General features: G+C 43.3%; 1 protein-coding gene across 2 annotated transcripts; it reads left to right on the forward strand.

The window, feature by feature from the left end:
• Positions 1 to 3,478: 3,478 nt before the first annotated feature.
• On the forward strand, positions 3,479 to 53,051 carry epha5 (EPH receptor A5). 2 transcript variants are annotated; one of them, XM_028971376.1, is made up of 17 exons: positions 3,479 to 3,605; positions 5,782 to 5,846; positions 10,655 to 11,318; positions 27,009 to 27,164; positions 27,604 to 27,939; positions 34,919 to 35,043; positions 35,733 to 35,892; positions 37,267 to 37,372; positions 39,587 to 39,654; positions 41,214 to 41,339; positions 41,946 to 42,131; positions 42,223 to 42,284; positions 43,045 to 43,254; positions 44,063 to 44,212; positions 46,790 to 46,983; positions 47,894 to 48,049; positions 49,351 to 53,051. In XM_028971376.1, exons 1-17 carry the CDS (start codon positions 3,515 to 3,517, stop codon positions 49,454 to 49,456), a joined length of 2,961 nt encoding a protein of 986 aa, XP_028827209.1. In that variant the 5' UTR covers positions 3,479 to 3,514; the 3' UTR covers positions 49,457 to 53,051. The 2 variants fall into 2 exon arrangements, with proteins under 2 accessions (XP_028827209.1, XP_028827210.1); XM_028971377.1 differs by having other exon boundaries at positions 37,270 to 37,372.
• The last annotated feature ends 19,038 nt before the right edge of the window (positions 53,052 to 72,089 follow it).

Consider the following 72,089-nt stretch of genomic DNA (forward strand, 5'->3'; position numbering starts at 1 on the left):
TTCGCCCAGTTACCAGGGCGACTGCAGCCACCAGAAAATGTATTCAGAGCAATAATAAATTAACAGCTCCAGAAATCAGGAGCGCCGCGGAGACGCTCACCTAGGGTGAAATTATCTCGTGTTCCATTTGAAGGAAAGGCAGGCTGTGCAGCGAGCAAAAAAAAATACAAAATTCTTAATAATAACAATCATTTTTCGTGGTCCCTTAAAAACAAGGTCCTGCTGTGTGTTTACGAAGCACCTTGTATAGTTTGGGGGAAAGAACGGCCCCATATAACTGCGGCTAAGTGGCTATTTAGCGCTGTTGCAAATAATGCGTCTGGTGTTTGTAGGTTAAAGACTGCGGGGTCTCAGCCTATTTAAGTAGAAAAAAATATAACAGTAAAGTAAAGTAAAGTCTTCCTCTTCTCATCCCTGGGTGCCAGAGCTCGCCTGATAATTTGCCCGCTCGCCCCATTCATCCATCTGGGCTGTTTGGGCCTTACAGAACACGTTTTGGACTTGCTCTCCGGGGCCAGGGATCCTTCAGGAAAAGTGACACGCCGCTTTTCCGGTGCCCATCGGCGCTCGCAGTTTTCCTTTAGCAGACCAAACATCGAGATTAAGTGGCTTCCCCCGGTGTGACACGGGATTACTGTGTATTTCAGAGCATTACGAAAATTGTGGCTCCCACAGAACCAGGAGGGGCGCAGTCGGTGACAGACGGCTTTGCCATTTTAACAATCGCCCCTCTCCCCTTTCCTAAGAAGATTTGTGTGCTGGACAGCTGGGCCGGGAAGAGGACGACCAAAACCGGTGCAGAAACATAAGGCCTGCTGAGCGGGTCCATGATACCATGGAGAACTTCTTCTGGCATCTCAGTGCTCTCTGAACATGCCATTTTCAGGAACGTTGCTTTAGAAAAAATGAAATATTGGGATTAACCGTCCATTGGCCTGTTCCTGATGAAGTTCCTGGTTTCAATAAAGGTCACGTGACCCCCCCCCCAAATAAATTTTCTCATGTGGCATCTGCTGTTCACTTTTCTGGACCCTCATTAGGGGTACAGACAGGCTAACTAACTCCCTTTCAGATTAATAGACCCTCATATGACCCCTGACAAGAAGAAAAATGCTTTAGTTGGATAAAGGGCTTAGTCAAACATGGCACGCTCCTAAATCTCATTAAAATGTGGACAAGTGGACTCAATTCCTCTCCCCGGTGATACGCTTCCGGTGACGCCGTTCTTCTTCTTTTTTTTATTTACCGGTGCGTCTTTACCAAAAGTGACAAACCTGATCTGCACCCGGCAGCTGACGTTGCACAAGGCGGCCGACGTGGTTTACAACTCAAAGAGGATAAGCCCTCGGCCCAATCCAATCACTTGTGAGGATTTCTTCAGATTGGTCTTGATACCAGTGATCCCAACAATAACGACCTGAAAATTGTATTTATTTACGAAAGCTGCAGCTCGCTACATTTAAAAAAACATTATGCACACGTGCTGAATTCTTTATGAATGTGACTTTAAGGACAAAGGACATACGTGTCCCCGTTACAGTAGAGGGTCGCCCTCCTCTGCGCCGAGGTCACATGATGACCATATGTTGACATTTCCCGTTGTGTTACCTTAAACCAGGGTTACGTGCCAAGGCTTAACACTCCACCACAGCCGGTTATAAAAAGGCAGTCAGACTATTATTGCATTAAAATGAAAGTAAAAAAAAATCTGATAAACAAAGCCTGATGAAGAGAGAATCCAAAAAAAAAAACGCATTAATTTGCATTGTGAGTTTCCAATCGGATTTTAATGCGCGTGAACAGCGTTACACGTACTGCATACTTATTTGATGACACGGATACTTTTTAAGAGTTTGCGGTCTAACCTACGCCCCAGAGCCAGATCTATTTTCATTAATATAAAGTCCCTAAATTCCTAAATTAAGTAAGTAAAAAAATGTGCTTGATAACATTAAAGTCACCCTCAGGGAATAATCAGCACATAACACCCATTTGGCCAATTTTTTGAAGCGTAGGTGTCCTATAATAATAATAACTGTGCTGCATTAATATGCATTAGCCTGCATTCGGCGCTCGGATTAAGCTGTGCCGGATTTCAAGGTACTTCAGAAATCCTTCGGATCACGTACTGGAATGTGTTGCATGTGTGTTGTACGCCGTGCTCGCTTCACAGCACACAGACAAGTTTAAAAGCAGAAGGAAGTAAAAACAAACCCCGTTTCGTCCCATTTCCCCCAAAATGCCAGCCAAAATGCTTATCTGTGCAGACAGCACAGCTGTAGCTGCCAAAACCTCATGGCGAGGAAGACCCTGCTGGCTCCACATCACCTTTCGGGGAGGGTCACGTCCCACTCTTCATCACCAAAGCTGGCAGAACACATCGGTGGTCTCCTACCTGCCATGCGGGGAGTCTGGCGAATCCTCGTCTCTTAGAAAGGCCTTTAAAGGTTAAAATATGTCTTGTGTTGGTGAATTAGTAAACCAGTTTCACTGGAGTGGGGACACTTCCACGGTTCCACACTGACACTGGAGGACAATGCCGCCCCGGTGATCCGTTCGGCTGTCGGCCCGAGACCCCAAAGTTTTGACACGAAGGGACGGTGCCTGCTGGCGCTGGCATTCCGCCTTCAGTGTGCCTTTGAAGAGCGTGGGAGGTGTTGGGAGGCCAAGCTCCGGGAATATGTGGAGCAATTAACAATCCGGGAATGTGAGGAACCATTAAGATGAAAGAGGCTGAGCGACACTGAAGAAACCGAGCAGCCCGGCTTCAAAAATGCTTCCAGCAACAACGGAGAAGTTTTTTTTTTTCTTCCCCGCACGCCTGAACCCAACATCACAAACATCAGAGCGCAAACATTTCACGAGCAGCCCAGAGCTGAACTGCTGCACGTCATCCGGGTTTTCTTTATGTCTGAGCCCAGTGAGAAGCTCACGACGACGCGTGGAGAGCATTTCAGCCTGAGTTTGACCTGTTGAATATGGTTCTCGGTTCCAGTCGCAAAACCAGCCTGCAGATGCATTGATGCAATCAGGCCAACCGTCATTCATCATAAATATAGAATTAGAACTCAGTTTAAAGTTCTGATCCCCATTAGAGAAATTGGCAATACTAGAGCACAGACGGCATTGTAATAAATAATGTAGTTAATAAACTTTTTTTTTTTTTATGAAATATAAGATGATACAAAGTGTCACGAGTATGTACAGACTCGCCAAACAATGCAGAAAAAAGGTGAATTCATTCAGATATGTTTATTCATTTTTGCTGCTTTATTTTTCCATATATTTGCTCTCAGCCCTTCGTCGCGCCGGGACGTGTAGAAGGTGACCTTTGACCCGCCGGAGTCGACCGGCGTCTCCGCGCGGCTCCGCCCCCCCCCCGCCGCCCGCCAGCTCCAGCCCGCATCCTCAGATCCTCCTCCTCTTCCTCGTCCTCCTCCTCCTCCTCCTGAACCCCGCGTCCCGCCGCCGAGTTGCGAGTCCGCTCCCGGGGTTCCGTCGCTCTGGTGCGGAGATGGGTGCGCTCCCGCGCCGGACTTGCGGGGTGTGGATGTTGCTCCTCAGCCTGGCGGCGACGGGGACGCGCTGCATTCCCACTAACGAAGGTAAGAGAGAGAGAGAGAGAGAGGGACGTGGGGGCGCATCACTTTTAATCGTTTTTTTTTTTTATTATGGGGGATTTGGGCCGGTACCGGTACCGGGTCTATCCAAGAGCGCAGAGCGCGGACGGGGGCGGCTTTCCGTGGAAATGAAATGACACTTTGACATTGGCACAGATAATCGCGACACCGGGAGCCGACGGGCAACTTCCCGACTGGCGGAATTGTCGCGTGTCGCGGAGCGTCGGGGCTCGAACCCCGAAGCGCGTCCATGTGTGGACCGAAGCAGGAGCGGAAATATGAAAAACACTCAACCGGCGATCTTCTCACAACGAAAGCTCCCGGAGTGGAGCAGCTACTGACCGCACGACGCGCGGTTTTTAAAAGGAGAGATTCATTCATTCTCCATTTTGGATCCGTTTTGCGTCGTGGGGTTCGGTGCCAGAGATCCTGACACTCACAACCTTTTTTTTTTAATTGTATTCTTATTATACCGCCAGTGGGGCTGATAAGAGGCTAACACGGGTCGGTGGTTTATTTTCCATCTTTTCCATGTTCATCTTACGCATTCATTACATTTTTTATTCCAAGCACGGGAGAATTAATAAATTAATTAATCATATTTATTTATGTGCAGCCGCTGTTATTAATGTACCCGTATTGGGGGTCTTGTTTTATAGGTACTTGGGACCTTTACACATCAAACACATGAAAGTCGTTAAAAAAAAGTTAAATAATACACATTTTAATAGGGTGAGCCGTATGGATGAAGAGGCACCTTCTTTATTTGATGAAGCCCCTGGTTCTATTACCAGACACGTCATTTGGAATATTATGGCGTGCATGCAGCATTAAACGTTGGGTACCAGGCTTCTGCTGTTTATTTTTATTTAAAAAAAAAAATCGATTTATTTCTCAAGGTACTGTACGTACCTTGGAAGGGCCGTGGGACCGCGAGCATATGGCTGCCGTGTGACAGGCCTTCGCCACGTGATTGATTACGGGACGCTTGATGTCACTACGACACAGACAGCAGGTAGGGGTGGGACCCCGGCCGGCAGCAGCGGAGGGGCACAGTGACCCCACGGATAGGGAGGTCAACATGCAACAGCCTCTTAACCCGGCGGCCCTCCAGCGCTCCCTCTTCCTCCACCACAAGTGACCTCAGCGCAGAGCCATTCCGCCGCCGGTGTTATCTGTGCACGAGCTCCACGACACGCTCCGTTTAAGGAAATGTGAACATTCGGCCGTTGAAATATCCTTTAGAATAGTGTGTGTGTGGTGTCTGATATTTCATTAGTAGTCCCGTTAGTGGCATTAACATTACATACAATGTCTACATAAATAAATGAATTCATACATATTGGACCCCACCCAGTTCCTGCCGAACGGACACCACGTCTCCGACGATGATCTAGTTCAGCTTTTGTCCTAATTAGGCCTATCTGCCTTTCCCCAGGACATCTTTTATTTTAAGTAGAACAACGCGCATCAATGTCTGCCATTCAACTGGAACACATCTAGACCTCATTTCACACACTTTAAATAGAGTGATTACCAGAGTGGGAATGTCTGTGTGAAAGCTGCCATCTCTCACGGCTACCAGGTGGGTCTCTCGCTGTGGGCTGGTTTGGCTGTGTCTGTGGAGAGTAATATTACTTTTTCAACCTTTCAATATGAATTAGGATTTCTTTGCATATCTAGGTGTAGGTTTATCAAGGTATGTATATCCATGTCCATGTCCTTTTTTTTTTTTTTTTACACTTTTTAATAGCTCCTGTAGTTATATGTAGGTATATTGTGATAAATATGATGACATGCATCGTAAAATATTGCAATATCCATTTCAGCCAGGTGCATTTAGTGAATTTTACTATAGCGCTTGGGATGACATTTCTGTAGATTGTGACATGTTTCCCATGGCCTCAGACTCCCACAGCCACGTGACTTTAGGCCAGGGCACTGAAAATGCCATCGCCGACAGCCTTTCCAAATGATGAGCCATTAATTGACTAATCAATGCGGTGAACTGGCTAAATGTCTGAACACAGCCGGCGTACCAGACTAAGTGCTCATCTGCCTTTTATTCCAGCAGAGACCAATGACAGCAGGAGTGAAGCAGAGGTTCATTTAGCATGTCACCAAAACTTAAACGTTTTATTTTTTCTTCTTCTCCTTGCAGTCAATTTACTGGATTCCAGATCAGTAATGGGTGACCTGGGATGGATAGCCTATCCCAAGAACGGGGTAAGTTTCACACTCAGTCCTCACCGCAAACTGCATTAGGGCCGGGATGGGGATACATCTCAAGGTCTAACGCTCCCCTGAGAGCTCAACTTCGGTTCGGACTTTTTCCATTAAGACTTGGCAGAATTTGGATACCTCACAGGTTGCACTGTGATGTAATACTACAACTTTTTGGGTTAATTTTTTTAAATTATATCGTATAATATTTAATTAATAATCTACTGAAATGTGATGTCCAACATTTTATAACAATTTATAACAATTTTATAGACTTTCCAGTTAAGAATATTCAGAATGTTATGGAGCGGGAAAATATGTACATATGAAGTAAAAACAAATACTGTTTCTCACAGCAAAGAACATGTGTACATTTCAGAATAAAAAAAATAAGTTTTTTTGGGAACTTTGGTTCTACTTTGTCATAAAGCATAAGTATGTGAAGGTGATGTGTCACTTATCAAGGTTTGGTTTTTGCTTTTTAACCTCAAATGAGGATGTGAATAGTAAGAAAAAACACAATGGTACAGCTGATTGCAAGGATTCTAAAAGTATTCTGAATACTTTATTTTTTAATGTACTGCAATAGAATACATTATAGTTATGCCCATTTAGTCAGGATTCAGTTGGTTTGGTCAGTGGCATCGTACGCATTCTCCCTTTCCTATTGTTATGGTGCCGTATACAGGGGTCCGTCCCAGGTAGTGCCGGCCCGCCTTTGTTGCTGCAGCGTGCAGGCAGCACACTGTGTTGACGCTGCCGTGGCTGAAAGAATGGGGAGCTCTGGAGCATTGTGTCTACCCGCACCTGTCCTGGACTGTGACAATGGCACCCGGCGGTTAGCCCCAAAGCCACGCCCGTGATGCACGATGAATATTTCCCCAATTAAGACAACCTGGAGCCGCCAGCATCATTTAGAGAGGATTTGGAGAGGGATTTGCTCAGTCAGTATGTGTGGGAGTTCTTTTTTTATATCATTTTTTTATATGTCAGGACAGAGCAAGTCACGATTGGACACATTTATCTGTTTATTTGTTTTATGCACCTTGTCTAAATCTTTCTTTGAGATATATGTGTTTTTGTGTGAACTTGACACGAGAGCTCTTGATGAGAAGAAGACCGAGACAAATTCTTCATTTCTTCAAACTCCTGATACAGTTCCTGTAAAATGGTGAAATGTCGCTTGCTCACCTCCTAGTTCTCAGCACCCCGATATTTCTTGAGTTGCACAGACATTTTTTTTTTTTTTTTACACTGCCGCAGTTGAACTCTGGTGGCTCTGATGCCTTGAAATTGCTTGCGCAAGAATATGAAATATATCAATTCTAGAAGGTAGAAAACAAACAGCACAAAACGCTTTGTTACCGTTGCTTGCTTCATGCTCCTTGGACTGTTGTTGAAGCTTTGGGCTAAACCTGGCTTTTCCAAGTCAACCAAGCGATTTACAGGAGATCAGCTAAATCCCGGCTTTGTCCTGGCCAGCAGCGGTCTGCGGATTCGGTGTTTTCCCCCAAAAGGGGAAAGGCATCTACCTGACCTCCAGCCTGCCATCCCGTCTGGGCTCGAACATCAGTCTTCTGCCGAATGAACGAGGGAAGGGAGACCGCAGGGTTTCCTTGTGCCTCATGCTCAGCAGCCATATCTTGCCTCACCTGTGCTGCTCTGTCAGCGTGGGTGACAGAGGTGATGTAGGTGTCTCCATAACGGACCTGGGTAAATGGGAGGTAATGACACGTTATCAGTTTGGCTGCTTGTGTGCTGTCGGACACGAGTGCTCTTTTCCCGGGAGGGCTGGCACTTGGGGAGGTGAGTGTGTGGGAGAGCGCGCAGGTTTTGGCTTCACACTGTGAGAATAGAGGTTCCAGGGAGGAAATACGGGGTTGTAGACTGGGAGCAGCGGCTTCTACAGGGACAGGCATGGAGAATACATGAGTGTTGATGCTTTGATATGAGTGCATGAGAGAAAACTCTCAACAACAACGCTACACAGAACTCCAATACACTCCAGCACTTTCACTCTCAATCACTCTGGACTCAATTTGCACTAAATCTCTGCTTTTTTTCCTTTATACATTGACTTTCACTCATTTGCACACCTTCACCCTACCAGTTACACATATTTTATGTTAAAGACATAAAAGTGTAATATTTGGTAACGATTGCAATATTTGCATATTGGTTTTTATTGTATATTTGCAACATTTGCAACACTGTGGTCTGTAGCAGTCGTCAAAGCATTTCACTGCATGTCATACTGTGTATGACTATGCATGTGACAAATAAAATGTGAAAACTTGGAAAAATACAGTCTCAAATATTTATGTCTGTCCAATATAAGACATGGACAGGTTCAGAACTAAATAAAATAAGTAATTATAGCATTTTGTATTTTTATGTAGTACTAAACATTTGGTTCTGACTAATGTTTGGCTAATTAATTGTTAAACCACAAGGGCTTATCTCTTTTTTTTCTGGCCTGATGTCAAACAGAAGAAATCACTAATTGCATTAAATCATAGTCCGGAGTCTGAACCGCAGGAAAAGAGCGTAGAGCTGAGAGCACTGAGCCAAATCCAATTACTACCGATAGATCAAGAGTAGCTAACAGGTCGGCTCTAACTCGCACCTAGCTTAAATCCAGACTGTAGTTTGCCTAGATGGCTTGGAGTGAAAAGGAATGGTTTTTGGACATACAGTGTTATCATATATTATTATTCATGTAAGAATACTTTTTATTTATATAATTAGATAATAAAAAACATTATTCATCAACAGCGATTGTGTTACAAATTGTTGAAATTGTTTAAAAGCAGCATTTTTGTAATACTGAAATTGTGCAGAGTAAGCATTTTCTCCCTACGGCTCAGCAAGGCCCAGTTTTGTAAAGCTGCTTTCGTAGACCGCTATGAAAGCAGCTTCGGGAACAAATGCTTTTTCCGTGCATGGGGACCATCCTGTTTACCGGATCATATCCTCGCTGAACGGGTCACATTATGGAAATGTGAAGGCGCCCTCGTCTCCCTGGTCCATGGTTGTTCATGGAGAGGTTTTATAACGGTGTCATTTTGTGACATGTCCTTTCCAGCTTTGTGCATTACTGTGCCTCACACCAGACTCCGGCCCTGTGTTTATTAGGGGAATATAATTGTTTAAGACCATAATGTGGACATGTGGCTGGCTGAAATGAAATGTAAATTTGCTATAGATAGCTGCTGATTGCTGTAGGAAAAAAAAAGATTGATGCTATATTGGAAGTGCATTTATGGGCTACCTTGTCTGTTAAAGTGTGACTGGAATAAACCCAGCAGAACTGTGAATAATCATGGTGGAAGCGTGTTCAGAATGGGTTGCACATTATTTCTGAGTGAGGTGCGCTCATTTAGCTTCATTTAGCATTTTGATACAGAGTTAAAGGTCACAATGTTCTGATGTCACGCTGAGAAAATTCCGGCAAAATGCGTACATGTAGTCATTACATTTTCAGATTGGCGCCTGGCATGTTGATCAGCCTTAAAAGCAATGCATTAAATGAAAGGTTATTAAATACTTAGACAACCTGTTCTGTGTGAAAATATTGAAATCCTGGTTCAATGTAACCCAATGCTGCTGAGAACGTCTCTTAAGATCAGCGCAAAACGTTAAGAGCCTCAGGCATCATCCTCTCGAGGATGCTCCCATTACAAAGTAACCAAAGCTATTAAGTCAAGGTGAGGTCACTGTACCTTGGTCTGGTCACACTAGAATGGCATCATGTCCTGAGGACAAAGAAAAGGAGCAGCCCTTCATTTATCCTGGACCATATACATTTTCCAGAAAATTCTTGCTGTGTCTCAATTTTTTTTTGTCTCAAATTTTAACATATCTTCCTCAATTATTATGATCTTTATACGAGTCTTCAGATCCACCTGTATTTCGAGATTTTTTTTTTGTGTGTACTTCTAACTTCCTTTGTAGAAATGTCATGTCAGTTACATCAGAGAAAAAAAAAAATCACTTTAGTCAGTATTACTGAATAGAGTTCACAGGTCACCAGAGAAGGAAGGTCAGAAGCTTATCGTGCAGTCGACATTTAAAAGCCTCAAGGCTGGCAGAAAGGGACAGGAAGTCTTATCGGGCTGCGTGTATGCTGTGTGCTTATTCACACCAAATGTGCTGCTCGGTATTGACAGATCCTTCATGGTGTGATGTCTATCACAATGCAACAGAGAACTACTATTCAAAAATTAAGCTTTGAGTTTAAAGACAGATGAGTAAAAAATAAATGGCATATTGTCAACATATTGTAAAATGTGCACAAGCACAAAGGCACTTATATATAATATATTCTATAATTGATGCATGATATATAATTTTGCATTTTTTATACATTGAAGAGCTGAGTCATTATTAAAGTGAGGAGCAATGTATTTATACCCAAAAGTGTAAATTCTTCTTCTTAAAGTTCACATTAATGCTTCTAGTTTCTGTTTAGACTTTTTTTGAATACCGTGAGTATGGTGATATAACTTAAACACAGTTATAATCAGCAGTAACATTAAGATTTAAGTCTGTTATAATTAAACTGGTCACATACGTGACGTAAATTTTAACGAATAGTTATCATAATTCAAAATAATTTTTTGGTGTTGGACATTTTAAGATATAGTGGAGCTGGAGATCCCTTTACATTGCAAACCTTGTTTCCATCCACTTCATATTTCCAAAAAAAATATAACAAAATAGTTAATCAGACAGAAACGTTTTATGCATCTTTACCACTGAAAAAGTGATGCCTGTAATTTATTGTATCCTGTTCCTTTCCTGTTTTTCAGTGGGAAGAAATCGGAGAGGTGGATGAGAACTACGCCCCCATTCACACGTATCAAGTGTGCAAGGTGATGGAGCACAACCAAAACAACTGGTTGCAGACAAACTGGATACTAAATGAAGGTGCCCAGAGGGTCTTCGTCGAGCTGAAGTTCACCTTGAGGGATTGTAACAGCCTGCCTGGTGGCCTTGGGACCTGCAAGGAGACGTTCAACGTCTACTACTTTGAGTCCAACGATGAGGAGGGCAGGAACATTCGAGAGAGTCAGTACACCAAGATTGACACCATCGCTGCCGACGAGAGCTTTACAGAGCTGGACCTGGGAGACAGGGTGATGAAGCTAAACACAGAGGTGAGAGATGTTGGACCTCTCACCAAGAAAGGTTTTTACCTGGCCTTCCAAGACCTGGGTGCCTGCATTGCATTGGTCTCTGTGCGTGTCTTCTACAAAAAGTGTCCTTTCGTGGTCAAGAACCTGGCCCATTTTCCGGATACTATAACTGGGTCCGACTCATCGCAGCTCCTAGAGGTTCCTGGATCCTGTGTCAATAACTCTGTGGCGGATGACCTTCCCAGGATGCACTGTAGTGCTGAAGGGGAATGGCTGGTGCCCATCGGGAGGTGCGTGTGCCAGGCGGGTTACGAGGAAGTTAACGGCTCTTGTCAAGGTTGGTGAACCTTTTTATTACTATGCAAATAGTGTTTGCTTGCGTGTGGCAATTCGGAATTCATCTCGATTGATTTTGAAACATTACCATCAGTTGCCACTGGACATAAAATTGGGATGATCTTTTTGAATGTTCTACAACATTCCAAAGATTTTAATCAGGAGGAGAAATTTCTAAATTAAAAATTGTTCCACATTGTAGAGCATTTAGCTGAAGCTTTCTCCCCATGGTGCTTCATGGATCCACATTCACAGATCATGCAGCAACAAGAAATAAATTCAAAATAATCCAATACGAGCATTTATTTCATTGCCAACTGAAAACACTTATCATAAAAATGAAAATACAAATTCTCAGGGTAACATCTGCCTTCTACACATAATTTACAGACGTAACTTACCAACCCAATTAGCAACCAGTTTGTGAGCCGAGAACCAGTTGAGAACCAAACTGTGCGCGACTGATGCTCCCCGAGGACCCAGGGTATCATTATCGTGAAAACACAGACATTTCATCTTAGGCCATATTGGCTCGCTCCGCGCTGCCGTAATCTATGCGTAAATGCAGACTGGCACGGAGACTCCGATCAGAGGAAAGCGGGGAGGGAGGAGGTGGCGGAACAGCTGCTGCCAGGTGGCTCCTGCCTTGATTAAGTGAATTCGGAGCAGACAATGAGCCGGACCTGACCCAGGTCCTCTTCCCAGCTCTTTGTGGCTCTGCCTTTTGCATCTCGCTCGCTCTGAGGTCACAGACACTGAAGAGCATCTTTAATCAGCCTGAGAAATAAACTTATTGCCACACACAAAAGCAGGATCATCCCATATTGATGTGATGAATAAGACTGAATAATCTTCTTCCACTGTTTGTCAAAAGGTCTCCTTCAATGAAGACAATTGAAGACATGTAGTAGTATAAATGCATTATTCTGCAATATGAAACCATAAAAATGTCCATCCTGCCAGTTCCAGTTGCATTCCCAGTGTTGCCTGAGTCATTTCCACTTCGACTCGTGTGTTTTATGGTGCTCCTTAAACACAGAAGCCAAAATTTGTGTTTTCCCACATCTTTTTTATCTGGAACAGATGGCAAGGATATTTTTTTTACTCTGGTTTCTATGGTAACCGGAGACATTCAGGGGTATTAACATTTTTATTTTCCTCAGTTAGCTAGTCATGGTGCGGTAAAATGAAAGAGGTTATGTTGTGTATTGCTTTGGCAGAAAAACTGTTACCGCTTCTTTTCATCATTCTCTAATTGAGAGGTGGTGAAAAAAACATCTCTGAGAAACAATTTCCTTTGTGTGACATATGCAGACAGTTGCAGAAGTGTAGGGATTTGTTCCAGATAATCTGCATATAGCTGTAGATTTTTTTTTGTTATGCTCAATATATTCAGCTTCTTTAATAAAAAGGTATGGCTGGTATGTTACACAAATGCTCATTATAAGTCCACAAAGTCCCAGTTTCATACTTAATACTTACCTCCCCACTTACCGCCATTACCGACCCTTAACCTTGAGTGTCTCCAGGGGGACTGTCCCTGTAACTCACTATGGAGAAGGCCGTCTGATAAATGATGTAAATGTAAATGTAATGTACGCTGGGCCTAGAGCCAGTCCAGAACAACTGTATGTAGACTAAAACCTATTTATCATGCTATATAGTATATTATACTGTATATATGTGCTTTGTATACAAGACTCATTCTTTTCACAATAAACGCTTTGTTAGTGTCTGGAGCATGACAGTGCAAGGTGGTAGTATCCTAGTGGGTAACTCACTCGCCTGTGAACCAGAAGACCCAGGTTCAAATCCCACTTACTACCATTGTGTCTGTGAGCAAGACACTTAACCCTGAGAGTCTCCAGGGGGGGACAGTCCCTGTAACTACTGATTGGGCGCCTGATAAATGCTCTAAATGTAAATGTAATATAGACAATTTGTTTACAAAGTGAAAATAACAATGCAAATAAAAATATAAAATTGTGCATCTTGCGGATGTGCTGTCTGTATGTCGACATTGCAATGATGCAGTAATTGTTGATGAAACGTATATCACCAATTTTCCAGTTATTGTTGTGGTGTGAGATTAATAGTCCAGTGTCCCTATGAAAAAGGGTCCTAAACTCCAACCTCGTTTGAAGAATCTTACGCTGTGGTAGCATTAGAATGGAGAAGAGGCCGCTCCACGTTATTATTTGATGAACAGATCATGTAATGATGGAAACTCTCTTTTACATGAGTTTGATCTGCAGTATTGTGCACCCAATTGTTTTGGGGAATTTTCATACTGTTGCACAGACATTTTACATTTACGGCATTTGGCAGACGCCCTTATCCAGAGCGATCCAGACATGTTGCCCAGCTGTAGTTGTCGGCATTTTAGAAAATTGACAGAACCTAAGTAGGTTCCTGAGTTCAGTGAAGGTGCTTCATCGTTCCCCCTCCAGTGCTGCATCAGGTGCGGAATTCCCACACTTTTCCGGAAGGTGTGCTCGTGATGGCCGCCCGGGGTGGGGAGGTTTAATGATCGCCGAGAGCAGGGGCGAGGAGAGGATGCACGCTCCAGTGGCAGAGGAGGGCGTCGCGTCCTGCCAACAAAAAAACGTCTTCTCGCCTCTTTGTCTGCTTCTGTAGTTGCCTCTTTGTGATAAGATATTTTTTTTTGCATTGTTTTCGAGCTCGGCGTGATATTTCTATGTGAATAATTCCCAATGAGCGCTCTGGGGGGAATGCTGGTTGGCCCAGAATGCAGTGCAGTCAGCCAGGTTGCCTGCAGACAAGTCGGCAATGCACCGAGGAGAAGCGTTTGGCTCTATTGTCTGGAGGAAAGTCCGCCATTCAGTTTGGATGCAGCATGAAAGTGGTGGGACGTACAAGCGTAGAATTAATGGGCTGAACACACGTCGCGGCTGCCCCCCATTCACAGGATCTCCCCCCGTAATTGCAAAATTGCGGTAAACATGTCCCTGAATGCACCGGAGAAGCCGAAAAGCAGGAGCCACAGGCTCTTCGGGGAAATTTGGTGAGCAGACTAAGGCGCTCAGGCATCGTGATGGGCCCGATGACAGTTTAAACCTTGTTTAACAAGCCGGCAGATGTATGGCCACATAAATCCACCCAAGTTCATAAATATTTACGTCCCAATCTCACAGAGACGATTATTCCACCATGATTGCGGGACGTCTTTTCCCATTTGTCTTTGAGACGATCCGGAGCCGATGACACATGGAGGAAAGTCTAGAATACGGACAATATTGTATCACTGTCACGTCAGGGAGAGGAATTACGCACAGACGCCATCAATTTCCACAGAGCCGAAAACCACTGCTTGTTTTCGTTTTTCATCTTGACTCCTGTTTCTGTCCGCCGGTACGAGGACATCCGTGCGTCCCTCATATGTAGGTCACGCCGTGTAGACCTGGTCAGCTGTCGGCAAGCCTGTTTTTAACCCTTCCTCCCGGGTAATGTGACATCGAGCCGCCGCTGGGCCTGCGTCCATGATTGAACATGGCGGTCGTTTCGATTCCGATAACCCTGTCACGCGCCGCGCGGCCGAATGACGAATCGCCCGCGCCGGCAATTACAAATCTGGGCCATCATCTTCTGCCGCCGTGGCGCTTGATGAATACATCAGACGGAGGCCATTTGTAATGCTGGCCTGAGGGGAAGCCAATCAGCCAATGACGTTTTGAGATGTTTTTGCTGGGGTTTTTTTGTTTTTTTTTTGCTCCGCCCTGGAAAATCTATTAAGATGAATATGCACTGCTCTGAATTATGAGCCATTATACTGGTCCGTCCGGCTTAAAAGGCCTCGTTGACTGATCTGGCGTTCATTAGCTGGAGGTGTAATGATTCCTCGTCTCCTAAAGGACTTTTATCTTGAGACGGGATATTCAGCGGCCCGTACGTGACTGAGATTAAAGAGCGCCATTCGAGCGAAATGGAAATGCCACCCCATGCTTTATGCAGATAGACAGCGCAGGGGCTCAGCTAATTGGCCATGGCTCCTAACTCCGCCAGGGCCCGGCCAATGGGAACGGGGCTTCCGCTGCTGTGAATTAAATGCCTGGAATGGCACGGCAGCCTCTGCGGAATTCCCGAAAGCACTTGATCTCCCATGATCTCCCCTCTATTTTCATTCCTGTCAGCCGTTACCGCAGGAAACGTCAAACTCGATCTGGTCAGCGAGCAGGCTGCCACGGCAAGATTGAGCTACCATGGCAATGTGGCAGAGGCACAATGATGTCAGAAAGCCCAGCAGCCCCCGGGCACGGAGGGGGCAACGGCAGGGTGTGTTATTATTTCATTCCGACACATTTTTCCCCCCTCGTCTAATTTCTTCACCCCACACAACAGACGCCAAGCAGTCATCCCACTGCGGCTCCCCGCTGCGCCCCTTTCCAGACATGCACAGAGTGCGGCGTCACAACGTAGCCGCGCTAAACTCCGCACTGCTGAAAGGGTTGGAGGTGTCGGAGTGTCAGGAAATGACGGCTTCTCACGCAGCCTGCGCTTCACAGGCTTTTCGGAGGTGAAGCAAGCAGTGCACTTTCATCACTTTACTCTGCTTTTTTTTTTGCATCCCCGAATACAAACAAGTACAACAACAGATGTGGAGGTGCAAGGTTAAAAGACGAGAAGGTTGCAGTCAGCAAAAAAGGGGTCTTGCATGTATAATTAAGAGTAGCTGTGGTTCTGTAGTTCTATAGTATTAATTTGTCCTTATTGTCCTTTAACCTAAATCGTGTGCCCTAAAGGTGTGATATGGAATTCACACAATAACACAGTTTCTACGTAATGTAATATTATTCACCATATAACGATATGTAACATTTGTCTGTAGAAAAAATTTACTTTTTATTGTTTCTGAACTTGAAATAATCAGAAAAAAATATCAATGAAATACCTACATTTAGGTATTAACTATAACTCCATTAACTATGGAGTATTCATGCAAACGGGATAAATTCTCTTTTTGCTTTATTTTAACATGCATTGAAACTACTAATAGGCAGAAAATGCACTATTATGGGCCTATGTTGCATTGCTATTTTTTTTTTTTTTTTGAAGATTTTCATTATTATTTAAAACCTGTTTTTATCCTACGACATAATAGCTGTACTCTCTCCAGCATTGTAATTGTGGCATGCGCCACCACCCACACCGTAGTTTGCCTTTGCTGCAAGTGTGACTTAAGTGCTTTCTGATGGTTTTACAGGACACAGATGAGTAAACTGCAACTTCAAATAAGTGCTTCTTTTCCCAGCTGATGGTAAAATATTGATATTTTGCTTTTCTTAAAGAGCCACGGCTAATGCTGGGGGGGTCGGGCGGGGATGACGAAAAAAAAGCATTCTTTTAGATTTACATTTGATGCAGGTTGTATAAGGTGCTTTAAGGTCTGTGTCGAATTACACACTTATGCCCATGCGTGCATCATTTATATTGTTTACTTTGATGGCTTTATTCTGCCTCTGATTGGGAAAGGATGGAGAGGAGAGAGCAATATGGCTGAGACTTGACTTAACCTGCCAGTTCAGGCTTCATTTTTTTTTCAGATGGCTTTAAACGAAGGACAGTGGACAGGGGACAGATGCCATTAAAGGGGATTCTGTTACTGAAAACCATGACCGCCGCCAGTGTCTGTGTGTTTGGGGCATTAGCAGCGGTTTGAACCGATATCATGGATTTAATGGAATTCTGTAAATAAATTTGCTAGGCTAAACATGAGCCGTGGTACCCGGTTCTATTCAAACATGAAATTCTGTGAAAGTAAATAGCCCTCCGCAACAATGGCAAAGCACAAAGACCAACATGGGAAGCTGTTAGCCTGCCGTGGGTGTTGCCGTTTGTATGCATTGAATTTTCGGAGCAAGTTTACTTAGCGGAAGTTAAACATAAAGATGTTTTCTGCAGAAATCAATGCATTCTTGCACTTGTTACTGCTATGCCGATTTTTTTTGTGCCACAATACATTCTTTATTGTAAAATTGCTGTTAGTTCAGAAGGATTTAGGATTCCTTGAGTAAAGATGCTCATAATATGGTCTGCTCAAGTGTATATTATAATTTTATAAATTATTTTAGAACATATTGATTAAAAAAAATAAAAATCTGAAAAAATCTGGATAGCAAAAATCAATAGCAAATCATTTTTAAAAGACATTGGATTCTTGTTTTGCTTTATTATTCCATCTGCAAAATCACAGAAAGACCCCAAATAACAAGACTAATATGCTTATATATGATATAAACATGCCTACAAGTGAAATCACCTGATTATTATAGAACTTAAAATTGTTAAAAAAAAAATTAATAAATATGACGAATATTTAACTATATGAAGAGAGATTGACATTGTCAAAATGACATTTTGAAAATAAGCAGTACATAAATGTTTATTGGGCAATATTATTTCATGGTCATTAGACCAGACTATTGCAGACGCCTCTTCTTTCATTTTAGCAATTTCATTTATTCCAAAATGTCAGTTTTTCAGAGTTAGCCTTCATTTCAAAATGCCTTTTCCGCAAGGCCTTTTTTATTTCATAACGCAACTTTTCAGCAATGACTGACAGTAGGATGGACCTGCACACCAATTTTCTGATCCTTTATCATATATTAGTTTTCCTGGATACCTGCCTGCCAGACGTGCTAGTTTAAAAGTCACAGAGGATGGCGGTCTGGCCCGAACTTTGCTCAGTTCTGCTTATTTAGGCAGATCAAATATAGAGGGGTAATTTACAGGTAGTAGCTGTTTTGGGCGTTTAGATCAGTGGCTCCCAGTCTTTTTCCCTGTGTCAAAGACGAACCCCCAACCCCAATTCCTTCCTGCATACACGCATTAAAAGAATAAAATGATTAAATCCAAACTTTTATTTGCAAAAATAAAAGCTGTAGGATTTTCTTCGGATTCTCCTTGTTTTATGCTTCAGGCTATATAGAGTATATATTCGAGTTGTTATCTCGGCCCGAGCCCGACTGACTGTTATGGTGCATGGTGTATTACAATACACAATGACAGTCACACAGTCAGTTTGGTTTTCTTGACTCCAACTTTACTGCAACATTTCCATACAGCCAAGACCATGTGAGTACTTTGGGTTAGTGTGAAGTGGATGATACTCTGGTTAAGCATCACCCAACGATGGTGGCCAAAATGAACATTTTATAAAAAAAAAAAAATTTAACAAAACTAATTTACAACATTCGAAACACTTTTACCAATCACTAAAAAACTTATTGACAAGCAGTGAATAAAACAGAAAGGATAGGTACTATAGACTGGAAATTCGTGTTTGTGGACCACACAAGCTGGACTTGACCTGACACCAGCCCAACTAAAATTGAGTGCAAACCTGACTGGGCTGAGACCAAGCTCTAGTTTATAAAGCCTACAGAATTATAGTTATTTTTTTAACCTCAACGCAGATGAAATTGTGCAACTTAAAGGCTGACTTAATAAAAACTGCTGAAATTGCTTATTGCAGAGGCCTTTTATTTATGTTGGTGGGGGAAAAATACAATAAAATATTTCACAATAATGAGTACATTTATATAGCAGAATTCAATCTATTTCACCATAATGAACCGTATATCAAAAAGTGTTCAGTTATTTCATTCTTTTATTTTTTTGTATTATGTCATAAGGAGTTCCGTAGATGACCAGTTAAAAAGTACCTTTACATTTATATGCAATAATTGTCAAAGTAATTCCATTGCTTTGACTACCTTGTACCTGTAACAAATGCCTTATTACCATTTTTCTGCAATGATGATTAGTGGTATTAGTTATTTGCAAATAATCATATCAGTGATTGTGATATTTAGATATAAACACATTTGAGCCCAAGAGGATTGATGTTCATTTAATTTTTTCTTGTGTCTGTATGCTGCATATCAGCTATGCCCGGTGAAGCCCAGCTGGTCACCGGCTGTGACACTCCCACTGTGTTTCAACGAAATTGCATTTGTCCACGGGGTGCTGTTTTAAGTGACGAAACTCTAATATTCTATAATGCAACTAATGTAATAAGCGAGCTTCTCTCTGCAGTTCTCTTGCTCTCATAATTAGTCCTTAATTGATTTGTGTGTGTTTTGCTGGGCTCTTTCATCTGAGTTTGTGTCATTAACCCCCGTGTGCATTCTTCTGTATCACGCCATTGTGTTTTCAATTATCGAACAGCGCTGGAATCAAAGTGCGCTTGAAGTTCCTCTCTCTTTAAATACAAAGCCATATAAATCAATGGGTTTTGCCCTAAAATGCCTTCCAATTACTGAGGCCCACATATAGCAAATGCCTCTGCTGGCTCTTTAATTGCCTAGCGCACCACTGTTTGGTGCATATTAATTACCTATTAGCCTTTGTGTGGCGCATTAAGAGTTCCCCCACTGCCGTGTCATTGGAGAGATACCTTGCCACCGGTTCCACAGGGGGGTCAGTCCGGCATCCATAATGAGCCGCCTCTGCCAAGCATGACAAAATCTAATCTTATTTGGCCAAGGGAGGGGAAAGCGGAGCATAAAGTGATCTGATTTGGGGATTTCATGGCCCTCCTTCGCTTTGGAACTTTCTCTGAGTAATATTTCATGGCCGTGCAACTTCAGCCAGGGTGTGGTATTGAGCGTGGCGGGTCACTTTTTAAAAAATGATGCCTGCAGGCACATTTTCTGTGTTATTCTGCATGGTGTGTTGTACTGTGTTCACAGTAATGGATGTTATAGGATCTATGCCTGAACTAATCAAGGCAGTTGCAAAGAATTCTCATTTTCCTTGCTTGGGTTAGAGGAGCTTGATAGAGGTGCTAGAGGTTGGCCTGGTTATATAGACAAAAAGCTCAGCCACAATATTAATACCACCCCTTTTGCCACCAAAATATTTCTGACATGTGTATGCATGGACTGTTTAAGATCTATGAAGGTGTTCTATGTGATCTGGCACCAAAACATAAGCAGTGTAACTTCCTTTGGTTACCCACTTTAATTCAAATACACACTTTTCCACCGTTTTCGCACTTTATAAAGGAACAGCCCTCCTCCTAATAGAGCATATGTTTGGTGTTGAGTTGTGGTGTTCACCAGGGAAACATTACAACACTACCAGGAATTTCAGTTATTACGATCCAGACATGAACTGTACAGTCACTGTTATTATACGTGTGCGGTAATTTGAATGATAAACGTGTTTGATGTGCCCGTTCCGAACAAGAAAAGAACAAGTAAATGCTCCAATTGGAACCATGTTGAAGTTCTGTTCCACAGTGGTGGATATCTGGTTTTGACACGCAGCAATTTGTTGATTTCTTTGTTTTTGTTTATCAAGCTGCCCAAAAAGAAAGTGCTGCTTCATATTCATATCTTTTTTTTATGGAGGGGTTGGTTGGATTGAGGTGTGCTCTGACACACACACTTCTGGCTTTGGGGATACCGATTGAGCCAGAGCCCAGCAGTGGTGTGATTATAGTGGTGTCTGTGAGGGGCATGTTCGAGAATGTGCTGGACGGGTGACAGTGATGAATTGGGCTGTGAACAGGGCTTCACAAACACAAGAGTGATGGGCAGAGGGGCAGAAGGATCAGGTGTGTTCCAGCACTCAGCTGCCGGAGCGAAACTCATCTCTGCCCAGACACACACACACACACACATACACACACACACACACACAGACATGGATCTCAGATGAAGGCAGACAATAGCAAGTATTTCTTTTTATCACAGGGAAGCCTGACCAGATGAATATTATTTGAAAGCTGGTATTTCTTTGCCTCGGCAGGGTCTCCTTTGTTATCACAGATGGCTATTTTTTCCCTTCATTGTGCTTCCTATTTCTAATTTTTTGGTTTAGATATAATCTGTGGAGCTCAGCAGTAGTCCTTGCTCTTCTTCTAGCCCCGTACAATGTGTAGTGAGAGAAATAACGCCATTGATGTTTTGAGAGCCTCAGAGTAGGAAATTCCTGTGTGCAACATGAATTATTGCGATGACTCTCATGCATGAACAATACATGGATTACATTTACATTTACAGCATTTATCAGACGCCCTTATCCAGAGCGACTTAGTCAGTGGTTAAAGGGACAGTCCCCCCCTGGAGCAACTTAAGGTTAAGTGTCTTGCTCAGGGACACAATGGTAGTAAGTGGGATTTGAACCCGGGTCTTCTGGTTCACAGGCCAGTGTGTTACCCACTAGGCTACTACCACCATTACCACCTACTGCCATATTGAAACCTATATTGTATAAGTATTGAGCCATGACCTATGTATTTTAATAAAGTATTGAGCATCGTCATATGTATTTTAATAAAGTCAATAATGCAGTCAAATCCAGCCCCTCCAACCCCCAAAGAGTATTGTATTGCGTTTGAGCATCGTTCTATGTTACTTATTGCATTGTGGCCAACTCCATAATATAGATATTTACATGTATCATATTGTGGAGTTGCTGCCAAGACTGCAGCCCTGGCTGTGAATGGCATCAGGGTAAAATATCTTGGGTTAAAATATCCTAAATGATTATAAATGAAAATTCATGAAACGACAGTGTATCCAGCAGCGCAATGGAGAAGGGAGCAGCAGCACAAGTGCCTGATCAGTCAAGTGGTAGGTAAGAGGCTTAATAGACGACAGTATTGCTGTGAGCTTGCGACAGAAGAATCGGGCATATATTTCTCAGGTCTAATGTTGCATGACAAGAGACCAAGGTTCTGCCAAGGTGAATCACTGGCCGGCTCTCCTTAAAGACCTTGCTTATATAGCCTTTTCTCTAAGTCACGGAAGATTTGCAGGAGGAGGAATGCCATTAAATCCCGCTCTGCACCCTTTTAAGACCTGAATCACAACTGCGAGGACCTTTTGAAAATCAAATCCCATATTTTGTATTCTAATCTTCGGGTGACATCAAAGGAGCCACAGTCAAATCCACAGAAGGTGAAACGGTAACGATAAACGGCAAGGCTTCCTTTTCAGCAGTCCTCAGTATTGCGAAATAGAAATACTCCATGGAAGTAAGAATTAATATGTTCAATTAAGTAGATTAAACTTTGGGTAATCTGGTTGCGCATGGCCATGTGTGTAAAATAAAGAGGTGTGTGGAAGAGCTGATTTCACACTATCCCTCCAGTGTAATCCAATCACCAGGCTTGCAAGGCCTATCATTTTGCCCTCACTGTGGCCCTTATTTAATCATGAACTCCTCCTGCTTCCATTAAGATGTGCTTTTATATCATAATGCTGCACGGCCTCCTGTCGATTGAAAACTGGAGAAACGCGCCTGGCTATGTCGCGATCCGTATCGGTCAGGGGGGCGGCCCCTGCGAATGTATCATGTTTGAATGACTAATTGGTTTAGATGAACTTGCCTGGATGAGTGCTGGGGTCCTTGCATGGGATTCTGGGTAATGGTCCTAGACCTTGGCTGTACAGTTTTTTGATCTTTGTGAAATCAAGTCGAAGAGATGCTACGCTCTATTTCGGCTGTAAATATGGTACGTGGGAAGCAAGTAAAGTAGCGTATTTCAGTTAATCCATGATGCACATTTACAGGGGAGTCATAAGGGGCTTCTTGCAAGAGGATTTTAGGAGATTTCAGTGTGAAAGAACATTTAGCAAAATAGACATTTTTGTCTCTGAATTGGTGTAACAATGTGTTGATTTGTACTGATTTTATCAATTTAATAGAAAACAAGTCTGTGCATCGACATGACCACAGAAAGATCAGTGCACGTGTATGTATTTTCCTAGTGAATAAGGAAGCACGTAATTGGAAGGTTGTCTGTTCAAATCCCAAACAGCCAAGTTGCCACTGAGCAAAACTCCATCCCCACACACTGCTCTGAGGGTGATGGGTAAAAGCAGAGCACACATTTCGTTGTGTCACTGTGTGCTGTGCTGCAGTGTTTCACAATAACAATCACATTCACTTATTGTTACGATGTACTGCTACGTACACATCACCTGCACTCCTACACTGTACATGGCGCTATGCAGCCTAACCTGTGAAGGTGGCTTCATACTGTGGTGTTTCAAATCATATTGTGGGAGATTCTGATATCTCAAAAATATTTAAAGCTGAATAATTGATTAATTTTGTCAATGTGATTCACTACAACACACGAACTGTATCCTCTGCATTTAGTCCATCACCCTTAGGGAGCAGTGGGCAGCCATGATTGCGCCCTAACAGCAGTTTGTGGGACGGTACCTTGCTCAAGAGGGAACTCAGTGGCACCGTGGCAATTCGTGATTTGAACCCACGACGAGTCTGCATCCTTACCCACTAGGCCACCACCGCCCCTTCTCCTGTATGTAGTCTTTTGGTTATAAAATATTAATTCTGCTAATATTATATCCCTTCAAAATGAGATCATGCATTTATCTGACTGACATGAACAGTTAAAATAAAATGAAATACAAGTTCTCTTATAATTTTGCCTATGTATAATATTTGTGAATATTTGCCAGACCACTTTTACAGACATTCAGGAAATTATTGGCAATAAGTGTCAATAACCTTTCATACAACCTTTCATACAACTGACATTAAGCAATCAGTCAGTGAGATCCTTTTGATAACACGCAGGGAATTCTGCTGATCTCACCAACAATATTTTACAATACTGAAACTTTCCCTCTCCAATAAACAGACTCTAATAGACTCTAATAAACCAAAATCTGGAGGGGGGATTTTATTGGGAAAAAATGTCCAACGAGAGCACAGAAGCAGCTCCAGAATTTCAATTGAGAACAAAAATCTACAAATGGCTCCGCAGCCCATTAGGCCGTCTGTGGGTTCTTCATCTCACCAGCCGACCGTGATCAAGCCCCATTGTTCTTAGGCAGCTCACACTCTCAGTAATGTGCAAATGATGGGAGATGGAAATCTCTGACCAGTGGGTAGTGTGCACAATATTCCAAAGTGGCCGAGATAAACTGATTTTCCATTATCCGGGGACTGTTTGAGGTCTGACATTTGAATCACCATTTATCATTTTCACAGCGGGACGCAGGTTAATGATAATTGCAAGGTCATTTTGAGCACTCTATAATTTGAAGTGGGATCTTGTTATGAAGCAGGGCTCTGACGGCACATTAACAGCGTAGCGCTCCGGGTTGGAATATAAATGGCAACGTTTACAGTATTCCTGTACTGCAATATGTAATATATGCATAGCACACCTGTGAAATGTCATGCAGCTCACCTCCTGCTAGGGCAGGGAAAATATTCTTTGAATAAAAAATTTACACTGAGTGTTTGATGGTCACCCTGTTTGTGGTGAGAATATTGTATGCTGTTGTATTTGGTGTCTTTTCTTGAATACACAGGTCTGAGGTGGTGGTGGTGATGAGTAGAAGAGAGCCACAAAAGGCCACATGTGGGTTCGCCTATTTTTGTATGACATCTGCATAGTTCCAGGTGTGGCCTATTTACAATTTGATCAAACAGGAGGTTTGCTTGGGCCCAATCTCATCTCAGAAATCATCTGATACCCAATTCCAATTTGATAAATTTGACTGCAGTCCGGGTGGGAACGTGATGATATCGTTCGGCGGCTGATTTTATCCAATGCCACTTTTCCGCAGGATGGAGTGACAGGCGCTGACATGCAGTGAGGGGACACAGACGCAGTGGGACTGATTCTGTTTTTTTTCTTTTTCCTCAGTCGGATGACTTCTGATATTGTGATATTCACTTTAAAACGGGGAGCAAGTTGAACCAGGGGCAAAATTCACAGACTCATTAATTCTCCGGGTCTAATGGGCTAATATATTTTCATTGTATTGGGGACAATAAAAAAAGTCTTTGTTTTGTGGTGGAAGACAATGGCACACCAGGGTTCAGGGATTAGCAGTGAGGTTTAACCCAAGGGTCTCTCCTGATTAATGAGGAACTTTTGTCCAATAGCACTTGACACTAAAGTACATGCTGGTAGATTGACCTCTTCTGAATAAATTACACTTGTTTATGCACTGGGTAGTGTTTAATTCTCATCTTGTACCAGTGCTTAAAGGGCACGGGAAGCACTGCTCTCTATTATTTTGTGGGTTTATTGATCATTGTGCACATGCTGGGTTTCTATGGAGTTCCAAATTCTGTAACTACAGTATTATGCATTTCTGGTGTACCTTGCTACAATACAGTTTCTATTGTTTCTTAAACACAATTGGACACTAGGGACCAAATTTGGTGCTGATCATTTTTATTGTAAGTCAAGAGATGATTCCATAGGGAAACACAAAACAATATAGTGTATTTTTAAAGGGAAAATGATAAATGTATTTTGCATGTATTATTATTGCTAAACATTGTAGAATTTTAATGAGAATTATTGAGAATTTTTCTTTTAACAGAATTTTTTTTCCTCTCATGTCCTCTATTGTGAAGTGCCAGGTTCCTCAGTTCCCATAGTCCTCTTTATGGCTGATACAATAAATCGATACAGCAATTTTATCCTGAATCATTATCTGGTCATGCATAATCGATGTGTCAGAATCTAGTATCGATGTGTGAAGTGAAAGTGTCAAATATAATAGTTTTCATGGTTCTTTTCTAATTTTTCATTTGTGATTTACAGATATTATCACTGTTTTGTATGCAACTGTATTTCAACAAATTTAATCCATTGTAGTGATATCATTGTTTTTATGGGGAACAGTATTGTAGCCTCTTGATTGACACACATAGTCTTGTGGACTCCGATCTTCACAAGTGCATGGCTGAAGGTATTGATGATGATAATGATTCACATCTGAATTAGCTTGAGCTGCTTTTCAGTCCTACCATTATTCCTAATGTAATAGATGTAATTCCAGGGTGAGCAGAAGCACAGGGATAATTTTATCATCCTCATAACAATGTTTACGATCATGTTGACAGTGAAGTGCTGGATTCGGTACCAGCAGCTCATGCTCTTACTTACAGCTTGCCTCATCCTGGCACCGCCGCCGAAGAAATTCACAGCACACCTCGGCTGCCTCAACCCCACGGCACACCAGGAGGGCTTTAATTAATGTCTTTGTCTTCACCCCCTTACCCTCGGCTGTACACTATCCAAATGCATTCTGCACCATCAGGGAACCTTCAGTGCACAAGTACCTGTTGTGAATGGGGTGTGGTTAAAATGGCCGCAAGTGCGAAGTCTACTGCATGCAGCACCTTTGCCCCACGCCTGAAACTGCGAGTGCTCGATAGATCTATTGATGTAAGCACCACAAGCCTCCATTCTTCCCTAAAGGAAACATCTGGGACTAAAGCTCTGTCTGCCTCAAGTGATAACAGGATTTTGTGTTTTTTTTTTTTTTTTTTGCATCAGACTTACAGGATGAACGGGGAAAACTGCAGAAAGCTGGCAACTGTTTTATCATAAGCATTTGAAAAAAAAAAGCAATGCAAGTCTATGAAAGAATATTCTAATTTTCCTAGAAAAATATAAGATTGATTCCTGGAAAAAAATGTTTTAGCGAGGTGCAGGAAGGATGGACACTCCATTCTTCCATTTGGTGATTTTGAAGAGCACTCACTGTCACATTTGCTGGTCCAAAATGTCCTATCTGTCGTAATCCAGAGTGTTACTGTTGTGTGGTAGAGGGTAGAGGGATTGGCACCCCTGCCCTATCAGAACAAATCAGATTTCTTGTAATTTAATGCCTGACATATTTTGCTGTTTCCCCCATTTCATTTTGCCGCTCTGCAGTTTGCAAGCCTGGCTTCTACAGATCATCACTTCAGACGCAAAGCTGCAGCAAATGTCCCCCTCACAGCTACACTAAAGTGGAGGGCTCGACGTCCTGCCAGTGTGAGGAGAACTACTACAAAAGGGACACGGATCCCACCAACATGGCTTGCACAAGTATGTCCCTCCCAACACTGCTTCTGATGTACAAAAACATGAACAGGGCAACAACCTATTCATTATAATATCTATGCTAATTACTCATTAAGTAGTTATTATAATCCGATGTGGTGAACATATTTATTCATTTTTTATGCAGATAGACCGAAACCTTTATAGTATGTAAAGTAAAAAAAAATGAAAATGGTACGCTTTGAACAGTCTAATTGTGGTATTTTCTTCAATATAACTACATTTCTCACGCGTGCTTCACCTTATCGCTGCAATGTGGAGGTATGGGTGTTCAGGTGGATGCTCCACACAGCCGGTTGCTGTTAATGTCTTTGTAACTGCACTTAAGAAAAAGTCTTTAGTTTATTATAATTCAGACAGAACTATTGAATTCTATACAGTTTATCTATCACCAGTAATAAGTGAATAATTGTGTTCTACATAGAGCCGCCATCAGCCCCTCGGAACGCCATCTCCAACGTGAATGAGACCAGCGTGTTTCTAGAGTGGAGCGTGCCGGAGGAGACAGGTGGCAGGAAGGACCTGCGCTACAACATCCTGTGCAGGAAGATCACTGCTGACCTTCGCCAGTATGAGCCATGTGGCAGCAATGTGCGCTACGTCCCGCAGCAGACCGGCCTACGCAACAACTCCGTTAGGGTGGTGGACCTGCTGGCCCACACCAATTACACCTTTGAGGTGGAGGCAGTCAATGGCGTGACTGAGCTCACCAATCCCGGGCGACAGTATGTGTCCCTTAATGTCACCACAAACCAGGCAGGTGAGTCCAAATCATCCTTAAAATCCTAGACTCATTATTTTACATTTCATTCAAGTAGCCAATATGAACTCTGTGAACCACACCAAAAACTACCAGTAATATGAACTCCAACAAAAGTCATATGCTTTAGTTTACAGTGCGGAGACTCTTTGGGTTCAAAACAATATTACGTGTGCTTAAAGATTTCTGGTGGTGACATGACTTAGATAGCACTGCTGCTAACACCGAGAATAGTGAAATCCATCAATGAGCACTGATATTTGAATGTGCATTACATTACATGACATTACATTTTGGCAGAATAATGTATCTGAAGCAACTTAGTCAATAATACAGGACAGTAATGAATGTAAAGGGACGTGAATAGGGTTGCTAGACATACAAGTACTACTGTCACTTTATCATGAAAAGTTCTGTTGAAAGTTATTCATGAAGGTGATAAAATGATTAGGCAAATTAGCAATTCAAATTTCCACCACTTGTTGGTGTAGTCTCCAGGCTTTGGAAAGTGAATGATTGTCAACTAAATCCAACATTTCTGTCAGCCTATTAGGGCCAGGAAATCTGGATGTACACAGGGAACAGATCAGTTAAAGATGAGTTTATAGTTTATTGTTTAAGTATAATTTTTCACGTTCTGCCATTTATTTGTGTGAGCAGTGTTGCTAATTACAGATGATTTTCCACCGTGCTTCAGCAGTAAAAGGGATTAGTGCATTTTAATTGAGCTAATTTCCTAACTACAATGTCAGCTCCAGTGTGAACAGTCAGGGCTACAAACTGCTTCTGTGTGTGGAGAGGCAAAGTGCAAATCAGGGAGGATTTTTAGTTCACCATGTTTAAGGCCATTTTGAGTAAGACAGTCATCTCACGAAGGCTTTGTGATCTGTTTCGGTGAAGGACTTGTTTGTGTTATGGAATATTTTGGACAATTATGGGCTTAAATTAACACTGTGTGCACTAGTTTGCTCGTATGACCTTTTGATGCCAGCGAGTTTAGATAGGTGCAAAGGAGGAACTGTCATGCATGAGAGCTGTCGTTTATTGACATTGGCACCTCCCATTTTAATGTGATTGCTTTAAAAGGAGGGTGATGCTTGAAATCATTGTTCTTCCTCTGTTAAACCATGGTTACCTGCATGGAAACATGTGCAGTCATCATTCCATTGCATAAAAAGAGCTTCAAAGGCAAAGATAATATGGTACTAAAATTGCACCTAAATCAAACATTTATTGAATCATCAAAGTCATTTTCTCTGATTTTAAGCCCCTTTCCGGTGGTTTGGGGCATCCGGAAAAATTCGAAGAAAAGGTGAGCGCTGCGATCAGTCCTGTCTCGTGTGAACAGTAAAGCATCCTGAGACCATTCATGTGTGGGGCTGCTTCTCATCCAAGGAAGTGGGCTCACTCTCAATTTTGAACACAGCCATGAATTGTACGTAAAGAATGGTACAAAAACATGCTTCCAACCATCCAAGTAGAGTTTGGTGAAGAACAGTGCTTTTTCTAGCATGATGGGGCACCGTGCTATTAGGCCAAAGTTATAACTAAGTGGCTTGGAGAACAAAACATTCACATTTTGGGTCCATGGCCAGGAAACTCCAGGGACCTTAAATTCACTTGACAACCTGTGGTCAATCCTCAAGAGGCAGATGGACCAACAAAACCCCACAAGTTCTGACAAACGGGTCGCCATCAGTCAGGATTTGGCCCAGACGTTGATTGACTGCATGTCATGGCAAATTGCAGCGGTCCGGGGGAAAAAAAAGCACCAACGCTGCAAATATTGACTCTTTGCATAAACTTGATGTAATTGTCAATAAAAGTCTTATAAAATGCTTGTAATTATACTTCAATACAGCACAGAAACAGCTGACAAAAGTATCTAAAACCACTGAACACAGGAAACTTTGTGAAAAACTGTGTTTGAATAATTCTCAAAACTTTTGGCCACAGCTGTTGGTCTCTCTGGTTCTGGTCAGAGCGATCAGCTATGCCTATTTCGGAGGGGAATAACAAAACCTTCCCCTAAAATAATGCCCTGGAGGAAATCCGTTCTGAGAAATATGGCAGCGGCAGCACACTTCACTTGCACAGACTTTTCAAACGCCGGCCTGTCTGCGCTTTCAGATAAACGCAGGTGATGAAATGCATGTTTACACTGGCGGGGGACACTTTGTGTGAAGTGCCGCTGCTTTTTTATTAGATATATTTTAGCGTGGAGTTGTCTATTTCACATCTTCTATGTGTCCCGTGCTCAAAATCCAACCATGGGGCTGTAAGAGCTCTGACAGAAGAAAACGGCAAAAATCTAAATCTGAATAAATAAGTCCTCCATGGTGCGGCCCCGGAGCCGGCGCAGCGCGCCTCGCCTTCAGAAGACACAAGGCAATTAATGGGCAGGGCCAACACAATCATCCGGGGCTGTTTCTCCGAGTCATGTGTATCTAATGATGCCGCCGACTTCACCTCGCTCCCTGCCTGCAGCAGAAGCGCGCTCCTGCGGGAGCGGCCGCTATTGACTTTTCGTTACGGTAATGATGACCCTAATGGATACTGATGCATAATCGTCTTTATCTGAATGAGGCCTGTAATTACTTGTGATCGCCCGAGACACTTGAGTGTACCTGTTGCATGTGTGCTGGCTGGTGAAGTGCCCCTGCTGATAAGGGATGCTTGAGAAAGGGGATTTCACTGTGCCTGTGCAAAGGCCTGGTCTGGAATACCAAACATGTCATCCTTTCATCTGTCTCAGGTTCAGCTGGTGGGGTTCATGGGCTAATGCCGCATCCTCATTCATTTTCAGAGGTGGAGGTAAAGCTAGCTGATATCAACACAGAGCATTTATTTATTCCTAGTTTGGATCTTCTCTCATATGGCCAGATTATTAGTCCAGACAGACAGGTATCACCACACGGGAACTATCTCAGCAACGTCCTCTGCAGCCATTGTGGACTAACATGCTGTTTAAATGGATTGAAGCGATCCGTAAAACTGCATAAATGTGATCACTATGAAATAAGCTGTTGTGTTAATCACCAAAAATCACATTGAGGTAAGGTATTGGTGTTGATGTGGTCAGAGCATATTTTTTACACATCGCTGTAAAAGTGACCCAAAATTAGTTGGTTAGTTAATGGTTGGATAGAAGATGCAACACATTTCCACACCGCATGCTGACATCAGTTATTGCATTCTGGTGCAGCGTGCAATGTTTAACAAATAATATTTGCACATTTTTCTGGCTAATGCATCTGTGTCAAACACCCCCCCCCCCCCCCCCCCCCAAAAAAAAAAAAAAAAAAAAAATGCCACAGATGCATTTTAATGGTCCGAGGCGTGGTCTCGTGGCACTGTTTTTTTTGGTGCGGAGATGATGTCGGTACCCACCCCGAAGAATAGACCTTCGCATCTGCTCCTCTCATTAAGCTTCCCTCAGATCAACAGAAGGATTATGCTCTTTAAAACGCATTAATGATGACAACCAAAATCATCATTTCCATGCCAAAAGTGGGCTGCAAATGAAGTGCTCTGAAGGGGGACATAAGGAAGAGGAACACGTCTGTTTACTTGCTAAAAATGTCACACTATTCGCCGCCGTTTTTTAATAATCGCGGCAATTTGCCGACATTTATAAAACACGGCGTCTATTTCCACGTCTGATTCAGCAGAAAGCAGGTGCGGGTAATTGCCGCCTGAATGGCGCTCGAGTGCTCTCCCGTTTTCTCTCTCGACCAATGAACGGTTTTTTGTAACGTCTTCGTCTCCCTTTCACAGCCGCCGCCATTGACAGCGAACTAATCGTCTACAACGAGTTCCCACACTCAATAATTCGAATTACTCTCAGCTAGTTGCTTCTTGCTCTCTCCCGTCCTTTTTGCCCACCCTTCTTTGACGGAACTCCTCGTAGGCGCCGCGTGCCGCCAATCCATCTGAGGCGAGAAAACCCGTGACGGGATGAAGAGAGACGCCACAGATGGTGGCCTTCTCACTCATTTCAATTAGTCACCTCCCAGCGAGCGCTTAGCCTAATATCTTCATGTTTTTTATGTGTCCTGCGGTGGCACCTGTGTTCCTTCCTCTTTCCCGGTTTCCATGTAAAGCTGCAGTGTGATTTGCCCACCTGGCGAACTTATATTCCACCAAATTGGTGGGGAGGTTGTTAATTACCAGGGGAGTGACACCTACGCCATTTCTTTCTAAACTTCCTGGTTCGGAAATGGTAATTACGACCAGTCACACATTCAATGTCTTAACCTTGAACGATTTATGAAGAAAAAGAAAAACTACAAATCACTAGTTGACCAGTTAACCATGCTGTTGCAAATTTGTTTATTGCATTGGAATCATCAATAAATGTCAAGTTTTACTCTTTTTAGTAAATTGAACTTTGATTATTCATGTGTTCCACCCCTCTGCTACGTTCCCTCCACCGGCTCCCAGTAGCTGCACGCATCAGGTTCAAAATACTGATGCTGGCCTACAAAGCCAAACATGGAGTAGCACCATCCTACCTCACAGCCCTTATTACACCTCGCACTGCACCTCGTATACTCCGAGCCTCCAGTACTGCTCGCCTGGTCCCTCCATCTCTGAAGGTAAAAGGAAGACGCTCATCTAGACTCTTCTCCGTCTTGGCCCCTCGGTGGTGGAATGAACTTCCAGCTCAGTCACTGAGCACCTTCACACGGCAGCTCAACACCTTCCTCTTTAGAGAATATGTAGATGGACTTGTAACTTTCTTCTTGTCTGACTTCTGTATGGAAACTACAACAGAGTGAATAAAAAGATTGTATTCATAGTTGGGGGTCCTAGTGAACCGGAATTGATCTCTTCATCGATGGTAATTTGAAAGCACGTTGTAAGTCGCTCTGGATAAGGACGTCTGCCAAATGCCTTAAATGTAAATGTAATGAGTTGGGATAGATTGGGAAAGCGTTATTGCTAATTACTACAGTTGGGATAGATTGGAAAAGCGTTATTGCTAATTACTACATCTATCTACTGCTAGCTGCTTAGCACGCTAACTTTTTGTCATTGACCCAACATCAAAACATCGGTTTCTTCACATTCTAATACGAGTTGTTAAAACGCCACGCTGTCTGCTTCTCCAGCGTCTGGGTTGAATGTAAAACAGGCCCAGCGCGGTAATGAACGGGCTCCAGTTTATTCAGATATTTACTTGTGTGCTTTATAATTGGCTAAGGTCTGGAGAGTGAATGGCGGGCTTGTTAGACGTATCTCCTCTTGCCTGAGGATTATTGAAGGGGCCGTTGCGCCACATGAGCCACTTGGCGGGAATGATATCTCGTCCCATTTTGGCTCGCGGGCCGCGCCGCCATGCCAGAGGTTTTCATCTTGCCTCCCTGCTGGACTCCCCGAGCAGCGCTTGTTTACACACAGCACGCCACTGGTGGCCAGGGCGGACGGTGAAAGATGACCTTTCTGCTGCCCAGCCGACCGAGTAGAACGACGTGACATGCACACGAGGACGAGAAAATGAAAAGCCTGGCAAGCGCAGAGGTGTAAATGATTTGCCTCTTGCGTCTCTCCCCGCACGCTCCAACGCGACTAAAAATTTGCCCCCAAACTTTCTGAAAAAGTTCCTGGGAGAGGGGAAATATCACATGGTGTGACATCGCAGCACAGTTTGGTGCGTCTGCCATGTAATGTGGCGCGGTGAGTGGACGCGACGTGGCAACGCTTCCCATTCCGAGGCATTAATAAGAGCGAGATCACACGTACAGTGTAAAGCTTCCTGTCGGGTTGACGTGCTCCAACAGTTAATTATCACAACTTGCCAAAAGATTCTTTCTTTCTTTCTTTCTTTGTCTTTCTCTGCTTGTTTGAGACTTTGCAACACTCTCACCGCTCACGTCCTGGTGTAACCGGTCGGTTTGTCTTTTGTCTTGTTGTTTCTGTGGGATGGTTTTCTGATTGTTTTCGCTTTCTGTCATCATCGATGTAGATCAGAGGGCCCCTGGTAGTCTTAAAGGTTACGGAGAATCAATAGCTGAAAAGCCCTGTCTCCTGCACGACTGAAAGTCACCGTTTAACGCGCCGCCAGCCGGTTTAAGTGGCCCGGGCCACCGTCCACAAAACAGCTCTTTTCTGCTCACCTCCATATCGTATTGCTGCGTATTCGGTTTCAGGCTTTTAAGATAGGAATGATTATAGTTTTGTCTGGGCCGAGGGGGATACAGTTACTCTTTGTTTGGAGGGGAGAAAGCAGACATTCTCCCCTCCTCTCCTCTCACTGCGCTTATTGAACTCCAAAGGCTGCGCTCGGGCTCTGAAGCTATCGTATCTGCACCTCGGGGATTATTTCAGTGTACTTAAATGGCCCTTATCTCACGGTTACAGTCTGACGCTTCCATTCACTAATATTGAATTGGATCACATGCCATATTTAGACAGCTACTCCTTTTCTTGTATGTGTTGGCAGGGGTCAAATGCACCACTTGAAATCAGAAATTGAGGTGATGCCTGGTGCCCAGTGGTCATAAGGAGGCTGCAATTCAACTTGCATTTGGCAAAATGTGTAGGAAATGCCTGCCGTTCCTGATTAATTGCCCTACTGCAATGCCTATTTTTTTTTTTTTTGGATTCTGGCATTTCATTCTTCTCAGCTTGTCTCCCTGAGACAGCCTCCAACCCCGTAAACCACGCTTGCAGCAGGTTAATGCACAGAGGAATGCATCGGCTCCTGAAGCTGTTTTCAAAGCCTCTGCCCCCATCATCACATAGATAAAAGGGCTGTCAAACCGCACTCTGTCTTGCAGGCCAAACCCAGAGCCTCGCTGTTATAGTTGGCAAGGCTGCTGTCCTCGGGACAGAATAATAATGATATTCATTTTAAATGTTTCCCACATGTTACCACCAAACACATTAACAGAACAGTGACAGCATCAAATCATGTGACTGTCAGTTGCTGATTACAAAATGTTGCATCAGATCCTTTTTTTTCTCTCTTCCTCAGCTCCATCACCCATCACCGTGGTGAAGAAAGGGAAAGCTGGGAAAAACAGCATCACTGTGTCCTGGTTGGAGCCGGACCGCCCCAACGGCATCATCCTGGAGTATGAGATCAAGTACTTTGAGAAGGTAATCGCCATAACAGATGCTGCAGCTGCACAGATACCGAATGTTCATAGTGTCTGCAATTCAATGCCACTGGCAATGCACTTAGGCACCATGGCCCCGGTAAAATATAGCCTGAGTGAGGGATCTCTTTATTGAAATGAAAATCATATTTCCTTCATCTCAGCCACCATACACCAACTGGTCAGGGCAATAGGCCAATGCAGGCAAGATTTCGGCAGTTCTCCAAACCGGAGATTTTCAGTGCATGTCCCCTCCAGCAATGGCGCTCACCGGGCTTGAAACCAGACCTACCCTGATCCTCTTTTCTGACTGACTGTCGCCCGCCGCTTTGTGCAGGCATTTGAAGAGGAAGAATCGGCGGGGCTGAGACGGAGGTGCGCTGCATGCATGGCATCGGTGTGCGTTAGAGGGTCTGGAAAGCGCTGATATGAGGCACTTTAAAAAGAATAGAAAAGCGATCCACCCTCCTCACACCCTTTCAGCTCCCAGCACCACCCTCCCACCGCCAGTGCAAGGCTAATGGAGGCCATTTAACACAGTGCTTAAAGACACACGAAACCGAGCCTCGGGACCACTCTCTCTGGGGAGATGGCCCCTTCTTCTTCTAAATTTGCTTTGACTACTTTCTGTTCTTGTTACTTTCATTCTAATGACGTCTGTCACACTCCTGTCTTTTTTTTGAATAACAGGATCAGGAGACCAGCTACACCATTATAAAGTCGAAAGAGACAGCGGTTGTCGCCGATGGACTGAAGCCGTCCTCCATTTACATCTTCCAGATCAGAGCTCGCACATCCGCTGGATACGGCAGTTTCAGCCGCCGATTCGAGTTTGAAACCAGCTCATATTGTAAGTAAGGAGAAGTAAGAGCACCAAAGACAGTTTATACAGCCCAGACTATAATGATTGCTATTTACATGTACAGCATTTACCAGACGCCCTTATCCAGAGCGACTTACAGTCAGTAGTTACAGGGACAGTCCCCCCCCCTGGAGAAACTTAGGGTTAAGTGTCTTGCTCAGGGACACAATGGTAGTAAGTGGGATTTGAACCTGGGTCTTCTGGTTCATAGGCGAGTATATTCTTATGCTATATTGTTAACTAGTCAGCCTGGGGTGATAAAATGAATTAACTATGGCTGTCAATCAATCAAATTTTTTTAGAAATAATTATTCTCGCATTTAGCAAAAAATATCTCGGGATATTCATAACAATGCTAAAATATTCATAACAATTATAGATACAAGTGTGAAAGAGGCTTAGGCTGTAACAATATTTTAACAAAATTTTAACTATCAAGCATTGAAGCAACACATCCAGTAAACAAAGCGTGATTATTGGGACACTAATTTTGACAGCCGTAGAATTGTGATTTTTTCCGGCAGTAGCTAGTGTCAGCATGTGTAATGTGTATCTTACCGGCTAAATCCTCCATCTAGAGCCGGTGTTTGGTTTGTACATTCTGGCCGAGCAATGAAATAACGTGGCACACTGTGTGGAAGCAGACTGTAAAGGCGAAAGGTTAATGCTATCAGAAGTACAGTAATTCATGTCGATTTAAAGTGATTAAACACTAACAACATACCAATGGCATTTTACGAACAGATTGTTCATCATAGACAAATTATTCAATTTTTATTGTATTAGAATTCCGACATTCCAATTTCATTAACAACACAGCGCAGTTGTTACTAATAAATAGGTCTCTAGAGCTGACCTAATTTTATACACATATAATTTATGTTTAAAAACATAAATTTGTATTATTTGTGTGACTGTGTATGTGACAAATACAATTTGAATTTGAATAGTCACAGTAGCAATGTATTATTATTTTATTAAGCATAAGTTTCATAAATATTCAGAAAAATTCATAATGTGCTACCTTTGTGGGTTACTCAGATTCCGACACTTAACCATATTTGCACTTCCAAAAATACTTATTGTACAAATCCTGGAGACAAAGGCCAAGTTTGGTGTTTATTGTTGAATGGTGTAGACGTGCCACTCCGCCCTGCACGGAACCATAACATTAACAGAAAGCCCGGACTCCGTAAGTGCTTTTGTTTGTCCGTTGGATCGAAAGTCTCCAACAATGGAGCCAGTTATTTCTTCATATGTCTGGAGGGCTTGTTTGGTGCCTGTGGAGCCGCGATGTGAAATGTTTGCCCTGTTGGGATGAGTGACGGGCCTCAGCACCGACTTTTCCTGCTTTTGTTCCAGTAGTCGCTGCATCCAGTGAGCAAGGCCAGGTCCCCGTCATCGCCGTGGCCGTCACGGTGGCCATCATCCTGCTTGCACTTGCCACCGGCTTCCTGCTCAGCGGAAGGTAAGACACCCCCCCAACAGAAAAGACATTTGGGACAGCAACCGAAGAAAGGGTCCTTTGAAAGGCAGTGAGACAATAATAGGGGATCTTGTAGAATTTTGAGGACCAGGAAAAGCATTCTCAATCCTGTTGTCTCTTTACTGAACTTTTGTATCAAAAAAATACCAAAAAGTGCCTTTCCCAACAACATGGCCTGTTTATTTCCCTTCTAGTGCGCTTTGAATGAAGCTGTCGAATGCAGAATTGCTTTTTTGGTTCAGGGACACCCCTCACATCTCCACAGACCTTCGTCCTCATTAGCCAGAGCTTCTCGGTGGATAGCGCCTCGCCTCTTAATGTAAACGGTCCGCTGGCAGATTTCGCTTGTGATCTGCTGCCACAATGGGCGAGCAGGAAACCGGCCCAGTAACAATATCCTGTTCCACACGTGGTGGCCAACTTTGCATTACGAGAAACACTCCATCTTGATATTATAAAGACCGTGCTGTATCTACAGCGACAATACGAGGAGCCCGACTGCTGTCCATCACTTTAATAAAAGCACACATGCCTTGTCAAGGGTAGCATCAAATCATCGCGCGATACAGGCCCGATTGCATCAAAGAATTCTGTGTTGGATGAAGTGTTGGTTTCGCTGTTATTGGACAGGTTTATATGACAGACTCAGAAATTGATTCATGTGGGGGTGGGGGTGGGGGATTCTCCATAAGCGTCAAAACGAAATCCTCTGATGACAAACACTTGCTTTCGACTCAATTTGTCCCGCGAAGGACGGGGCCACCTCCGTTCCCTTCCTTTTTCTCTCTCGCAGGACCGTGAAGGTGCTTTTCACCTCTGAGCATTTCTCTTCCTGAGAAATTTCCGCTGATGTGTTTAGTTTTTTCCATTTTTTCCCCACCCTTCTTCGTCGTCGTCGTCTTCCACGTATACCCTTGAACCGCAGCGTGACCCTTAATTTGACGCTGTCAGGTCCTCCCTCAGATTTACACCGGGAGTCAGGGGGTAGCGGGGGTCCATCCTCAGGAAGTGTCAGACGTGTTTTTTTTTTTGTTTTTTTACCAACCTCCTACATGAAAGACACGATTGTTCAGATGGGGTCCGGCCGCTCGAGGATAATGTGACTCGGGGCGATTTGCCCGGTCGCCATGTATTAGTTTAGCATGTGTTGTTTGGCCCCTCGGCCTTAAAAATGTCTCTAATCTCATATGGCTCTGGCCCTTTCCTAAACATTCGCTCAATCAGGAAGCTATCAGGCCCTGTGTGACCCTGAAGGTCATTGCTCAAGCGGCAATGGGCTCATGATGAGCTGTCAGAGTATCTGACCTGCTGAACGCGGTTATGCCGACTAATGGGATGTTTAAGGTGCCCTGCAGTGTGGGGCTTTCATTCGTTCACGGAAATTGGTTGTAGTTTTCTGTTCTGACTGGTCCCTTTCCAAAAACCAAATGAAATGAATGAACAGCAAGGATCAGCACTTTCTTGTAATGAATATGTATGCTTTGCTTTTTGAAAATAAACCCGTGCTGATTCGTGCATATTGCGCGCGTTTGTATCCGAATTTTTATCTGGATTATTTTACAACCCCGGGTATCCACACATCTTAGGTCCTTAGTGATTTAGTCATTTGAAAAAAATCACTCTTTTAGATGCATTTCATGGAACCAATTAAACAAGAACCAAAGTAAAAAGAATGTTGTCGGTGGCGTCTCTGGGGAATGACGTAGGACCAGCCAAGCTCTCGTCACTTATCAGCAGTATGGGGTATGGTTATGTGACTATACCGTGTGCATGTTTTTCTGCAGAGAGCAGAGTAATTGGTTGCACTGGAGCCTGGGGTTCTGCTGGTCTGTCTGGAGAACCGGTGAAGCCAGAGAGGAATCAGAAACTGAGTGCAACACAACAGAAAAGATTATTTACCACTTATTATAATGCGAAGAGCTGATGCGGGCATGGTTTGTGGCCGGGTGTGTTTTTCCCCTCACAAAAGCTTTGCTGTCCCTCCTGACATTTTTTTTTTTTTTTCTGATACAGCAGCCGGATGGGCATTCTTGCTGCGCTGAGAGCGAGATAAACCCATTACCCGCCCGACTGTCCCCTGTTTACCACGAGCGGCAGATTCAATTAGCAGCGTTGCGCTAAAAGCTGGAGACGGGGCTGCGGGGGGGGCAGCAGAGGGCTGCTGGGTGAATCTGATGTGCGTTGTCTCTGTCCCAGGCGATGCGGCTACAGCAAGGCCAAGCAGGATCCGGATGAGGAGAAGATGCACTTTCACAATGGCCACAGTAAGTCCTGCGCCGAGTTCACCGAGAGTTCATCCCGTTGCCGTGGAGCGGATGGGATGCGGGGAGGGTGGTGTTAGTGTCAGCGTTGAGGCGTTGTTGTGACAAGCTCTTCCCCCCTCCCGGTCTCCACCGTCCCACCAAACAGGAAGACACTGCATTAGCACAGTTCACCGCTGTTGTGCAGGAGCAGCCATGGCTGGAGCTGAGTGCAGAACCTCAATGGAGATTCCTGCACAGGCTGAAATCAAAAACTAAATCGCCACCAAAAAAAAAAAAGAAATAAATCAAGGGCGCTGCTTTCAATCCGTTGCCAAGCTTGGGGCATGTTCGCTAGTGTGAGTTCCAGGGCTAGAATGATCGCATTAAAGATCATGTTCTGGGTTGTTCGTTTGTCTTCTTCAAGATACAAAAAACTGGTTATTTCTTATTTGAAATCCTGAGGACGCCTTGCACTGGCAAACAAGCCACGAGCTTGGAAAATGATTTTAAAGTCTTATTTCACTGATGTTTGTAAAAACACTGAAACTTATTCTAAGAATTATTCTAAAGTGACATTTTTAGGACAAAGGTTGACTCATGTCGTGTTTAGACGTTTGCGATGAAATCACGCTTTTATTTCTTTTTTTTTTTTACAACACTATAGGACAGTAGGATGTTCACTTTATTTCTAAGCCACTGCTGCATTTCCGCGACCTTGAGAACATGCTCTTGCATTCCCCAGAGCATTCTGCCTTGTAGGGTTCCTCTATATTTTTTTAACGATGCCAGCGCCATATTTCACCGACCTTCATCCTAACCCCAATAGTGATATTCTTTCAGCACTGACAGCATCCAGTGCCACATATAGCAATGTGTGAATCCAGATTCAATGTGTTGTCTTGGACTATGACAACAAAACATTACTAATGAGCTGGGGAATCTGTGAAAGAAACCGAAAAGGAACACGTCTCTTTCGCCTGTAGAAAAAGTTCACCGCTGTGGCTGCAACACCAAGCTGATAGGCTGCAACGCACTCCCGGAGTGAGTCTCAGTTCATTCCAACCTGCATCAATCTGCCCTTTAAAAGGACCCAGAAGCACTTTTATACCGTGTGAGAATGTCGTGCATAATTTCCTCAGAGACTTTATCAATGTTTTTTTTTTTTTTTTGTATAAATTAACAATGTCACTTTAAAACATTCATTATGAATAAATGAATGTATGAATAAATGTAAATATCTCTCTTTGCCGCAATGAATTCTGGAATTTCAGTGTGCGCTTTTGATATGTGCTGTATAATGACTGCATATATTCATATTCATGCTTTGCAATAGTTTGTAGATAATGCCCTCTTCCCGCCCAAGCCTGTGTCATTCCTCACCAACTCTGGGGCTTATAATTCTAATGCTGATGGTAGTCGTGCAGAAAATCTGCCATCAGGCAGAGCTCTCCAGACTATAGCCTTAGATACCGCCCTGGCACATGTTCCAGTATAACACCTTTTATGAAGTGTTGCATAACCCCTCATTCAGGGAAGCTGTAAAGTGGTGCTACTGAAATATTTTTCCTCTCCCCTCGCAGTCAAGTTCCCTGGGGTGCGCACATATATTGATCCTCACACCTACGAAGATCCCAACCAGGCCGTCCATGAGTTTGCCAAGGAGATTGATGTATCCAGCATTACAATAGAGAGGGTCATTGGAGCTGGTGAGTCAATTATACATACAGAAAAACTAGGATCATTTCAGGTCACAATTTTAATAAAATATTTAATTATTATGTTTTAAAATTAATGTAATTTATTTTGACTGCCTTATTTGTACATTGCACCTAATAATATAGTGTTTTCAGAATATTTTGTAATATTTTAACATTTATTTATTTATTTTAGTTAATTAATCTGAATTAGCTGTGTAAAGCTTAAGCACTTTGTGACAGTGGGTCACGTGTTGACATGGGTATTGCACACTAGGCGAATTGGCCCTAAACTGGCGGAAGGTGTCCAAGGATGGGCTCTGGCAGCCATGACCCTGGTTAGAAATAAGCAATGATGATCTTCATATGAAAGCTAAAACCTTCCTTTTTATTAAATTCTTAAATAGGACTCTCAGTTATTCAATTAATGGTATTTGCAGATCAGGTCCTTGTGAACAAAATTATTTTTTTTTATAAATATCAAAGAATATGTAGCGTGGTTAATGGATAGCACATAAGAGCCAGGACTCCCAGCTAACCCTCTCTCTATGGCAAATCCATCTGGTCACAGCGAGGTGTCAGTGCCAGATCACCTACCAGGTCTTGTATGTGTTGCAGGTGAGTTTGGCGAGGTGTGCTGTGGGCCTTTGAGGTTGCCAGGTAAGAGGGAGTACCCGGTGGCCATAAAAACTCTGAAGGCCGGATACACGGACAAGCAGAGGAGAGACTTCCTGGGAGAGGCTAGCATCATGGGCCAATTCGACCACCCCAACATCATCCACCTGGAGGGAGTGGTTACGAAGAGTAAGAGTCGCACAGTTTGATCGAATCAAGAGTCTAATTTGTCTGTTTAATCACGTTTTTTTCATTTAATTAATTTTTTTTAACCCCAAAGGCAAACCAGTGATGATCATTACAGAGTATATGGAAAATGGATCTCTTGACACATTTTTAAAGGTAATGCTCCAATATTACCAGTAAAACTGCTCTTACCTCTACTCCTATATTTATTTCTAATCCACTAAATGCCTGATCTAATGCAGAGATTAAGATTAATCTAAGAAGAATTAATATGTTTATTTAACATTAATACGAGACCATAGCCAGTCTATGGTCATGCAGAGGCAGGAAATGGAAATTATGTATAAAGAGGCCATTCTGCTATGCCGTTCAGAGATCGGCAGCTCAGACAGTTGGAATTTGTCCCCATATGTCATCATAACGGTAAAGGTTACCTCCCCTTTCCCACCCCGTTCCTAGAAAAGTAACTTCACCAACCGTCGTGGCTTGAAAAACTTGAGAAGCATTACAGTTGCTTGGTGTATGTATTTTCTTTTAGTTCCGTTGCGTGAGCCTCCTCGTCCTGCCTCTCTCCTCCTCATTAACATTTAAAGCTGCATATACTGAAACACCGTGTCCTGGGGAAATCTCAATGTGATACACGGCAAGAAAAAATCATAATAGGGGACCTTTAAGGCCTCGTCCACACAGACGTTTGCTGCATTTTGTAGCTACATTAGATTAGTGTTTCAGAGAAAAATGGTCTGTAATCAGTCTGCGCTCAACTGATGCCACAAACGCTAGAAAAGTGCCCGGTTCAGATGTGAACGAGGCCTAAATGTTACGCTAGTGTCAGCTGTTAGTGAGATAAATTTAAGTCAATTGAAAGTATAGATTGCCTAGTTGAATGTGCTGTACCCGGTCGTCTCCCCAACAGAAGAATGATGGGCAGTTCACCGTGATCCAGCTGGTTGGCATGCTGAGGGGAATAGCATCTGGCATGCGTTACCTGTCGGACATGGGCTACGTCCACCGCGACCTGGCTGCCCGCAACATCCTGGTCAACAGCAACCTGGTGTGTAAGGTGTCCGACTTCGGCCTGTCCAGGGTGCTGGAGGACGACCCGGAGGCGGCTTACACCACCAGGGTATGTTGGACAAATGAGCCTTGCCACTCAGTAACCCGTCCCTCCTGCAGTGACCCGTATTAGCTCAAGCCTGCGGCAGCCGTCTCCCTGCACCCATGCTTTAATGTGCACCCAGCCCGCCACCCTGGTCCGACAACAGCACATGAAACCAGCTACAGTTACTAAAGCCCAGTTGCATGTTCTGCCATTAGATAATTAAAGAAGAAATTATAGTATAAAAAGTGATATAGCGCTAGGACTACGGGTTGCATTTTTATTTCCGCAGCACTCTTTGGAGTGTTAGTAGTACCGAGTGATAGTTTTTAAGTTAAATCAATGACTCTCATGCTCACAAATACCAAGCAAAATGCGAGAATTCACATACAGCGGAATTGTGGCGTGATCCAGTGAAAGACGTAATTAGGCCATTGCTATCCTAAGCTGTTTTTTTGTGTTTTTTTTCTGCTAAATCGACATATCCGATTCAGCGCTTGGCACCTACGTGCGGCACCCACTGAGGCGCACACACTAGCTGTCTGCACGCTGCTCCAGATCTGCAAATTGAGATGTGCCTTGGCGAGGGCTGAACCCCCACCCCCCTCCCGCTGGCGATTTGAAAGCATACGCTGCAGGACACCCAATTAGCGGCACTCCCGCCTGAATGCGCCGCTCACTCCGCACTCGTCTGCTCGCTGTCACTCACGCTGATTTCGCCACTCAACTCTCCGTTTTTCCCTGACGAAGTGTGAATGTGATGTGATAAGCATGTGCAGACGCCATCAGACTAATTGTTTCCATCCCAATAATATTTCAATCTCATTATGTTCAGGGGGGCAAAATTCCCATTCGGTGGACCGCTCCAGAAGCTATTGCCTTCCGGAAGTTCACCTCAGCCAGCGATGTTTGGAGCTACGGCATCGTTATGTGGGAAGTGATGTCGTATGGTGAAAGGCCCTATTGGGAAATGAGCAATCAAGACGTAAGTTACAAGGAATGGATGTGAATAAAATGTTTCCGATTAGGTGACTATGGCGATATCTGAAGGCAGAGTACCCAGAAACACACATAGCCCGTCTTCATTTGTTGCCATGATTTGTAGGTTGACTGATCCACTGTAATCCCTCGCCTTCATCGCAGCAGCACGGTGAATGATATGATTTGCCACGGGGGAGGTGGGGAATTGAAGTTTCCTATAAATAGGACGAGACAGGAGAGAAGTTCTCGGCTAAATTGATGTTATTGAGCAACGCCAGTAGGGCCTGGTGGAGTCATAGTGAGACTCTCAGAGAGAGGCTGGAATGAGAATCTGCCGCCCGGGGGGGAAGCCTGAGCTCCAGACGTGAGAACTCCACTGTGAGAGTGTGCAGAAGCGGACGGTGCAGTAATAAACTCGGGCATATTGTTGGAGGGGTTGGATGTGACGTCCTGTGGTAACCTCCATATCTGAGTGGATTTTTTTTTTATGGTGCTTTGCCAGTGTTTCTCCAGCTGTTTTTAAATCTGTGGATGTGCTGCTTTGGAGATTCAGCCATGCGTGGGTCATTCAAGCTAGTAGTCATCAAGCCCTGTGGTAAAAAATGTTCATTCTCATATTCATATTCAATTACAATATACAATTTAAAATGACTTATGTTTGATTCCATTTACTCACAAATGTTTCCAGTGCCCTAAATGACTTCAGAAAGTCCCAGAACATTCTAGATTGTTTCATAATTTTTCAAAAACAAGAGTGGCTATTTTACTTCAGGCAGAACACTACATATGCTTCATTAGAACTTGCATGAATATCCCTGAAAAATAGTCACTCAAAAAATTCTTAAGACCAGTAGTCATTAAGCCTTGTTGTAGCATTTGATCATACCATTTACCATGTCACACCAACTCAAAACTGACATTTCTACAGAGCTTCAGCTTTGATATTACCTTTGTGAAAAATAATATTTAAAACGACACCTGTTAGATCAAAGGTGTTTGAATAATAAAATGCTTTAGGACCTTTCAGAACTTTTTAGAATCTTCCAGAACTTTCTGGAATGTTTCTGAATCATTGAGATTTTTCAGAATTTCAATATACATTTTAATTTAGACCGAAGCAGAAAATGCACTAATAAACTCCAGATTATGGATTTAAATGGAGATCCTTTGGTATTTCTCCAGTGGCTTTGAAATCTGTGGATTTGCTTAATTAGGACTTGAATATCCCGGAAATATTCACATTTGTTCATACCTACAATTTAATTTGCAGAACCATCTAGGAACTGCCAGAATATTCTAGGACCACGTAGCAAGACCAGCCCAAGCAAACACTAGTGGTGATACACATACAGGGTGGCACAGGTGAACACATTCAAAGGAAAACTGCTCCGATCTTCTTCCTTTATCCTTGGTGCTTGGAAAAGAGGGATTCCATTATGAAGACATTATGCACAGCCACAGCGTTCCTGCATGTTTATATAGGAATGCAACAGTTGCATGACTTTTAAAATGTCACTTGCGATAGCATGCTTTAAAGACAATTATTTAAAAATAGGAAGAGTGTATAGGGAAATGTTCACTATTAATTCTTTAAATGCCTCTTCAAGTGCCCTGTGTTGCATTCCTTCCTTCTTTTGATGTGGAGATGCTGCCACTTGACAGGAGGTAAATCGGGCGTGTGTGTCTGAGGGGAATGAAAGGGGGGCACAGCGGCATGCTTCACTCGCCAGAGCGGCTCCCACAAGGAGGTGCAGCCCTCAGTCATGTTTATATCAAGCTACCTGACCTTTTTTCTCCTCTCCCAGTCTCCCCATGATGGCTTCATCCAAGCCTCAGATCATTAATTCTGCTACATCATTAATCCCTCTGTCTCTCTCTCTCTCCCTCGCTCGCCCTCTCACTCGCTCTCGTATGGTTGGGAAGGGAACGTTTGATGTTTTATGTAATACTTTCATGAGGATTTCCTCAGATCTCCCTGCACTGCTAGAGAAAGTCTTTTTTTTTTCAGAGACTTTGCTGTGGGGGTTTGTTTCTATACTGCTCTTGTTTTTGGAGTGTGTGTCAGAGGGGTCTGGAATTATTCCCAATAAATCCTTTCCTTCTGACATAAACAAACTCAATTGTTCTGATAAATCAATTTCCAGTGATGGGTCTGCATTCTTATTATTTGAAGAGACTGTGGATGGCATCAATAACTCCACAATTGTTTACCTGATAGATGTTGTCTGTAACATGGCTTTTGATGGACAGATTCAGATCGTGGCCTTCTTGGTTTAAATGTGAGATGTTTGTGTCCACTGGCCACTTCATAGTGCACCTTTATTGGGTTCTTCAACCTTATAAACACTTTAAAGATCTGTTCAGCACCCCAGTGCTGCTAGATTGGCTAGTCTCTGTCCTAGACATATTAGCTGCGTAGATCCAGAGTTGCCAGTTTAGCATTTCCATCTAGAATGCAGAGTAAAAAGGGGCAGTGGAGGCCTAGCGGTTAAGGAAGCGCCACTGAGCAAAGCACCGTCCCCACATACTGCTCCCCACAAGGGACATTCACTTCACTAAAATACACGTTTGCTGCCTTCAGGTAATTAAGGCTGTGGAGGAGAACTACCGGCTGCCGGGACCCATGGACTGTCCCGCAGCTCTCTACCACCTCATGATGGACTGCTGGCAGAAGGACCGGAACTGCCGGCCCAAGTTTGAGGAGATTGTGAGCCTACTGGACAAACTCATCCGCAACCCGAGCAGCCTGAAGACCCTCATCAACTCCTCAAACAGGTAGAGGGCCAAGAGTTTCTATTTCCCATTTAGCGGTAATCTGTATAAACTCCAAAAGAGTTCATAATAATGAAGTGGCCATTAGCAAAGGTGTCAAAAAAAGAAGAGGATCTGCAAATTATGCAGAAATCCATGTAACTGAGTTCGTAACACTTCTGCACATGGCTGTCAGGGAGAATAAAGATTTAATGACACTGGAAACAAATAAGCACTTTCGCCTCGCGATTCAACATTGAGCTGAGAGGAAGTGACAGCGTACAAATGACTTCCAATTACGTGAATTACATGGTATCAAATGTATTTCACGCCGCTCGGGTGGACATTTTTTTTTTGCGTGTTAGCCATAGCCATTTATCTGTAGCCTAATTGCATTATGCAATTACAGTCCTGTTTAATAAAAATTTGATTTGCAAGGAGAGTTTTTTTTTTTTCCCTCTGTGGCCATGAACACCCTGTAATTGTATTTTGTTTCCATGCTCGGCAAACCTCGGACCTTTTATGGAACAATTATTAGAGATTCCCATATTGATTTTTCTATTTCTGCAAAAGTAAGCTAATCTTGCATGCAGCAAATTGCCCCCTGAGCATCTGATTCACAACAAAGTAGCGCTGCATGCAATTTGCTCAGATCATAGATGACTTCTTTGTGCCTCAATAAGCCGATAAATCATCTTACACAAGGCCAGCATCACACAGTGAGAAGGAAGATGGGAATGGCAATAACCAGTGGGCATCCGATTGAAGTTGTTCATGTTTACTCGCCGTTATCAATGTCAAGTGAAATGATTGCGGCCCGTGACGCCCGGCTGTCGGTTATTTCTTCATCGGCGGTGGGAGCTTCGAGCCAGAGACGCTCTGCCATCTGATTTATGCATCCATTTGTTCACTGGTCTATTTGTCTTTCCCACAGGGTGTCCAATTTATTAGTGGAGCACGGGAGCGCAGAAAGCACTGTCTACCGATCTGTTGGGGAATGGTTGGAGGCCATAAAAATGGGTCGATACACAGAGCTTTTCATGGAAAGTGGATATACTTCAGTGGAGGTAGTCGCTCAGATGACCTTGGAGTAAGTCTGCCGTTGGATGTTTCTCTTGCATGATGCCTGCTTTTCTTTCATCACCTTAGAAATGAAACCGCAAACTCAGCATAAAGATTCGTAATTCAGAACACACTGATGAATGCAATTCACTGAAGGAAGCACAAAATAGGGACAAACGGAAAATGCTGCGGCTGTCACTTCGGTAGCCAAATGGCTTCAGGGTCAGTGAGGTATTATGCCTCCTCACCTGCTTTCGCTGGTCAAGCCTTAATTTACAATTGTCAAATTAAAAGTGAAACTCATTTTGCAGTCTCAACACATTCTCCTAGACCATTTATATTTGCTATATCTACACACTTGATGTTTGTGTGTAGATATTTCATGCAATTTGTTTTATGACCAAACGACCACTGCTGACCAGATATTGTTTGGAGTGGCACTACCACCAGCGATACTGGAAAGTATCCGAAGTGGATGAGGAATTGTACACTTTTTAGTATGACTGCTGCAAATATTTCCAAATATTACCTAGAGCCAAGTTCAGAATTTTACTCAGTGCTGAGTGATACTGCGCATTTAGTGACCAGACAGCCCATAATTGAAATTGGAACATATAATTGGAACTGTATTGAAATGGTAAATATATAGTACATTACACAGACATTCTTAATTTTGTGTTCATGTTGTAATGTTCACTTGCGCATTTCAATTTGTCATAAACAAGAATGTCAATGTATTGCATCAGTTTGAATTTCATTATGAACATATTATGTGAATAATTTCATTTAGTTTTTTCTTAGCACTTTATTAGTGCATCTCAGCAAATGTAAACAAATGTATTAATTCTCAGTCTCAGGGAAACCTTTGACCCTTCAGCCCCATGTATTGACTGTATAAATAATTAATTTAGCATATATGCAGGTCTACCTTTGGATTAACGCACGAAAACGCCGGACATTTTGAGTTGCATTGTTTACTCACTATTGCTAATTTGCACAATATATGCAGTTAATTGCCTACACTTTGACAAAAATTCATCTGTCTAACCGCAAATCTAACCAACCAACTTCTCAATTGTTCCAAATCTAACCCGAGGTGTGTCTGAATCATCCACAGTGGCACATTTGTTCACCTACTCTGTCCGAACAGTGTTCCGTTTCCTTTCATATCAGTGTCATTGACGCAGCTCATTGATGCCATCATGTTCACACAGCAGATAGAATTGGCAGAGAAGCCCCTATGGCTCTCTTTGTGCTCAGCGATGCAGCTCTTTCACAGGGTTGCATAAGGTGTCTGTCTGGCCCCTAATCAGCCACGTGTCTTTGCAGGGATCTGCGAAGGGTCGGGGTGAGTCTCGCCGGGCACCAGAAAAAGATCCTCAACAGCATCCAGGAAATGCGGGTGCAGATGATCAACCCCACCGTCCCCATCTGACGACGTGCAGAACTGAGAAGCCTAGCACTTTCTACCACCACCAACATGTATTTATTGAACGCAACGATTGGAAAATGTGGGGAAAGCTTAAACTATGAAGGAACAATGCAGCAGTTGGAACGCCAACGGACATTTGGCTCTATGGTTGGGTTTTTTCGCACATCTGGGCAGTTTACTGGGGGAAAAGAGGGCCGCAGAGCAGACGAGACAAGATGTTGGAAGTGTGGCACATTCCCAAGCGTGACGCCGCCGCAGGGTCACTGGTGCCTGGGCTGAATGTATAGCACTTTTTTTTTTCCTCCCAGACCTCATTCAAGGACTGAATTACCTCCAGAATCACCACAGTCTCGCTCAGCTCCAGGACGTTTCCTCCCGATCGCACCACAACCGGATTCATGCAGTAAGAACGTACTCCGTATCACGTGATGAAATAAGGAACTGCTGTGTATTGAAAAGCAATATTAGACTTTTTTTTTTTTTTCCTCTTTGTAAATTCTGCAGGAAACTATGGGCGTGTAGGAATTCTCGGTTTTGCACAGAATGTGTCTCAGTGACTGGGGACACGTGGAGAATTTCTTGGTGTATTTATTTCCCGAGCGCGGGCGACGTGTTACCTGTAAATAGATTTGTACAGTCCAAGCAGACAGAGTGAATATTTCCATCCGTGTTCACATGGGCTTCATCTGCATTTTGCTGGGCCGGAGCGATATTGAGCGGATTCGTGAACGCCTCCGCCGCTCTCTGCAGCGCTGATGAACACGTGTGCACTTGTGTGTGAAATCTGATGTCGTGTTTTTTTATTTTTGAGCCTGTTGATAATGAATCTTTGTTGTGTATTATTCAAACGCTCATGGCTCCGTGCTCCATCTGTGATCCTGTCACGGATTTCCCCCCCGGTCTCTTGTACTTTTCTGGCACGTGAAAAGTGCTTCGGAAGGCTTAGCTGTCAATCAGCCTTCTGCCTATGAATGTCTCAACTCTCCACCCCCATCGCGAACACTGGCATTACGTGACTACTGAGCTTGGCAGACATAAGGCAGCGGTTTTAGGTTTTTGGCTTTGATTGTATCCCAGGTTTCTGTGGAAAACTCACCCCCCTCCCCTGCGCATTCATTAATCACTCGGAGTGGACTAGCCTGTGATCTTATTACTATTGGCATCTATTAGGATTTAATGAAGCATAACGTGTTTTTTGACACAGCCCTGTTATTGGCTACACCCTGGTGTTCACACATAGGGCACTACTTTTGAACTGGTGCAAAACATAGCATGAAGCATGAGGTATGTTTGTTGGTGTTTAAAATAATTTCTGTCGCTATGAGCATAGTTGTTTAAATTGGGATGAGCCTAATGATGGGCAACTCTTGCAGACAGTTCCTGATTATTCATTATCTAAATCAGCGCCCATCAATATTTCAAATGCACATTTTATTTAAATCAATCCTCTGACGTTAGACTTGCAAACAGGCCCTATGCTTAGTGTGTAGTGCCAGTTAGAAAATAGTGCCCATAATACATAATGAGAGGGTAAATATTCCCATAATATTTGGCACAACAATACTTGAAACATTTGATTACATTCTAAAAAACAATAAATACAATAAGAATAATAAACCATAAGTCAAACCTCTTTCTGAAATCACCCAGTCTTTTTTCAGTCTTTTTTCAAAAAGGACCAAACCATTTATCCAACAGACAGCAATCAATTATCTTAACATTTAACATTTACAACAGATCTTAATAATCAAATTGCCCATTCATAAAATAATAATATGCATTTTACATTAAAATGACATATACACAGATTAATTTATAAATTATTTTACACAGCTACCAGGAAATCCAACACCATTTTGTAAACCCTTTGCTTTGCCCCTTCCCCAGCACCCAGGAATCATTTAAAAGTCCCCACAGATTTTTTTGATCAAACATTAGTTTCTGATATTATTTTTGAATATTTATCATTTGAATTTTTAATTATCAAAATCAGTTTGTTCTTAGTCAGCCGGTCCAAATCACAAACTAACGGAATGTTTGTTATTATTTTTATACAGGAACACTGCACACTGACCACACATCAGGCAAGAACTATACAATCCATAAAAGTAGTTACCATTATATGGCTGTTTATATGGAGTATCTACTACTAGTAACAGGGTTTTAATTTAATCACGTAGATGCTAACTGCAAGTCTTTCTGAATGTCACTCTTTTGGGTATTGGTATATACCTGTCAGATATTACACTGGCAGAGGAGTTACTGCTATGACACACACATGCACATGTGCCTGACTTGTTTAATCTTTAAACTTGCGACACTTAAGTACCCATTCTTGCAATTTATACTTGATTTAATGGCCATAAAGGCAGTTTACCCCACATGATGCTACCGCACAAAAATAGAGGAATCTTGTAACTTAAAACTTGTACAAACCCAATTTTCATAGCACTTTAGGAGAGATGTCTCTCCTTCAAACCATATATGAAATAACAAAAATAAAATAGGCAGATGTTGTAGTTAAATAGATGTTGCGATTTTCTCAAAGGCTCAGTCATTAGCATAGAATTAAAATTCTAAAAAGTATTTTAAAATGCCATTGGTATGTGAATACAATTCTATAAATAATTGCGTATGTTTGATTGGTTCTAAGTACAATTTTAAAAACCATGAAGGACTTTGAATAAGAGACCGTTTGATTCTCCATCAGTGCTCTTGAACCATATTTTCTGTTTTTCATTGTGAAATGTGTAATAAAACCAATGTAAAAAAAAAAAAAAGACACTTCTGCCTTCTGAATGTCTGAAGCTACCTACTGAAATTATGCACATTCTCTATGTGTGTTTGTCAAGGCCAATGCATTTATATCAATTTAGGGACCTAATATCATGAAACAAAAGCGTGTTTTTATCATTATTTTTTCCACTTCAGGAAAATTGAAAATGGTGTAGTATGCGGCAGTATTGTGGTGTTTTGGTCCAATTTCATGAATTCTGTAAGACCTTTTGTAAACACTTTGTGAAAGCAAAATTATCAACTTATCATTGATCATGAAAATAATCCATCCTGCTAATGCAACTTTAACTAGATTTGATGCCACTCAAAAGAGCGTTGACAAATGGCATCTTCTCGTAATATTTGGTCGCATGTTTTTTTTTTTTTTCCACATTTCTTCCCCAGACATTGCTGAGATTGCAATAGAGAGACTCTGACACAATTACAATAAAAAAAAGTCAAAATTAATCAAATGCAGCCCCAAGTCACAGAAACCTGAGAAGCACGGGGACTGCAGCACAGAGGCAGATCTGTTGCCTGGACTTTCTTATTCTCCTGCAGGATTATGCGCGGGTTTGCATGGTGTTAAGGTTCTTCCTGATGAGGCTTCTGCTCAGTTAAAACATTCACCTCATGATGCAGTTCTGCTGTATATGTTCCATGAAGAAGAGCAAAAGCACAGAAAAAAAAATGGCTGTTGTAATATCTGTTTGTCTGCCCTCTTATGGTGTATCTGTTTTGTTTTGTGTAAATGTTTTTGTAGTGTAATATATGAAATTTTATATATTTTTAAATAAATGTCAAAACAACAACATCAACTAAACTTGCAATGTTTCTCAATTTATATAACCGAGTCAAGATTGTGATTCATCCAATGGTTCCTCATGTTGAAATTTTGTTCAATTAAATTGAGGCAAGTGTTATTTGGATTTTATTCATTTGTTAATGAAGAGCAAATGCATTTCACATTCACACTTTGAAAGCAGAATGGACAAACACAATGTCTTTCTGTTCACCACCTTCCCACAAAGTCTGGAGCTCCAGATCCGCGTGATTTTGTTTTTGGCAGCCTGTTATGGACAGATTCACAGTTATGCTGTGTTCTACCCATACCCTAATTTCTCTCTCTTGTTCCTTAATTTTTTGTTTCCTGCTTTTGTCTGCTTTTGTGTAGTTATTAATTTAATCATTGTTAAGAATAACAAAATATAAAGCATTAGCAGTGACAGTTAGCATAGTACTTTCTCCAAAAAAATCCAACAGAAAGGGGTGTTATTGACATAAGTCAAGATTCAAGATTTTTATTAATCACATGCGTAGTTATAGCTTTGCGTGTGTTATAGTACAACACATAGTGAATTGCATCCTGAACAACTCTGTTTGGACTGTGCACACTTAAAGTAATAGTTATAGAAGTAAATAAAATAGAATAAACGAAAAAAGTAAGCAAGCTATAATGCAAGCAAAGATATTTATGTTCAAGGAGAACATGACACAGATATCATTGGGTAATGGCTACGACTTCTGCCAAAGTGCATTGTGAATAGATTGTGCAATGACCAGTGAAAAGCAACAAGTTGCAGTAGGCAATGGCGAACACCCAGATGGTCGGGTTGGGTGGTGTGAGGCGTGGTGGCATGTCCTCGTTCAGTATCCTTATGGCCTGAGTATAAAACTCCTCCTAAGTCTCCTTTACCTAATTTTAGGTATTAAAATAGGCTGTTATTTGGGAGTGATTTGTCCTTCATGATCTTGATGGTCCGGGTCCCTCATATCTTGGAGTAAATATCCTCAGACATTTATCAATCAATCAACTTTAAAACCGCAAAATAATTTGTGGATGACTCTACTTACACCATTGCAGTCAAGGGGTGAACATATTAGACAGCTAGTGAATAGTGAATGTTGGTGAAATGCGGTGCAAGACAACTAAAGCATTTGCAAAACAATCTTTTGGGGTGTTCTTAGCATTGCTTACATCCTCCAAAATGTCTTTCAATGAAGGGCAACTAATTCAGGAGAAATGTGGAATGTGACAAGGCACTTGAGCTTTAGATCACCATTTAATTACAGTGTGAAGAAAGATAATGTAGAAACATATAAATCCTATCACCCGAAGTGCCCCATGCAAATTGTACTGCCCCATTGGCTGCAAATTGCTAAATGAATTTGACATTTTAAATCAGATATGTGCACTTCTCTACACCTTTTACAACAGCAGTCATTTAAAAATGTAAATATAGATTTTTTTTATACGATTCCAATTTAATTTGCGATTATTATGTGTATTAAGAACTGTAGCATAACCAAAACTGTAGCTACAGCCGCTTTCCGACCGACCACTGAATGCTCTTTGCTTTGCTCTGAAACCCATTGTTTTTTATGGCTTGTGCAGCGCAAGAGCAGTTGTTCATGCCGAGTTCCTACCTTCTGCCCCATCGAAATGGCGGCCTTGTGCACATACCACAGTTGAAAGTTGCATTTTGTTGAACTTCGATCGAAGTGTCGAAGTGGGTTAGTGTTCCCCTTTGAAACCCAGCGTGTCTTTAATAAAATCACGATTTTGGTGTGACATCGATATGTTGTTCAGCGCTACTGGCCAGGGGAAAAGGAAGGTCTAATGTAACTTACTTTTGTTTTCCAATTGTGTGGAGTTTTATTTATAATATCAGCTGTAAACGTCATTAAAATGTGTTTTTGAGTGAAGCATCTCTCTTTCTCTAAATTTAAAAGACGGTAACTTAATAGGAGGCATTTTATAATTATGCGATTTATAATCCGACTAGTCAATGATTGGTCGATTATAGTTGATGTTGCAGGCCTGCTGTTGTGGTAGTAGGAACAGTGAACTGTGCCATTCTGAACGAGTTTCTGGCCATATATTCGGTACAATGGGTGGCTACCACCAGCTTCCTCCACACAGCAGAGTTGCCAGCAGCAAAACAAAACATCAAGGCTTTTTGGGAAATGCAGCAGAATGAACAGAAAACCTTGTGCCTCTGTCTTCATTAGATTCTGAGTGTGTGTTGGCCACACAAAAGCCTTCTGTTAGCCTCTGTACATTGTGTCTGGTCTGCGGCCGGTATTGCTTTTTCCTGGTGTGGGTGCCACGTCTGTAGGAAGAACAGCCCCAGAAGCAGGCAGACAAAAGAGACAACATGAGGTCAGCAGTGCAGCTTTCCTGGGCAGTTCAAGTGGACTAAAAAAAAGGTAAAAAGTGCAAGAGTTCGAGGAAAGTTTTCAAGTTTTTATGATAGTTATGTTTATTTAACTGGTTGGATAGAAACCAGTTTGTCATTGGACAAAGAGCAAAGTGAAGTTAGTCAGTGCTCATCTGACTTATGAAATGAATCAGGCTGGCCTGGTTGGGAGTGCCATCTACTGGTCTCTGGCTTGATGAGGGCACAGTTTCAGTGCCCAAGATGCCAGCAGGATCAATAAGTCATTTGCAGGACTGGAAGTGTCATTGGTCAAACCCAAAAAGACATTTGTGCCTGTGAGGAGCAAGAGACTACCAATCAAACCGCCCTCCATCATGGACCGTCTGATTCAATCCCCTCCATGACACTACAAAGACAACCGAGCTCAATTTTCCAGCAATCACATTCAGCCCTTTGGTCGTAAGGAAGCAGACAGGAAATCATTCTGACCTTTCATCGTAACAAAGTACAACTGCTCACATCTGTATGGCAGGTGGGAACATTATTCTACTGTCACCAAGACAAAGGGAGTCAGTTTCCGGTCCCAATTTCAGGGTCTCAAAAAGAGGGCATGTCTGGGGGAAAATGGGATGTCTGGTCAGCCTGTTATTACCATACAAAGAGGTCAACTTCATAAAAATACCCTGTTGTTGGAATATATTTGAATGAAATTGCTGTTGGCTATGCCACGTCCACGCCGGCTCCACCCGTCCTCCCCTGAGTATTAGGATGTGTGGGTCCTAATTATGGGAACCCCCTTCCCATTATGTGCACTCGGCAGTCAGCATCCCCTCACTTTCAGGTTGATTTTTCTTCCATGGGACCCTACGGAACAGATAGCACTGTTCGATCTCCAACACGTCTACCAACATTACAAATCCAGAGCAAGACCAGGCCAGAGAGGGCGGGATTGTTCAATGGTTTATTTTGTGTTCAATGGTTTATTTCTGTTAATAAACCTCCTTTTTATGAGTTTGTTTTATGATACACACATAATGCTAATGCTATTTATTTAGTGGGGTGTCTGCTATGCTAATATGTTGATTATGAAGAAATAGAAACTCAGTTCAGGGTTGCTGGACTGATGACCTAAAATTGCATCATGTCCTTTCGCCTATTAGTTTGTTCAAACAGAACTAATGTTTATTTTATGACAACTCCAGGTTGTGGAAATCCCACAGGAGCAAAATGACACTATATTTTACATTCCACACAAGGGTGACAGAACAGATTTGTCACTTGTGAAACACATAATCTAATTCCTCTTAAGGTGATTTGATTAGCCTTCCATAAATAGATTAAATGCAAATGAATGGAACAAAGGTGAAGTTTGACGTGTGGCTTGGTGTGAGCGAGACATGACACTTTTTTTGTTTAAAAAATTAAATTTCATTTTGCCATGTAAGAATTTAGGTAAATTAATCTAGATGCCAGGGATGTGTGATAGGATGATGGTTACAGTTGATTACATGTTACTTTCTGCTTGTATTGGATTGTAATGACCTAAGTGGCATTAATAATCTTAGTGCAGTATATTATATAGAACAGTAATCATATAACGTTTATTGATTTTGTAGCTCAGAGGACCATGCTGTGTTAATGAATTCATCAGTTGAAAAAGTCTTTGTGGATTCCAAACAAGTTCAAACAAATTAAATTTACTCTAGTTTTCATATTCTTTCCTTTCTCCATAATACTGCTTTATATAGAAATGAGCACCATGTGTAAATATCTAGAGAAACTCTCTGCATGTTACAACTCAGAAATTGTTTGTTATTTCAAAAAAAAAAAATCTAATTTAGCCTGGAATCTCTTGGGGTGGCTCTTCTAAACAGTGCTCTGGGTGTCAATTATCAGTCCAAGCTCTCAACCTCTGAGGCAGAAATTATTCATCAAAATGACCAAAGATGGTAGATCAGCAATAAAAATCTGCACCATTTATCTACCCCTACTTTGCTTCCTCTGCCGTGCGTGATTGTTCTTTTGAAGGCTCCTTGCTTGGGGCGCGAGCTGTCTGTCGAACTGGTGCAGGTGGGAGTCCCAGGGCTGCGCCTCTGACGGGTAATGCAATTTTCTGGTATGAAGGTGCCACTGGACCCGCATTCCCATGAGTCATTTAGAAATCATTTCGATTATAATCATTACGGATGACCTTCATCAAAGTCCTCCCGTTCAAGCAGCAGCGCTTGTTACCTTTAAAGTGTGTAGCAGGGATATACACTTGAGAAATGCACCTTTATTAAAATATAACCCAGCTTGGTTTTATAGCAAAAAGATCAAAGTTAAATTAGCAAGAGTTTTAGCAAGTTCTTATTAACTTTAATAAAGTATTATGTATTTGGCCTTGCGTTTAACACGATTGGTGAGATGGCCATTAGTAGCCCTTTTCTGTGCAGAAGTAACACCACCTCCTCTCCATGTCTCCACAGGCACAGCAATTGTCCTCTAGGCAGCCGCTTCATACCGCCATTATTTTCCACACTTACGTGACATTATTGATCTGGGCTGTGGTGTATGATCTCAATTATGCAGCGTGTGTCTGGGGATCGTCCCCCCTCTTCCCGCACTCTCCAGGCTTTCAGATTGCCCACAAGCAGTGGCGCTGGGGAGCAGAAACGAGGGGGGGGACTGGGAGCTGACACTGGGTCGTTGTGTCGTGTCATTTAAAGAAAACTCTTCCAGGGTCTCCTGAGCTTCGGCCCACCATGGGTGTGTGCTGGGTAATTCGCTGCTGTCAGCAGGAGAGCAGACAGTGCCATTATGTATGTTTTCTTGAGGTCGCACAAGGTGAAATGAAATAGTAGTTAACCTGCGACACGCAAAGCCAAGGCATATTAATAACCAGTGGTTCGCTTTTTGCCATCATTATTTGTGTCTAATGAGCACTGTCAGTGGTGAGTACCAGTCCTCAGTTCAGCCTTTTCTTGAAGCTTTACATTTCACGGCAAGTTATACTTGTCCTAACTAATCATCACCTTTGTTACTTGCTATTTTACATATTTTAGTTTAATTTTAGTATAAAATTATAAAATTATATATTTTAGTTGTAGCTAAAACACTACATTAAGTATATTATATATTGTATTAAAAACAACGTCCATAGCAGGCATTTGAGCTTAAGCATTTGCATTTACAGAATGGCAGATACCTTTTAAATATGCTCCATAATGCATGTAATATTCTATAACCATTAGCCGATATTATAATGCAATTGCAACCATTGTATATGGTTGCAATGTCATCCCTAAACCACTTTAAGGCTCTGAAAACCCCTTCAGATCCCAAAAGAAAGAATGACATTATATCAGTGCTTGTCATTGTTTTCACACAATATGCATCCTATAAGACATCATATCTATTGATATTGACTGAAAGAACTGATAACGCCCCTCCGTGTCCTTCAGGGGGCGCATTTTTTTTGTTTATATAAAATCAAGCAAGGTTCACAAACTTCAGTACTTCAGCTGATGGTTTGGAATGGACTTGACACTGAACGCCCCCAGTATTCAAAACATGATTCTTATTCTCCATTTGGGAAACGAGCCGCCTGACAGCGCTGAGTGGCGAGATGTGTAGCATGGCGTAAAAAACGATAGCAGGGCACAATGACCCACAGACAATGGGATGACACTAGATGTATGAGGTCTGCTGAATCGCTCAACGGCACTTGCTTCATTCCACGGACTTGTACTTAATTCACCTTGAATGGCCTGACAATGAGAAATGAAGGCAATGTGCGGTACTGCCCTGCACGGGAAGGTTAACCTTTTTTCACTCTGTGTGTTTCCTCTGTTCTACTGTAGAGCCTCTAATGACTATAATCTATCAAAAGGAATTTGGTCACAGGCACACAGAGGGCAGGGACTTTTACTCTCAGTGCAGGAAAAAAAAAAATTAATTAATTATACCACCCTCCATCTGGGAGAAAGTGCACCTAATAGTCCCAGTGGGCTCGTGAATAAACCACTGGTCTGATATTTGCAGCGTTTCCACTGCTAATCAAGCACGTGCAGTGTGCGTGTGCTCCAGCGAGCGGGAGAACCTCGAGCTCTCTTGAGTGATCTGTAGCTGTGCAGGCTTGGGCCTGGTTGCTGCTCTAATTGACGTTGCTGTGGCCACCCGGTGGTCAGTGTTGGTCCCAGTGCCCCAGTGAGCCGATGGAGACAGGATCTAGTAAAATGAGGTCCTGTTCTCCCGGGTAACTTTTGAAAAGTGTATGGCTCAAGTCCTTCTATGGCCCGATCAGCTCTAGATTTCTAATAATTCCCTGTCCACTTCATATGTGGTGATTGGTGAGCAATCACAGGCGGATGCTGCACGTCGGTGATGGTCAGGGGTTTGCTTCCTGTGCTTTCAATAAAACATGGTGCGCTAGTGGGAACCGTGGATGAAGGGAGTGATCTGTAAAGGACTGTATGTAGCGCTGGGTTAATGCAGGTGTGTGAGGGCCTTTTCATATCCTCACAGGCATACAAACGCGGGGAATTTCACTGGCAGTGAGGAGTAGTACTGGTTAACTTCTCCAACTGTAAAGTGATCCTTACAAACAACATAGAAATGGTGTGACATAATTTGAATCTATAGTGGCACTTTGGTGGATCAACCATCGGCCTGATTTTGAAGCATCCAACTGGCCCAGCTGCATTGCTTCCAGCTCACATCACTTACGTGAAATTACTATGTTCCACATAAAACTGCGTGCAACTGTGTGTGTGTGTGTGTGTGTGTGTGTGTGTGTGTGTGTGGGTTGTTGGTATCATATATTGTATTCCTCCCATGGGCTTAAAGGACAGAAAGAACAAAAGTGACCATTATTTTCCAAACTGACCTCTGTTTCGGACAGCTGCAATTTATTTGTTGTACCTCAGCAGCTTTTGTTCATGCAGCCATGAACAGGGGGAAGGGCCATTTTTAAATTTACCTTTATGCATCCATACCCGCAGAGGCTGAGAAAAATATCATCACAGCCATACAAGGACTTGTCTGCGTCTTTTATCTGACCAAAGTCTGTGTCTGCGCCTCCAGTATTTAAAGTAAAAAGTCAAAACAAATGCTTTTCCAGACCTCGGAAGGTTTCAAAGGTCCTGGCCAGAACCCTTTGTAAAGTGACGAGTTATTAATGCGAGCGGTGCTGCTGTAGTGGAATCGCAGGAACGTTCAAGAAGAACACAAAGCGCCTCTCACAGTGATTCTATTAACTAGGTCTTGCTTCTGGCACCTTATAAAACATGGATGAGTTTTCATCCATAAAAGACTCTATTTCTCTTTGATTTATACAAGAAATAAATTCTGAAAGGTGAAAAGTCCAGTGGATGCATATTTAATGTCTTTCCATGGGCTAATGCATTTTAAATAAGCATCCAAAAATAGAAGATAATGGTTACAAATTCTCCAGCACTGATTCTCCTCGCATCTGTGGTCAATGGCCCATTCTGGTTTCGAAACCTGGCCTGAAGCCTATGGCGCTTCAACATCCGTTATTTGGCCGAGGGATGCACAAGGTTTCCATGTAACTTGGTAATTTCAGCTTAACGTGGCTTTTATTGGTGCAGAACAGACCTGACGGGCACTAGGGGCTTCATCTCATAAAGGTCTCAGCTCTTCGGGGGGGGAATATTCACACAGCTGAGCACCACTCAAGCCGCCCTGTGATTATCCAGCTCCCACGCCTTCCGCAAACGTCCTCCACATCTCCTTGCCGCCTGTGTTTCCCCCCTGTTTCCTCCTCCTCCTCCTCCCGGACCGGGCTCGAGAGCCCAGTGGAGCAGGGTTCAGGCGCGCTAATGACCCGGCTGCGAGGCTGAGACGTGTGGAGGGGCTCACCTCTTCACGAGGGGATGTGACTCCAGCACTTCTTGCCCCTGATTACAGCTTTCAGTACAGACAGAGTGAGCGAGCGAGCGAGCGAGGGAGGGAGGGAGAGATGTAGAGAGGTACGTGTTCGGCTGACAAAGCCAGAACTTATAAAGTGAAATCAGCATTGGCTGTCAGACCCCTGACAGCTCTATTATTGATCCCCTTCCCCCCACCTCTGCCAGCACCCCCATTGCTTGCATTTGTTCATCTCCCATTCCATGACAGACATTGCCTCAGAGACGTGGAGCAGACTGCTGACAAAACACACGGCTGCTGGAAGCTGAGATAGCCCTATTCTATCCATCTTTTTTTCACTCGCACAAAGGGGAGCTCCAGGGACTCGCACACCCATAGAGAATCTCTGCACACCCCCGTAATGCATAATTAGTGTACACGCATATATATATATATATAAATATATATGCTTTATTTGCCAAGTATGATGCAAGATTTTCCAAGGGTGAATATTTATTCTGAAATAAATTTTTGAAAAATCTCCCCCTACAGAGTGACGAGCCGGATCTGCCAAGAAGAAAGTGGAAAAAGTCAGTCTGAATTTCCACATGAACTTTTCAACTCTAGTGTTGCCTTTCCAGTGTTAAAAAATTCTTCTGTAAAAAGTGTGAGAAAGAAAGGAGTTGCTGATGTCGCCTTTTTTTTCAGCCATGCATGTTCATTAGTGCTGAGCAAAAGCGTGGTAAATTAGACTGTGTGCAATAATACATATTACACAGCATGAATCTCGATTAGCTAATGCCTGAATTTCGTCTGAAATTTAGCATTGTTTAGCATTAATTGGCCACTTTCTATAAGGTCATGGTCTTGAGTTTGCTTGCTCTGTGTGAGCAGGATATTTTCACTCAGATTAGCGCTCACGAACACTTATCTTTGGAATGTTGATGGATGTTGATGGCACTATAAAAATAAAAGAACCATAATATAAGAGAAAGCATTTTTAGGAATGGCAGCATTATATAAATTCTCCATGCATTAATAACGACACATGTGTAAATGGGTCTCAAACTGTTGTACTCAGGCTCCCTCTAGTGGTAGACCTAAAAACAGGTTGTTGTTAAACAGGTCTATGCGCTTTTAAAGCTGGTTATGAGTAACAGAGCCGAGGTCTTTTACTAATAATAAGTACTCAAAACAGCCACCAAAAGGTAACTAATTTTATTGATGTATAGCTCTTGGCAAACCCAGGAAGCACTGCTCCTAGAAAATAGTAGAAATTCTGTCTTGCGGCTGGCTAAGAACAACCTAATGCGGTTTGTGGATAGGAAAGGTCTGTGAGGAGCTTTGAATGGTTTCTGGGGGCTGGAGAAGGTGTTCTACCAAATGGCCTTCATATGTGAAATGGATTATTTGATGAACGTGCAATGGTGTGATTTATCATGAACTGGTTGAACGTTTCTTTGGAGATAATTGATTATTGTCTTAGGGATTTTTCAGGTGGGAGTTAGTTGGAGATTGAGATAGTGGGTTTGAGTTACCATTTATTAATTTTTAATATAATTTTTAATGTTTGATTGGAGTGCCACCTAATAAACTGAGTCTGTCTCCACTTTCTGTCACTATCACTGCTCAGCTGTCCTGTCCTCGGTTCTTCATTCCCCATTACACCTTATATGGCTAAATCTGTTTTGTTTTCTCATAATACACTGTATCAATTTATATTCACAGTATATTCACATTTTGTTATGTCACAGCTTTAATCCAAAGTGGATCAAATGTATTTCTTCTTCTGGATTCAACACACAACACCCTTTATTGACAATGGGGAAAAAAAGTTTAAATGAGGTTATGACAAAATTTTTTTAAAAATTGAGAAATCACATGTTCATTAGTATTCACAGCCTTTGTCAATGTCCATTTTTAAAAAATATGATGCCACAAGCTTTTGCACTCATGTCCTTGGCCAGTTTGTCCCATTTCTCTTTGCAGCACCTATCAGTGGTGGAAGTGGTGGCTTAGCGGTTAGGGAAGCGGCCCTGTAATCAGAAGGTTGCCGGTTCGAATCCTGATCCACCAAGGTGCCACTGAGGTGCCACTGAGCAAAGCACCGTCCCCACACACTGCTCCCCGGGCACCTGTCATGGCTGCCCACTGCTCACTCAGGGTGACGTTTAAATGCAGAGGACAAATTTCACTGTGTGCACCATGTGCTGTGCTGCTGTGTATCACATGTGACAATCACTTCACTTTCTTCTTTCTTCTATCAAGCTCCATCAGGTTGGATTGGACTAGTTTCCCAGTTCCTGCAGCTGAAAAACATCTCCACAGCATGATGCTGCCACCACCATGCTTCACTGTAGGAATGATATAGGCCTGGTGATGAGCAGTGCCTGGTTTCCTCCAAACATGATACCTGGCATTCACTCCAAAGGGTTCAGTCTTTCTGTCTCATCAGACTAGACAATTTTATTTTTCATTGTCTGAGAGTCCTTCAGGTGCCTTTCGGGCTGCTATGTGCCTTTTTCCAAAGAGTGGCTTCTGTCTGGCCACTCTACCATACAGGCCTGGTTGGTGGATTGCTGCAGAGATGATTGTTTCTCCTCTGTCCACAGAGGACCTCTGGAGCTCTGACAAAGTGACCATCAGGTTTTTGGAAAATTCTCCCCAGATTTGTGCCTAGAGACAATCCTGTCTCTGAGGTCTACAGACAATTCCTTTGACTTCATGCTTGGTTGAACTGTCAACTGTGGGACCTTTATATAGGCAGCTGTGTGCCTTTCCAAATCAGGTCCAATCAACTGATTCTTCCACAGGTGGACTTGCCATGAAGCTCAGTTTTGAGCTTCATGGCAAAGGCTGTGAATACTTATGTACATGTGCTTTCTCAAATTATTTTTAAGACATTTTTCAAAACGTCAAGTAAACTTTTTTCACGTGGTCATAATGGGGTGTTGTGTGTAGAATTCTGAGGAAAAAAATTAATTTAATCCATTTTGGAATAAGGCTGTAACATAAAACAATAGAAAAAAGTGATGCACGGTTAATGCATGGTAGGTATGGTAGTAGCGTAGGGGATAACACGCTTGCCTATGAACCCGAACTTACTTCCCTGTGCAAGACAACCCTGACAGTCTCCAGTAAGACTGTCCCTATAACTACTGGTTTGCTTTGAATAAGGGCGTCTGCTAAATGCCGTAAATGTAAAAAAAAAAAAAAATCTTCCATTTGGGCCAATACAGTAATTTGGTTGAGTTACACCAGTAAGCTACAAGTGACTGTGACTCCTGACTGTCCTAAATAAAGTCATAAGTTCTTACAAAAAAAAAAAAAAAAAACTAATCTGCAGGGCCACCTGCTGCTCCGTTCTAGCATATGGGTGCGAGTCACGGTTAATAACAGCCTCCGCCTCACAAAAGGCTCCACCATCTGCCGTAGCCCACTGGGATCAAAAGGAACCCTACAGTCAATAGCCTATCTGCGCTCCACCACGGAGCTGGAGACGTCTGGGCTTCGTCTGAGTCGGCGGGTGAAGTGGACAGAGGCGGGACGGGTGTGGAGGAGCCTGAGATAACCGATGACTATAGGAGGAAACACCGTGGATGTGGATGTGTGGCTGAAACCGCCAATGTGGCACCCCAGAGAGAGCGAGGGGAAAAAATGAGATGGATGGCGTGAGGCTTCTCTCTGGCTCAAGTGTTTCACAACTCGGTAGCGTCCCCTAAATCAGGATAAATTGGAGCTCATTAGTTACCATAGCGACCTAATTCATTATGTGTGACTTAAACACACACTGATACTCTAACTGCTCTTCTGTCAGCGTACAGCCTTTAAGATTAATTCCACCTTAATTCATCGCTGTTTGTGTTTTTTTGCATTTTTACTTGGTGTTTTTTGGTGTTGAGCCGCTGTGGGTGTCGGCAGCAGATGCATCTCCAGAAAGACTCTGCTGCCTGCATGCCGTGCACTTAGCATGCAGATCCTCATCCATCAACGCTGTTGTTAGCACAAGGCCGCACCTCAGAGGACCCCACCCGCTTTCCCTCAAACGGGTGCTGAGCTGATTGCCCTTCTCCACCCCCCACCTTCAGATCCATCTCATTATTATAGTTGTTTAAAGACCTCCCTCAATACTGGGAGGTGTCAAGCGGCTGTCTGCAGCTTTGTTGGGGTGGAAGTGGGGCGGAGTGAGGACTTGGCTGCTGTCTAGCCGAGCACGTGGGGAGGTGACCGGCAGTAAATGAGCTGTTTTGCTGACAACAATGAAACGATTGATGAGATTAATTTCTCATTATGGGCCGTCACCCGGCTGCCTAATCAGTCTGAAGGGGAAAAGTATAATTCTTAATGACCTTTTCAGACAAAGGAGAAATACAGAATGCGTAGATACACACAAATGCAAAGCCCGATCATATAGAAATTGCCACTTGGATTTATGTTTCAATCATATATACAATATTTACTCTTTTTTAAAAAAAAAAAAACATTGTTTTCTGCTCACGATCAACAGTGAAAACATTTGGCAGGATTACATTTTAATTGTACAAGAAATTATGCATGAAGTGTGATCGTGGCAGACATTTGCAAGGCATGAATATGAATGAATGAAGCAATTATGTATATTACATAACCCGTGTCTTTTGAAGTGTGCGGCTTGACTCACAGCTTTAGAGAAGGCACAAATCCTCAGCGTGGCCAGAGAACAGCGACTCTGTTCAGGAGTTTTGCTTCTCTGGTCCTGGCTGAACTTGTGGCATGGATGACACTTCAGGTCCATTTTCACGGTCATTCGCTCCTCAGAGGCGGCCGGTGGCCTTCAGCCCAGTGTGCTGCAGATTTACAGACGAGGACATGACTTTTTTTTATATATAGAAACTTTCAAGACACAATTCCTCAGTAGCCCAGCCATACCTCAGTTATTACTCAAAGAGCAAATGATGTGTAATCAGTATTTAACAATGGTTCAAATTTATAGATTAATCACCTGCCCACAGTATTCATCATTTGCTTGTTAAGATAGTTATTAGGTTAATAGCGCAATATGTTTAAGGGATAATTTTTATTAATCTAAAAATCAATCAAAGAAAGGGTGAACTTGTGATATCATGATTGTCCATTATTAAATAATTTGTGACAATTACAACCATTTCTGATGATGATTTAATAACTCAGGTACTACAAAGTTACTGCGGAACTGTCGCCCCAAATTCCTTTTTCGTTATCATTCCAAATGCCACCGTGTACCCCCAGGTCAATCAGTATTTTTTAACCATTACCCGTCCATGGCTGCTTCCTCTGCCTCTCACGCAGAGCCTGACAGTGAATAATGAGTTAAAAACACCTTCGCGGCGACATTGAAAGAGGAGTCATCGCTGACCCCTCACCCACTTTCGGAAGTCCGGGGCCTCAGCTGGCTGGGAAGTTCGGTGGAGATTAGGCAAAAGCTCATTAATCATTCCAAACGCTGCGTTCTGACACGAGCCCAACAGGTCATAGCCTGAGCATTCGGAACAGCGCCTTGGCTCGGAATGCAGAGGAAAAATGTGTCTGCATGGCTAAGCGATGCGCCAGTGCATTTTATATAGCGAATACCGCTGTACCGCTGCGGCCTGGGAAGACCGGTGCTGAGGGCGGCCGGATTGGTTTCACTGAGGCCTTTTCAGTCCGGTGGCGGCAGAGTGGGGACTGATGTACCACACAGGATGGATCCATTAGCTGAATAAAAAAAAAGCAAAAGCATGAAACCCTACCTTCTGGCTGGGGCCCGACCCTGTAGGTGTGGCCACGATGCTGTGGATCGATAGCGATGAGCGCATTGGTGTAACTAATCCGTTTAATTACGCCTCCATCCCACGCTATAAACAAACATGATAGTTCCCCTAAAAGTGCTTAGTATCCCGCCATTAAGGGTCTCTCTCAGAGACACATATTTTGGGGCCGATATCAAAAGCTGCTTTTAAGGCGAGAAATGCTGCCCCCTGTTGGTGGAGTGGCATAAATGACCAAGACCAGAACCCACTGCCCACAGCCGTCCAAAGATGTCGGATGTAAATCATGTCTAAGTTAGGGGGTGGGGTATGTAAAATGTGCACCCAGTTTTATTATTGGTACTTCCTGTGGGGTGACATACATTTGTGTATCGCTGGCAGCGGTGGCCTAGCGGTAAAGGAAGCGGCCCCGTAATCAGAAGGTTGCCGGTTCGAATCCCGATCCGCCAAGGTGCCACTGAGGTGCCACTGAGCAAAGCACCGTCCCCACACACTGCTCCCCGGGCGCCGGTCATGGCCGCCCACTGGTCACTCAGGGTGATGGGATAAATGCAGAGGACAAATTTCACTGCGTGCACCGTGTGCTGTGCTGAGGTGTATCACATGTGACAAACACTTCACTTTACTTGAGCAGTTTCCCCAGGAAGGTAAAATGCTGTTAGATGAAGATTGGATGAAAGGCTTTTCGTGAAATTGTGTTTCTACTGAAGTGAAATAATACAACAGAGACTCGATCGTATCTCCCAGCAGCCGTGCAATGGTCTACACGACTGCTGGTGTTTTAACGTCAGCAGGAAACGCAGAATCTGACGTTCGGAATGATTCTGCATATCAGCGTAGTCTATAAAACGAATGACCTATTTCCCAGCACCGCCACTGGTGTTAGGTAATCACCCGTGAAAGCGAAGGAGACGTTTTTGTGACAAGGCACATGGGGTAGACATGCTTGCTTGAAGTTCGCTCTCTTGGTGTCGTATATGAAATATGAAAGATTTAGCAGGGGCTCGAGGAGCCGCACATGCAGCACTCATCCTTAGTCATTCTGTTTGACCCAGAAAAAAGAAGGACGGTGGGCTCTGCCTCCCGGTCCCAGTCGACTTAATTAGGAGCGTAAGCTTGCTGTTGAACCCTATAACCTTCAAATCATCATCCTCTCTGAAAAAATCACTTTGCCTCATTGCCTTCGTTCCTTCCTTCCTTCCTTCTTTCTCTCTCTCTCTCTCTATCTTGCATTCCCTCGCATTTCCTTTCTTCTGCTCCGTTCTGCAGCGTTTCCCAGAGATTCCTCTCGTCTTGCGGCACTAAAGTGGAGCAACAGCTTAATCGAGTGGATTTCTGCTACGTGAAGAGAATGGGCAGAGTAAAAAGGCGATGGAGGCGCCAATTCACAGAGAGCAGGTCCAGACTGAAGGGACCAGCTGCACGCTGACACGCCGCCTCCTGTCAGAGTCATTCATTTCAACGTCTTCTTTAAAAAAAAATGCATTGAGCAAAGGGGCTTAAAACGGCATATGAAACACAGCCGCATGTTTCAGGACTACAGACTTGTTTTCATATATATTTACAGCATTTACCAGACGGCCTTATCCAGAGCGACTCACAATCAGTAGTTACAGGGACACCCATGGAGACACTCAGGGTTAAGTGTCCTGCTCAGGGACACAATGGTAGTAAGTGGGGTTTGAACCTGGGTCTTCTGGTTCACAGGCGAGTGTGTTATAGGAAACATTGTGATATATTTCATTTCAGATGTTATTTTCCATTTAAAGTACAGTTTTATATAATATAGAGTCTTCGTAATAAACAGTATTTATTATATAAGTCTATAAAGCAAATGTGTTAAACAGCTAAATTATTTCCACAATTTAATGTAATGTAATACATAAACCCCCAGCCAGTTACTGACTGTATATTAGAATAGACTGATCACTGGTAATCTACAATTCTAAAAATACCAGCCATATATTAAAGCATATATTTGAAATATATGCATTGTATATGCAAATGCGTTATATGTACATAATTATATATGCAAGGTCTTTAAATACCAACCTTCACAACCAGAAATGAAATAAAAGACATTATTCTTAGACTCTTGGCATTAATTTAACATTTTTATATGGTTCGCCTGGTATAACACACATGAATGGTCTTGGCTTTGTGGACGCCACATCTATACGATTAGAATAGTGTACAGAAACCACGGATGGGTCATCCACTTTTAACATGGAGCTGTAACATGTGGTTTTCAGATTATTTTTCCTCTGGAACCGACAGTGGGACACCAGATCCCCATGGTTGTTTTGGCACTTCCTGCCCTGTGTTCCCTGACTTGCCTCGTCGACTGTCCTGTAAAGTGTAAAGCCACATGCCTGGCCTATGTCCCTGCGACGTGGCCATTGCCACAGCACATGTGCAGGCCATCGGCACGCCGCGTGGTCTAAATAACAGGGGGCGACTGCGGTCGATGTGAAAACCGCGCTTGCGTTTCTTCATGTGCCACCTCCATGGGCAGAGGCAGAAGCCGACGCTGCCACAACCTGCTCTGCCAAGTTCTCCCACACCGCCCCTCTGCTACGTTCCCTCCACCGGCTCCCAGTAGCTGCACGCATCAGATTCAAACATGGAGTAGCACCATCCTACCTCACAGCCCTTATTACACCTCGCACTGCACCTCGTATACTCCGAGCCTCCAGTACTGCTCGCCTGGTCCCTCCATCTCTGAAGGTAAAAGGAAGATGCTCATCTAGACTCTTCTCCGTCTTGGCCCCTCGGTGGTGGAATGAACTTCCAGCTCAGTCACTGAGCACCTTCACACGGCAGCTCAACACCTTCCTCTTTAGAGAAGATTTAGATTCAATTGTAATTTTCTTGTTGTCGAACTTGTGTACAGAATCTACAACAGAGTGAATAAAATAGATGTATTCATAGTTGGGGGTCCTAGTGAACCGGAATTGATCTCTTCATCGATGGTAACTTGAAAGCACGTTGTAAGTCGCTCTGGATAAGGGCGTCTGCCAAATGCCGTAAATGTAAAAGTAAATGCTCTGGGTTTTCCATCACGGCATGAAAACGTGCCCCCCCCTCTCCTCTCCACTAGGTGGGGTGCAGGAGCCACGGTTTGTCTGGGGTGTGCGTCACGTGACCTCCAGCCAGTTCGACTGTTGAATCTGCGATGATGAAACGTGCAGTTGTTTTTTTGTTTTTTTTTTAGAACCAGACAAAAGCAAAGAATCTTTTCAGAACCACCGTGGGTTTAACACAGTAGGTTTACTCTACACAGAGTGTCTTTTTTTACCCGGCAGCCACAGTGGGGAACACCCACCGAACGCTAAACGCTCCCTTTCCCCACAGATGACTGATTGTACGGCGAACGTGGCAGCAGTTCAAGCGCTGAAGTGCCAGGAGCCCAAAATATGTTTGCTCTCCTCCTATTTGCGGGGTCTGTCTTTTGTGTGAAGAAATGGCGGCCGCAGGAGCGGCACCCTGGGCCACCGAAAGGCCACGTCCTTCTCAACAGTGGACATCTCGCCTGTCACAGTTCACGTCCACTCCGTGTAAGCAAATGGGAATATTGACCTCGAGGCCGATTTGATGTGTGAACTCTCCATCCCGTCCCCGTTCGCTCTTTCCCTCCAAGCTGCCCTCTAAAGTTAAAGTTAAGTGAGGTGATTGTCACACGTGATACACAGCAGCACAGCACACGGTGCACACAGTGAAATTTGTCCTCTGCATTTAACCACCACCCTGAGTGAGCAGTGGGCAGCCATGACCGGCGCCCGGGGAGCAGTGTGTGGGGACGGTGCTTTGCTCAGTGGCACCTCGGTGGCACCTTGGCGGCTCAGAAGTCGAACCGGCAACCTTCTGATTACGGGGCCGCTTCCTTAACCGCTAGGCCACCACTGCCCCTGACGCGGTGAAAATGGTGTGGCGGTTAAATATGCGCTGTGGCAGTTTGTGGAACGGAGTCTCCTGATGGGTGGCAATGCAAACACAGCGTTCCGGTACACCGCGCCCCTCCGGCGTGGCCTCACAGGGCCCCTCATTTACAAGGTGCCGTAAATGTTACGGTTGGGCCGGCCACTGGACACGGTCCAGCCACGGGACACGCCAGCGGCCTTAAAGCGTTTCTCGAATATGTGCGGCAGCTCGTGGAAAACCCCTCTTCAGCGGAAACGGGGATCGCACGCGAGCTGCCGCTCCATTGTGCGCTCCACCGGGTCCCTAAGCAGGTCCAGCTGTCCGCCATCACGGCCCGCCAGCGTCCCGGCCTGCGTCTGCTGTCCAAATCCTTCAGTGCTGAGGTCGCGCTTGGACTGCCGGCTGGATATAAAAGAGGGGGGGGGAGGAAGCTGTCCCCGTGTTCGTGACGCAGCTACTTCTCGTCCTGGAGGACCGTACCAGCATGATGGGACACGGGATGTTTGCCTTTTTCGAGGTCTCGGTTTTGTCTGTTTAAACGAGGGACGTATTTTCAGACAGCTCAGGTGGTTCCAGTCACTGTGGCTGGTCCTCCATGTTCTCGCTCCAGCTAGTTTTTAAGTCCTGTGTTTAGAAACTCGCTGCCAGCAGCACTAACCGGTGAAAAAACGTCCAACGTTGCCGATAAGCGCCAAAACGAGAAGCAGACACTTGTGGACAGGCTATTGGCAGGAGAAAAAAGAGAGAAAGGAGCATTCATCACGTGACAAGATGGGCCTTTGTGTGGAGAGGATGAGGAGGGCTGTTTTTTATGGGATAAATGTGGAAGCCAACGCAGACCTGAGTCAACTGGTGGTGCTGTGCTGCATGCAGCTCATGCCTTTGGGCCCTGACTCCCGCAGGTTCAAACCCTCAGACTGTCCCTGTGCCCCTGAGGTCCCCTCATCCAACGTAAGTGAAAATGAAGTTAAAGTAAAGTGATTGTCATTGTGAAATTTGTCCTCTGCATTTAACCCACCACCCTTGGTGAGCAGTGGGCAGCCATGACAGGCGCCCGGGGAGCAGTGTGTGGGGACGGTGCTTTGCTCAGTGGCACCTTAGTGGCATCTTGGCAGATCGGGATTCGAACCGGCAAACTTCTGATTACAGGGCCACTTCCTTAAC

This window comes from Denticeps clupeoides, chromosome 3 (assembly GCF_900700375.1).
Source record: "Denticeps clupeoides chromosome 3, fDenClu1.1, whole genome shotgun sequence".
Lineage (NCBI taxonomy): Eukaryota > Metazoa > Chordata > Actinopteri > Clupeiformes > Denticipitidae > Denticeps > Denticeps clupeoides.

Excerpts from the sequence above, each read along its gene's own strand:
- epha5 (XM_028971376.1), top strand. The coding sequence starts at position 3,515 with ATGGGTGCGCTCCCGCGCCGGACTTGCGGGGTGTGGATGTTGCTCCTC. Across the intron at positions 11,319-27,008 it reads AGTTAACGGCTCTTGTCAAG|TTTGCAAGCCTGGCTTCTAC; the intron begins GTTGGTGAACCT and ends GCCGCTCTGCAG. Across the intron at positions 35,893-37,266 it reads GTTTGAAACCAGCTCATATT|TAGTCGCTGCATCCAGTGAG; the intron begins GTAAGTAAGGAG and ends CTTTTGTTCCAG.